At 44.5% G+C, this 72,089-nt stretch overlaps 3 protein-coding genes across 3 annotated transcripts; all 3 read right to left on the bottom strand.

Moving 5' to 3' along the window:
• Positions 1-5,322: 5,322 nt before the first annotated feature.
• Positions 5,323-7,842, bottom strand: LOC139055380 (chorion class B protein L11-like). The gene is made up of 2 exons (XM_070532816.1): positions 7,704-7,842; positions 5,323-6,305 (listed from the first exon to the last, which is right to left on the bottom strand). Exons 1-2 carry the CDS (start codon positions 7,713-7,715, stop codon positions 5,847-5,849), a joined length of 471 nt encoding a protein of 156 aa, XP_070388917.1. The 5' UTR covers positions 7,716-7,842; the 3' UTR covers positions 5,323-5,846.
• A 12,125-nt stretch (positions 7,843-19,967) lies between these two features.
• On the bottom strand, positions 19,968-22,965 carry LOC139055682 (shematrin-like protein 2). Its single transcript, XM_070533214.1, has 2 exons — positions 22,954-22,965; positions 19,968-20,429 (listed from the first exon to the last, which is right to left on the bottom strand). Exons 1-2 carry the CDS (start codon positions 22,963-22,965, stop codon positions 19,968-19,970), a joined length of 474 nt encoding a protein of 157 aa, XP_070389315.1.
• A 13,653-nt stretch (positions 22,966-36,618) lies between these two features.
• On the bottom strand, positions 36,619-37,041 carry LOC139055683 (uncharacterized). The gene has a single exon (XM_070533215.1). It carries the CDS (start codon positions 37,039-37,041, stop codon positions 36,619-36,621), a length of 423 nt encoding a protein of 140 aa, XP_070389316.1.
• Positions 37,042-72,089: the final 35,048 nt, after the last annotated feature.

Consider the following 72,089-nt stretch of genomic DNA (forward strand, 5'->3'; position numbering starts at 1 on the left):
AGCGCTCGCATGTTGGCAGGATGAATATTGGACTGCTGGTGACGTCGATTCTGCAGCTCCAAATTTGATTGGCCTGTTGAAAAAGCCGTAATTTAAGCAGCAGTAAATGTGAACAAAGGTGCCTGCTTAACTGCCGTAACGTTTTTTACAGCCGTTACGTTCGATACGCCAAAAGAGCTCTTATGCGCGTTACGACCGTAGTGTGAACCTAGCATAAGGCGACAAACGCTATTCTAAAGCTGTCCAATAGGCTCGGCATTAGAACCGCATATTGCTAGCCCGTACATCGTGCTCACATGCCATCATGTTCGATGTGTTGCTGTTGTTTGTCTTGCCTTTAGGCCGTGTGAACTACTTAATACGCAGCTTTGTTCGTTCTCCGCCAGTTATAGTGCTGAAATAAAGAAACTTTGTCACCCTGTATTATGGACACTCTGCGTTTTTCGACGGTGTCGTTAACGGACGAACGCATCACGCTTGTGAGAGCTCTAGCAGACTGCGGGAGAAGGCTGCTATCAAATAGAGTTCTGCAGGGATTTTCTGTGAGAACCGTCTCAAGTGCAGACACGTGATGTGCAATCATGACATCAGATCGCCACGCTTCTTTCTTTCCTTGTCGTTGATTCCAAGCTTTATTTATTTTTCGCTCTCATATGACGCCGTTAGTTAGTGCAATGCAGCTTGGCTACACTCGTGGCGCATATAACATTTTACCTAAGAAATAGGCTTGCCGATTTGTGGCAATGTTGTAACAAAATTTTGTGTCGAAATCACAATGTTGCTACCACGAGTCACTAAAATATGTCTTTTTCTCTCAAGTGCAGCAAATTTATTTTATTCGGTGCCAGCGTTACTTCAGACTAGCATGTTGGTGTTTTGCATGTATTTAATATGTGACAACACAATATAGCAAGAGCTAAAGCATCCTTTCAAAGCAGTCAGCGTTCTAAAAGCCTTCTACTATTTTTCTAGATTGGTTGCATCAATCCTTACATTGTGGACACCTTTGTAGCGTTCTTCTTTTTCTATACTGCGTCGCAATTTTTACAATCGCCTCACAGTACTTGAACAATGTGGCGAAAACCACGCCATGACTCTTATTTGTTGTGTGAAACTTGGTCCTGAATAGTGGTCTGACGGCGGTTATTTCCTGTGTAGAGATGGCGGCGTAGGTATTTATAGAAATGTTACTTTAACCAGTGCCTTGCAATATCTCTTTGCTTCTGTTCTAGCATTATTGCATTTCCCACATAGTGGCGACAGGATGGGATGAACTAAACTGTAACGTTCACCCCAAGTGCAACAACTGGAAGACTCTTTAGATAGAATAGGAATATACTATACCATGATGTATCAATTATAGAGTGCTGCATAACTGTTAGCATGGGTTGAAAAGTATCGCAGAAGTTGGAGAATTGATACACGCTCGCCTCCATTTGCATTATTACATAGCCAGACCGTTTTTATCTGTTTTTTATATTTTTATTGTTTTCGCATTCGAAGTATTCAGAGCCTCATAATACGCACTTTTTGCCGGGTAGGTACGTAGCATCCTGTCACTCACGCTTCAGGCCACTTCAACAAAAATAAAAGCGGTTACGTTAGGTAGGCTGCTGCACTAAGTTAACCGATCAACAAGGGCTCGATGCTCTACCAATTAGAGCGCAGATTTCTTGAATATGGCTTTGGTACCAACGCTTACTAGCGTGTTAAGACGACTGGCGCGTGCCCCACGCCCTACAGCAGAAATTAGCCCATAAAAGCGAAGGCCCGTTTCCGCATTCAATACAAGCATAGTCTGACAGTTAAGCTTGTGGCTTCGTCATGGATGATGAATGAGGTGAAATTTCAGTTAAGTGCCTCTTAGTGTGTCCACCTTAATGATTGCATAATGTAGTTTGGCATAGCATGACGCCAAAGCCTGTTTGACGTCCAGATATTACTACTGAAATAAAACTTTAACTTGATTTTACATCCCTGACTTCTCTATCTGACACATCGTACATGTACATATTAGCTCGTCGTACGTACTACAATATTAGCACTTATCTCAAAACTAATATTTAAAAGCAGCACATAAGCACTCAGACACGCTGTCAGATAGCCGGCGAAGCACGGCTATTGAGAAACAGGGTGTGAGAGCAGGCTAGTTGGTATTCTATGCCGAAGAGACCAGCGCAAACTTCCAACTGGTGTTCATTGCAAAAAGGTATGTATATATACCCTCGCGCACTTGAACATAATAAGTTACAATCGTGCAAGACAACATGGTTACCACAAATAAAGAAGAACGCACCACTTCCGGGCCTAGGCTGAATGCGGCCTCCCACATACAGACACCAGGAACGCAAATTCTTTATGAGTCAATGCTAGGGATGGTTTGCTAACGCAGTTGCATTCTGCGATAGCCGCTGCCTGAATTACGACTCTAATGTTTTCCGCCCATTGCTTGCTATTATTAATGTTTTTTTTTTCAAAGGATGGATGAAATTTGCATTGAGAGCAATGGATGCCGAGGAAGCGTAGCGCTCTCTGTATTTTTGAACTTTCTGATTATGGTCCGATGGTCTCACGTTTAGGTACTTTCCTGTTTTTCTCAAGTGACACTGCCCTCATACATCTTTCCTGCGGGCAGCGTTACGTGGGACAAAACCGAAAGTGCCTAAACGTGAGGTTACAGGAACATAGTCAGAAAGTTCAAAAAGGGAGAGCGGATTTCCTCGGGATCCATTGCTCCCAATGCAAAAGACATCCACTCTTTGAAAAAAAGAAAACAGAAATAATAGCAAGCAACGGGCAGGAAATACTCGCCGCATCATTGAGGCAGCGGCTGTCACAGAAGGCAACTGCGTTAGCAAACCATCCATAGAGCTGCCTGCTAAAGAATTTTCATTCCTGGGGTCTGTATGGGGGAGGCCGCCTGAAGCGTTGGCGCGGCCATGGTGTGCTTTTGTTTATTTGTGATGACCATGTTGTCTTGCACGATTGCAACTGATTATGATCAAGTGCGCGGGAGTATGTATACATACCATTTTGTAATAAACACCAGTTGGAAGTTTGCGATTGTCCTAATCGTGTCTTTAGTGTCCGGTGTCCACTATTGCGCTAGTTACTTCAGCACTATTGAGAAATCCGGGCAAAATCAGAACCAGAGTTCACTAGCGCCGGCGATACCATTGCATTCCACCTGAATTGAAATGCGGCTGCCGTGATCCACAAACCAGACCAGGGATTTCTGTTCAACGGCCGAAGGCCACAGCCGCTAAGCAACAATGTCGGGTTGTGTGAGCAAATGGGGTTCCAAAGCCGCTTTCTCTGCCATGTACGTTCCTCACGAGTGGACTAGTAGCAGAGCCTGAAGACCACTTCTGAAATTGTATGGGCCGTACAAGGCAGATAGAGCTGTACCCCAATACAGCACTGCAGCCATATAGTGATGGTTGACAAAGCATTTTTGCTTGTGGAAGCCTACCATTCCGCATTGATAATCAAGCTGGACTGATAGAGTCCCTGAACTATAAAAACACAAAAAATCTTATATGCCGATGCGGTTCTGTGTAGACACCGATGACTTTTAGATTTTAGCTCATGTAATGCATGGAAGCAGTTGCTCCAGTGCACTTGTTGTACAGCCTCACCCCGTATGAAAGGGCACGCCACATATCTCTTCAAACAACGATTCCTTCAAGCTTGCAAGTCGGAACCTCGCTCACTGCTATGCTAATTTCGCGATAAAGAATTCTCCTCATGGAATTTTTTCTCATTAGAAGTACAGAAAATAGAAATTAACTTTTTGAACACAAATCCGGTATTCCTTTTATATTGGCTGACCGTGTAAATTTCACACAAGTACCGATCGAAGAATGCGTGTCGAGGCTCCATGAAAAAATTGTTTTAGAGCTTTTACGAAGCTGTCGAGAATTCAGTTACTGTGTTATGTTTCCTGCACATCTTCATTACTGCAAGACGTCAAGCCTCGAGTTCGGAGGCAGCCGGCGCACTCTGGAACTTGATGTTTAGAAATTGTTTCGATGGTCAGTTATCTAACAATAGTTGCTAATTGGCAATTTACAGTTCTTAGTTATGAGCAATAAGGACAACATCCTTTCCGAAAACATTATTCTTAGAGCAAACATGAATAATTTACAAGCTAAACACGACATGAAAGCTGCGTTATCCAGTGGCTTCTGCACAATGGTGCCCGTGTTACTGCCCTTTATGAAGATGTCGCATGCGAGCTGCTTTACAAAATTTTATACCTGTATGTTCAAGTGCATCGCCATTCAAGGAAACGAAGTGCTAAGGTTTATATTGTGAAACATTTCTTCCTTTGCGCTACTTCGCAACATTCTGCGAGGAGATCTTCTTGTCTCCGTGCCGCAATTTATCGATAAGAGAAGCAATCGTATTCTGAAAGCTACCTACTCTTCCTCCGAGCTTCATCCGTCCACATGAAAAAAGTGTTTTCGAATGATATACAGCGGATCCCAGGCGTCTGATCTCGTGAGAACGCGTTACGTATGTCTTACGTAAGCCCTTGCAGGCAGTAAAATAAAGGAAGTCCGTCAAATATATTTGTCGGATTGAGTGCTTATATATCAATGTGTGCCTTCCATTTTGTTAAGTGAAAAATTTGCTATTTACGAAAGTGAAAGAAAGCGTCGCCTGACAGTACTAGTACATTTACATCGTAGCAAATGTTTATTTTTTCAAAACAGCCTTCCTTTCTTCACACTGATACGGAGAAGTTATATGCACGCTTATGTCCTAGAGCACTTGAACATGCGCGTATGCGTGCGTGAGCTTGTGTACATCTGTGTCTGCGTGCGCAAATTCATACATGCCCAATTCGCATATCGACACCTACCACCGACCTGCGACATTACAGACGTGCACGCGAGCATAACGGCGACAAGTAATTCTGCGAAAGGCTCGCCATGGGGGAGGAGGGAGGAACGGTGATAGGAAGATAATGAGGAGTACACATTCAGGACTGTTTTACGGTCAAGGATTACCAAGATAGAGTGCACTAAGGCTGCCTCACACTGATGTTTTTCAGAATTGACGAAAAGTGTCGTAAACACGAGAAAAGATTTCTTCCTGAAGTCAAGAATGCTTCAAAATTTAAAGCTAATAGCAACTGTGTGACCGGGCAGTAACAATCAACGACATGCTGTTCCTGGTCATCCATCTAGAGAAAGCTCTACTTAAGAAATTTGCGAATGAAACGGAAGAGAGGGTTTGCCCACATAGCAATGCTTTCTTGATGATTTTATGCGCTTTAGACCTGATTTTATACATAACTGAGGCCCAACACAAATGTCCATGAAGGCAAAGTAGTAATTTTATTGACATTTATCATCAAAATGCACATGTGCTCAAAATGGCCTTTCTTCATTTGATGGGTTCATGATTCTGTTTTCTATTGGCACATCCTTTCTGCAACACAGCTCACGACCATTTAAATAGTGAGGGAATGCATTAAAACACTGGTGCTGGTTTACGTGGTGGTTTATTATAATTACCACAAGACGCGTTCTGGTTGAATCGGAACCTAATAATTCAGGACTTATTAACTAGAAGCCATGAATATGTTTTGCCTCTGTAGTGACGCATCACATTTTTATGAACAATGCGAAGCACCATCACGTCGTTGTTGCAGTAGCGGACGTTCAGCCGACTTTGTTCACAGCACGCTTGCTGTAATCAGGTTCGGCTTTTCTATATGTGTTGACGCATTCCAGTCACATAAAACTCAGAAAGGACGTAGCCATTTTGATGTCGCTCACCACTTTGCAATAACTTATACAACGAACTAGAAGCTAGAGTACTTGCAAGCAGCACAATCAACCCTTGTAACCGTAGCCGCCATATCCGTAGCCGCCACCGTATCCCAAACCACCTCCGTATCCCAAACCACCGCCATATCCCAGGCCACCTCCGAAGCCTCCGCCGAGTCCAGCGCCTCCAACGTACGATCCTGCTCCGAGGCCGGAATGTGCGACCAGTGCTCCACCACTGGAAAGCTTGTTAACTTGGTGGATCGTCCTGACCAGGAAGGCTGGACCGGGCACTGCCTTGTACAGTCCGGGTCCACCGCGCAGGAGAGCCACGCTGCTGCCGACACCTACACCGCCGGCTCCCAGGCCTCCACCATAACCAAGGCCTCCATAACCAAGTCCTCCGTAACCAAGGCCTCCGTAACCAAGTCCTCCGTAACCATGTCCTCCGTGACCAAGTCCCCCGTAACCGACCCCACCGGCCATGGTGGTGGCAAGGACAGCGGACAGGATGGTGGCAATTGTCTGCATGGGTTGATGAAACATATCTTCGCTATTTACCTAAATGGTGACATTTTCTTCCAGAGAGTGGTATTTCTAGCTTACACGCCCGTTCGCAGCTATACTAGCAGATATTATTTCACTGTCCTTGCTATAAATTCTACGTTCAAATTTTTGGCTTTCGGGCTGTTGTCCAAAATCTTAAAACAGTTACCGTATGTGCTCTCAGTTAACAGCAGCCGTAGATTAAGAAGTAAAGGAGTAAGTAAAGGAAATGGCGTAATTTACGCGTACATAAGTTAAAAAGGATGCATGTGGCAAGGTTAAAAGCAACCGAAATAGTAAGAGGAGACCGAAGGAGCGCTAAACTCGCAAGTATTTTTGTTCCAAGGAGCATCCATTACATGCCACACATTGTACGTGCGGGCAAAGAGGTACGAGCATACAGAGAATACTTGCGCAGAACAAATAGTTGTGCGCATGCTCATTCTCTTCCTTTATATTGGACGCTTCCAGGAATACAAGTAGTTGCGGGTTTATCCTCTTGCGGTCTCCTCTTACTTCTGCTGTTGATATGAAAGTAAACCTTGTTCCAAACATTATTTTTATTAAGCTCTGAACCACCCATCCCAACAAAGTACTCCGATATGAAGACATACATTTTGCACGAAAACAATTTATATTGCTTGTCCTTTTCATCGGCATATGCAATTCAAGGGAAAAGGCTTCACCTTAAAAACTACTGAATTTGAAACAAATATAAATGATAATATTGACTTTCATGGCTTCACATGGAGCCAAGGGCTCTGCAAGAAATTTCCTATTTGCATAGCCTTGCGAATATAAAAAAGTGAACCTACACTGCCAGGCTTTCTTATGTCACTACTTCTAAATGTAAAAATGTTCATTAAAATAAGACTTTTCCTTTGCACTAAGCTTTAAAGAAGAGATCTTGTCGTTTTCAACTCCTTGTTGTACAATGAGCCGTTGATGTTTGGAACTCTCTGAGATATTCATACTATTTTGTCCAATGACCGATGTCATCATGCAAAACATCTATACACGTTGGGCAGTAGCTGTAAATTGCTGGCAGTACTTTAGAACGGGCTATGGTTGCCCCATTTTGAAGCATTCAGTAATTTCCATGGATGGTTGCAAATTAGCAACGTTTCAATGGTTGTACAAAAAAGAGCTAGCTCATGAAGCCAAAAACGACCTGAGCGAAAAAGCCTCACAATTACCACTGCGTTGTTACAATGATCACGCTGTTAAACTTAGAAATGCCTAGGGATGAACAATACCTATTACATTATAAATACTGCTGGAAATAGATGCTGTACACTATTTACACTCCTATATTGCCGTGTTTACAATGAGTGTTCGCAATCGTTCCGGCGCACCGAGCATTGAGTAGACACTCACCAGAGCGTTCATGGCGACGGCTTGTTGTTCCTGCTCTTCGGCAAGTGATGTCTGGACGGTTCAATGCAGCTGTTTATATAGTCGGCGTTCGACGAGAATCGAACGTGCCAGCTAACCAGCGGGTTACGTGTGGACGACAATATCGATGCTGCCTTGCAGTGCACTGGCAACGTACCAGGAAAAGCACAGAGTGCACGTACTGATAGGAGGTAAGGAAAGCGATTTGATCGCCCTACATCGCTCCATACGTATAAGAACGCTGAAAGAAAATCAGCCGAAAAACAATACCCTGCGAATTCTTGCGTGAACCCAGCACTTCGGGATGTCGCTGCTCTTACGTGGCTATCCAGCTGAAGACCCGCGTAGGTGCCAGAAGGAATTATTGATATTTATTATTTCTTTTTGGTAACCACGGATGTGGACGATCTCTCAGAATGGAGTAAGCAGACACCGACGCTCGTGGCTATGCTAAATCACGCGCTGATATTTTTCTATTTCCATGTAATGAAGGCCGAATGACACTGACAGTTATATACCGCGCATGTGAATGCCCCAAAGTGAAGAGCATAATAATTATTCCAAATAATCTTGAATCTACACAGCGAGCTGTGACTGTTCAGAACCTTCTGATAGCTTTCATAAGTAGACCTCGAAAAACTCTGGTAATGGCTCCATACCGTTTTCTCTCGTTTCTTTTTTTTTAAATTGGAAGTATAAAACATGGGCTCAATTCGCAAATTCAACTTACGAAAAAAAAATGTTTCGTAAGATCAGCACGCTTACGATTGCGGCCGCTGGACAAACAAGCGCTGTAGTCGACATTACTACAACATGTGGCAAATGAACATCAATTGTAGTAAAAGAGTCTGACATCATTTGCCGATAGGCAGAGCCCCCTCTTGTTCGCTTAGTCTCTGGATAGCATCCAACTTAAAAGAGTGCCTCGTTAAAAATACTTAGATTTCTTTCTAATAGAACATCTTTCATGGTCTAAACAAATTGAATATATATGCGGGAAAGCACTAAATATATTTGGTTATTTGCGCCGCACCTATGCTAACACCCCCCGCGATACTAAACTGCTATTACATAAATCGTAAATCGCCGTGTTCTAGAATAAGCTAAGAATACGAAATAAGTTCGCTCAATAACATTCAAGGACAATCTATCCGTTTCTTTTACCAAAATTACAGCCACAGTGTCTCACTGACATAGGCTCAACAATCTTTGAACATTTCGCCATTACTTTCGCGTTATCACATTGAAGCTTTAAAACATTTTTTGCAATAACTGCACCTCTGGTTTTCCTGATCGTAACTATATCACGCCTACTAACGCAAGCTGTACCCGTAGCTCTCACGCCTTGAACATAACATCTATTTATGCCCGTACCAACACATAGAAGTGGAGTGTTTTTCTACGGAGAATGGAGCTTTGGAATTTTCTACCGGGTAACATTCGTGCATTATCACTAAAAGATTATATACCTATCACTGGTAAGCACATCGCTAACATGTATAGCGCTTCTTTTTTATCAATTATTTTTTCGCGTACATCTGCATTTCTAAAGTGTGATATATAGTCACGTGTAATGTTCCCACTCCCCCTACAGCCCTACATTGAGCTGCAGTATAAATAAATATATTAATAAATAAATAATAAATAAATAAATAAATACGCATTACCACAATTTTATCCCAGATGTGAACTTCTGCAATTACGCGAAATGTAAGCGTAAGTCGACTGGAAACATTTAACGGCCGTCCCAGATGCCAACACAAGAAGCAGTATCTACCACAGGGAAAGGGTGGCAGCAGTGTTCCATGTACATAATTATGTCGATCTACGCCTCTCCTGCTGTTTTTGGTAGGTGATGGAACGTGCTCATTCATCTGAACGGCCAGAAGCCACAACTACTAGCCGAGGATGGCTGGCGCATTCTTTGTAATGGCCCGCTATTATTCCTAGTGTGAAATGTATTGAGCAGTTTGTGCATAATTGTATTTTGAGTGTAGCGCTGTGGAAGGCAGATGATTCCTGCTGTGCTGACCTGTGCGTCTTGCCAGACAAGCTCTGCCACTCTACTCACGCAGAAGCTTGACTTCTCAAACTCGTCAGGTTGCTGTAAGAGCTAGGTTCTAATATGGAAAAAGTGTGGGCGTCTTTCCACGACAACCGTCGTGTTTGTCAATGATGTGTTTATTGTACTTGTATTGTTACATTTTAGCTTAAGCTTCCCCACACTGATAGGATTGCTGATGAATATTTTTCCAGATACTTTTGGTGCTAAGATTATCTATGAGAAATGAGAAAACTACAAGACACCAAAGCATTTTTAATTATCAAAACTTGTTGCTTTTGCACATTTCGTTGTTGTCTTGCGTGCTGTTAGCCACAGGCTTCTATTTTATGGCTAATTGTTTAATTGAGCATTGTCCGAAGGCTGTAGTGTCTGTACCAACTGTTTTCTTCATCCTGCAGCTTACTAAGGAAGGAAACTCACGCATACGACGGGCTGTAATCCTGCCAGTGATGCGAAACGGGGCGTCAAGGATATGACACATGGAAAAAGAAGTAGCAAAAAAACTCATGTGCCACCATTGATTCGAAAATAACACGGACTACTGAGCAGGCGGAATGCTGTGAAATAGAAGACAAAATGAGAACAGAAAGAATACCTGTCACACGAGCCCCCTTATCACCAATCGTAAAAAAAAGCGTAGCCTTCTCTGTGTATGGTTCAATGTTTTTGTGTGAATAATACCATATGAGTGGGGAACACCTGTCGGCTTGGTTAAGACACTCAAATAAATTACAAAGGCCGATGTCGCCACGAAGTGTGGCAATATATAGCAACAGAGTCAAGTCAAAATGGCCTGTGATTCAAAAGATATAATGCCAGTCTTTCATTTGTAAAAATTATTCACGTGTCGTTGATTGGAAATAACTACTTCCATAGCATACCATCTCATATTATACGCCGCTTTTGTGTGTTTACCAGAAGCATATATATTCCACTATTTATATAACTATTTATTTGGCTATGTACTGAAAATACACACTTATCGCACGTAGGAATGTACCGATAAGCTTTAACCATTTAGTGATGCTTCGTTTACGTCGAGTCAATAGTCGATTGACCCGTTAGCGCAGAAAAATGGACCAGCAGCACGCGTTTGTTAGGTTATGGTATGCTAAAAGTGAATTTTGGCTTAAATAATATGTGGGCTTGTTCCACGGGCTTTAGTATTAAGACAAGGAGCACAGTCTCGCAAACACTGTTCTCGGAGTGTGCTGCATCTGCATGGTAAAATCCATGCGGTAACATCTATCCGGTGTCGTCACATACATCTACAGTCGGGGCAAAGTTCGCTTTATGCTTCGATGCCGGATTCATATGTTTAGCCAAAAGCGTCTGCTGCCGTTTGGATACAGCCGCATTAGCCTCATGCTATATGTGCAGTGCCGGAGAAACGATATGCGTTGGTGGAACAAGCTTGACGACTTGGATGATTTCGAGTGTTGAATCATTGTATGCTTTGGGCGCAGTGTAAGGCGGTATTTTATCACGCGCTTGAGCATGAGTTCTGATCATGCTCGTAAATTTATGGAAGCGTTCCTTCCATTGTTGTGGGGATGTTGGCTGACTGGCCTTCACCTGTACAATCTCTGACTAGAGCTATGAGGCTCACCGTAGATAAAGGCTCCAGGCTACATCCGAGGAATAAACCATTTATTACCCTGTATATATAGCTGCGAAATTTCAGTGTACGTGTTTGTGGCGTTTTGCCTCTGAATATGCGGCAGCCTTGGCTTGCAATTCAAACCCTTCCCTTCGTGCGAAGCATCATACTGACGTTGTTTCTTCAGCAGCGGAGAAGCCAAGGTAATGCGATAAACGCTGATAGGGCATGAAAGAGCTATAGACCATGAAACGTGCATGCACCGTTGCCATGTAGCCATGTTTCGAGTCGCAAATCTGGCAGTGTCAGTGCCCACCGCTTCTGTTTGCATTTCATGGTGAATTTCATATCTATCCGTGCCCTCGAGGAAGATCTCATGCGAAGAGAGCACGCGCTTTGTTGCCTGCTGGTGCCCGACGACATCGTTGCCAGGAGAGGAGATAATAGACTGTCCTAGTTTAGCGTTTGCATCCGAACGTAGAAGCATTACGTACGTAAAGAAATAGCGTCGTCCTCACTGCGCGTGCTCAGAACGTTACTGGGCTTCTGCGGATTACGTGGGCTATGATAACGTACGTTATTCGGTGAGTTTAACATCCGTAATGTTTACAGACGCTAAGAAATAGCATTGTCAAACATTGTGGCACCCATGGCTCCCGCTTCAGCGTGAATTCTCGTGATGGCTACGCTCTGCCACGCGTTGATCGCCAGTAACTATAGTAATGAGCCTTCGCTTTCTCTAACTTGCCTGAAGGGTTAGTTATGAGTGCATAGCGCGTCCATTTTCTGAAATCATTCGGCGATTTTGGCGCCGTACGCCTAACGAGACGCATCCATATCGCAACAACAGCATGGTTGCTAATGGATCGTATTGGCTTGGATACGTTTGGCACGACGCACCAGACGGCGCCCCGTTTTATAACTTTTTCTATACGGTTATGTTTCCCTATGGTTAACTAAATGGCTTGAAAGGACACGCGCCGTAACGTCCTGCAAAGGTGCTTACATGTAACGTATGTAAGGCGACAAATGCTATTCTAAAGCTGTCTAATAGGCTCGGCATTAGAACCGCATATTGCTAGCACGTACATCGTGGTCACATGTCATCATGTTCGATGTGTAGCTGTTGTTGGTCTTGCCTTTAGGCCATGTGAACTACTTAATACGCAGCTTTGTTCGTTTTCCGCCAGTTATAGTGCTGAAATAAAGAAACTTAGTCACCCTGTATTATGGACACTCTCCGTTTTTCGACGGTGTGGTAAACGGACGAGCGCATCACGCTTGTGAGAGCTCTAGCAGACCGCGGGAGAAGGCTGCTATTGCATAGAGTTCTGCAGGGATTTTCTGTAAGAACAGTCTCAAGTGCAGACGCGTAATGTGCAATCATGACATCAGATCGCCACGCTTCTTTCTTTCCTTGTCGTTGATTCCGAGCTTTATTTCTTTTTCGCTCTCATATGACGCTGTAAGTTAGTGCAATGTAGCTTGGTGCACTCTTGGCGCATATAACATTTTACCTAAGAAATAGCGTGCGAAGGGCCCTAAAATATTCAATTCCACCCAAGAATGCCTAAGATTTCCTGCAGGACACAGCGCCTATCTCCTGCGCCGGGATAGCTTGAAGAGCCCTGCTTTCCCTTCGCTAAACAATTATTGCTGCCAAAGTCGGTGATGAGGTCCGCCGTAATGGTACACAATGGATTTGTCCACGTCTGGTTCTTTACTGCACATCTTAACATAAGCGCACGGCCATTTTTCTATTTCTCCCCCATAGAAATGCGGCCGCCGGTGCCGGGATTGCGACTAGGTGCGACCTCGTGCAACTGCGACCTTGTGAAAGTGTCGCCCCACCATAGCAGCTTCGCTTCCGCGGTGGGTAAAACTACGATATAAGGGAACATTACGTAACATATATTTATCTAGTATGAAGGTCCAATACCTGAGGAGAAAATAAAAGGAAGTTGTACAAAAAACAACACGCACGTAGGGACGGCTGCTTGCCTCTTTTGTGCACCGGAGTGATGAGGCCACTTGCTAGCACTGCGCTAATCCAGACAAGCACATTGCTAATATCGCAGTAATAAAGTGTGCTCTTTTTTCACTACAGGGATAAATTTTTGCAGTGGCATAGCTGTGTCTCGATTCCCTGCCGCCGCAAACTTACACTAGTAGCGAAGTAGAGTACACTTGGTTGATGCGATATTAGCCCTGTGCTTGTCTGGTTCAGATATGCGCCACGAGGTGAGGCCACCTGTCGAACCAGGCGGGTTAACTGTTCCCGCCCATCGGGTAAAACACCCAGTCCGCCGGCGTTGACCGGAATGCCAGACGAGCTGAAGCTCACTAGTGTAGTAATGGCAATGCTCGTAAGAGGTAATGTGTCCACCGCATAAACACTCTAAATCTACTTTTACTCTTATATAAATACGGACTTACTATTATATCAAGGGTAACTATGCAAGTATACAGGCGTTGATATTGCACCAAAGCTTTCTTGGGCATCTCATGTCGCCAACCATATGATTCTAAATTCCAGCGTTACACTTGTCGCAGCTCCACGTCTACCATCCGTAGGCATTCTTAACGTTTGTTCGTCCGCAGCTGAATGTTGCGTCCGCTAATGATATCCCTATCATGAGTACTTAATCTGCCTGCGGAAAGCCATCAAAAATTGAGCTACTCGATTCATTTTACGCCACTACAATTCTCTGTCAAGCGTAACCCGAATCGAACTTGACGTTTTCCTTCATACAGTAAGTCGTTACAGAGACGTGGCTTCACTCTGAACATTTGGTTTTCTTGGTTGAACATTTTCAACCAAGAAATTGTGCCACCGGAATATGCAATTGTACGCAAAGATAGAAAGACAAGAGGTGGGGGCGTTGCATTGCTGTTTAGGCAAGGGATATCTTACAGCGTCATGCCCGAGGCTACAGGCATCGAGACTGTTTGGTGCACCGTCCGTCTGAAAGATGATGTCTTCCATATTGGCGCAGTTTATCGGCCGCCTGATGCTGAGCCTCTATTCTTGGAATATCTCTCAGAATACATGCAACAACACATCTCCTATGGCAGCAAAGTAATAATGGCGGTAGACTTTAACTTGCCTGACATAAGGTGGAACTCAATGACTCCAGGAAATGTTACGCTTGACACCATATCAGATATACAGTTAGCATATAACCTGACACAAATTGTCGATTTCCCAGCCAGGGCAGTCGGTACCTCAAGTTCACTCTTAGATGTTGTGTTCATTAGTGACCATTTCCTTGAGAATACTGTTCACGTTGAACCCCTTGAAGGATTATCTGAAAATAAAATAATATTTTGTCCTTTACAATTCCCAAGTCCTGTACGAACGCTCGGTCCTATAAAGCGAGTGCTCTCGTTCGAAGATGCAGACGATGCAGCTATCATGACCTACCTTGCCTTCAATTATCAGAATTTTTTTGACGTCATTTCTGACCAGCAGTCGTCTATCGATGTGGTGTGGACCGAGTTTAAAGACATTGTGACGCATTGTATAAACGCCTTTGTTCCACGAGTTCAAAGAAAAACTAGAAAACGCAGTCTATGGATATGTCGTGAAATAATCCACTTGAAGCGCAAAATAAAGAGACTTAGGAAAAGAAGAAAGTCGCATATGTGTAAAAAAACTGACCCGGAAATAACACTGCTAACGACGTCATTGAAAAGTAAAGTACGTTGTGCCAAAAACAGTTTCTTGAAAAATTCATTACACAACTTTATCAGTAAATCGCCTCAAAAATTCTGTCGCTACCTAAGCGTGAAGCGCTCTAATGTGCCCTTCATGAATGCTCAGGAAAGTAAACAAAAAGCTAACGCGTTTAACAAGTACTTTCAATCCATTTTCACCGTCGATAATGGTTCCCTCAACCACTTCGTCCCTAGCCACTGCCAAGAAAGCACTTTGGGCACCCCAAAAATGTCACAGGCTGGCATATTATCTCTCTTGTAGAATTTAGATGAAAAGAAAAGCGATAGTCCACATCAAATTCCGAACAGTTTCTTGAAAAGGTAGGCAGAAACAGTTAGCAAGTTTCTTCATTTAATTTTCTTAAAGTCACTCCGTGAGAGCCGCCTTCCTGCAGAGTGGAAGGTTGCCAAAATAATTGGGTTACCAAAATCAGGTGACACATCTTCCTTGTCTAACCACCGGCCAATTTCTTTAACATGCGCGTGCTGCAAAATACTAGAGCACATAATCTTGAAACACTTAACAGAATTCGTGGAAGCAAACAATGTAATCTATTCAAACCAGCATGGTTTTCGAAACGGTTTATCTACAGTCACCCAACTCGTGGAAACCCTTCACGACTCAAAACATTATTGAGCAACTACAGGTAGACATAATCTTTATGGATTTCTCTAAACCATTTGATCGTGTTTTCCATGTTAAATTGCTTAACAAACTTAACCGCCTACTTGGTAACGGCCCTGTTGTTGGTTGGATCAATGACTTTCTGTGAAACCGCTCCCAATACGTAGAATACAATGATCACCTTTCTGATGCTGTCCCTGTTTTATCCGGCGTTCCCCAGGGCTCAGTTCTGGCCCCACTTCTGTTCTGATTATACATAGATGATATAACCAACCAGGTCGACGTCACCATTTGCCTCTTTGCAGACGACTGCATTCTTTATCATACTGTGCGTAACCACGAAGATCAAGCAAAACTGAACAAATCCCTAAATAAGGTAGTGCAGTGGTGTGCAGACTGGCGAATGGTGATAAATTCTGATAAAACTGTCTGCATGTCGGTCACAAACTAAAAATCAAGTCTGCAGGTCCCGTACGGTTTCAACGGCACTATGCTACAAAGCGTCACCCAGTATAAATACTTAGGCGTAATCATCTCATCCGACCTCACCTGGAATGCGCACATACAGTACGTAGCTAAAAAAGCCTTGAACAAACTGTTCTTCCTCAAAGGCACCTTATCGCATTCCACCAGCCAGACAAAGCAGCTTTCTTACGTCAGCCTCATCAGACCGGCACTCGAATACGCCAACATAGTATGGTTTCCACATTCCAAAAACCAAATTCATACGCTGGAACGCATACAAAGAAAAGCTGCCGATTTATCTATAACCGCTTCAAACGCACAGATTCACCAACCGAACTTCTTTCTCGTGCAGGCCTCGCTACCCTAGAAATTCGAGCCAAGGTTCAACGATTGAAGTTCCTATACTTGGTATTACACAGCGTACTGAAATTGGATGCCGCCACTTTTCTAAAGTACAAGCTCACTAGACCGACTCGGCATAAACACGCTTTCACGCTAGAGGAATTTCTTTGTAGCAACAATACTTTTACTTTTCATTCTTTCCGCGAGCTGTGCGAGAGTGGAACTGCTTAAACCCTGCTATTACTGCCCAGCCCACACTAGAAACATTTACCAACCATCTAGAAGAAGCAATCGCAATCATAACTTAGTCTTTTAGTTATTTTTTTTCTCTTCTGCAAGAGCAACTGTGTGAAGACCAGTGTGTTACTCAATAAATGAAAGCGTCCATGTTTTTCAATGCTAACGTCTTGTTTGCTAAGTGTTTGCTCACATTGTACTTTCTTGATGACCATATGCCCACTCCTGTAATAATCCCAATCGGGATTGACGGTATTGTGAAATAAACAAAAAAAAGTTTGCGTGGCTTAAGTTATTACACTTGTTGCCGGAACTTGTGTGGTGAACTTCGCCTCTACTGAATAATAAAATAGGTTTTACCTGCATTTCTGCAAATATAAATGCATTTAATTTCTTGGCCATTGTCACTAGCCATTTCCCTGTAGAGTCGCCTTCCACATAACACTATCGTGCTATCGGATAAATATATACTTATAGAGTGCCTGACTTTGCACTTTTTGTTTCTTTAAATTGTGTTACTCTGTTTGCCATTCTATGTATCACCACGTTAGCGTCATGCTGGCATAGTCTTTTTTTCGTGCGTTTTGAACTATGCTTTTTCTTAATAATGTTTGCTTACAGCCAGAAGCAATGTACGTGATAAAATTATCCACTGTTTTGTAGGTTACCCTGAAGTGTCATTTTTTATGAGTATCCGCAGCATTCTTTTTGTTCTTCCTTCATAACCTTGTATTCAAATCACGTTTTCTACTCCTTTTTGTGGTTCTCGTGTCTTTGTCTGCTTCTATATGTACATGAATACTCAGTCATCATTGTCTCTCAGCTGCGTTCTTATTCTCTTAAATGCCCGCCTAATTAAAGCTCATCATGGGGCCTGTAAGGTTTTGGGAAATGAATAGACCTAAATTTATAAGTACATATAAATAGCGATTATATGCAATACATGCATGAAATTTATGCAATATGACATATGTGCATTTTTATTCAATATTATTCATTATAATGACTTGTGCAGGAAACTATCTCGCAGAACACCCCTAATAAATGAATTCTCGTTTGAGAACAAATGACTTTTTCTAATACATTTTTATAGTTAACAAAAATATTTAAAGCTTTGTATGGGAGGACGCCTTATGAAAAATAAAAAAAAGGCATTACACAGTGGTTTCTTCTTAACAGAAAACAGTATATATATTGGGCATAGAGCTTTTAGCCGGTGGCAATGAAACTGCGTCTTCACAATTTGTTCCAGATAGTATTAGATTATATACACGCTGTTGCGAAGTGGTATTGTTAGTGAGTGTCTAATGCTCCGAGTTAGCAGGGCGATGGGCCCCGTAAGGCATTCCTCATAATGTGTACCGCTTTTTGTGGTCTTTGAATATGCTTAGCGTCACTTCAAATTTACTTAAAATGACACCCGTACACGTTTTTTTAGTGTCCATAAATAACCCCTTAGCACCCTTGAAAAAGCTGGATTTTATAGGGAATTGCACTCCACTAACGATTGTTCTACACCGCAATAACACCCTATCCCTCGAGGGTGTTTTGAAAAATATATTACCCTTTGATCTAGGAGGTGTAAGGGTGCGTTCTGGAATATATTACCCCTTCACCTATTGGGTGTAAAGGTGACAGCAGCAATCTAATAGCCAAGGCGATGAGATAGTTGAAGTATGCCGTCCTGCAGCAAGCACATATGCACTTCATTGTGTGTTTCCTAAGTGTACTGTTAGGCTAGCTCCCATCAATGCTATGTATGGTGTTCATACTATAGGCAATACGTTTCCAAATGTAGGGCATGACAAGATTTGGATAAGGCATGTGGTCGCATGTGAGGGTTCTGCCGAAAAATCTCATTAGCCACAGATACAGAAAGATTTACTGCATGAAGAGTCATTTATTCTAGGCTCCTGTACAATTTTTAGGTCTGGAACTAAGCCTTTTTTGTAGCGACGAGTCTTCTGGCCGTACCAAGTCGGAAGACAGCCGCATCAATAACTATGTTTCGGGGCACAGATGATGCTGGTGGTGCCTGTGTTTATATTGATTCCATTGGCCAAGGACAATCCATCAGAGATGAATCAATTTTTTGTTTGTTCGCTCTAGCTGTCCGCTTCCTTTCTACCTACCAAACGGTTTGTTGAAGGTTTATATCAGGAAAAGTACATGAAACATGACAAGAAGGGCTTCCCTGCATCATATACCTTATATTCCAAGGTCCACGAAGACAAGGATAGAGAAAATACAATCGCAAATAGTGCTTACTTCCAAGAAATTGTTATTTGGAAAACATTAGGCATTTAATACTGCCACATCATAAATATAGAAGAGACAGGCTGCATGGTCTTATTGCAGCAATAACGGTGAGCAGTTTCTTTTTGTTGGCCACACATAACGCAAAAGTGCAATTTAGTATTTACACAAATAAAAATGTTCACTTTCAGCGCAATCAATCACTTACAAATGTATAAATCCGTTCGTACGCGATAAGGTAACAATGAGAAGCCACGGCATATCATTGCAACAGTGAAAGTTACAACTATCAAATTTAAGATAACTCATGCGACAACATCGACGGCTTCTCATCGACGGCCTTGTAGCACCAGGCATACATCCGGTGTGATTGCCTGCGCCCGGATTTGTGTGTGCGACATCAGCAATCGGACTCTGCTCGCTTGTTAAAATCGAACTGAGTTTGCTCACGCTGCCATAACTCCTATGCATGAAATTTCTTTCACATGAAACGAAAGTGTATTTCATATATGTTGGCGATCTCGCTCATCATAAGTGACACCCTATATAAAGGAGGCTGAAAAAGGATCCACGATTAAAGAATTTGATTTGGTCTTCGACGATTAAAAATATTGTGCAGGGTATGTTGACTGATCGGTCTCCTTTTCTCTTGAATGTGTTTAAAATCAGTTGTCTGGGGATGTCTGTTCAGCAAGTCCTAAAGTTTGAGGAAAGATTGATGCATGTGTTAACGCGAAGTCTGGACAAAGCCGAAATCATGGTCATGCATCAGTGTAATGAGAATGATTTATTCAATAAATGGGCAAGTTATTCTGAAAATAGCTCGAAAATAATCATTTACAAAGCCAGCAAGTGGGAAACATTGTTGTAGCAGCAGCTATAAGGACTAGGATTGTTAAGGAAAACTTGAACGACATAGCATAAACGTCAGCAGCACAATCAACACTTGTAACCATAACCGCCGTAGCCACCATATCCATAACCACCGCCATATCCTAAACCACCTCCGTAACCGCCACCGTAGCCGCCACCGTAGCCGGCAGCTACTCCATATGATCCTCCTCCGAGGCCGGAGTGTGCGACCAGCGCTCCACCACTGGAAATCTTGTTCACTTGGTGGAAGGTTCTAACCAGAAAGGCTGGGCCGGGCACGGCCTTGTACAGTCCTGGACCTCCACGTAGGAGGGCAACACTGCTACCGACACCCACAACGCCGACGCCGCTTCCAATGCCACCACCGTATCCAAGGCCGTAGACGCCGCCGTAGCCACCACCATAGCCGAGGCCATACCCGCCGTAGCCAAGTCCGTAGCCGCCGCCGTATCCGAGACCATACCCGCCGTAAGCAGTACTGCCGGCTATAGCGCTGGCAAGGATGGCAGACAGAATGGCGGCGATGGTCTGCGTAAGTTAGTAAAATACTTAGCTTCGTATAAGTGAGAAAGTACACCAAATTAATGCGCTTCAGTGCTTTTCCTCTATATGTATTTTATGCTGCTGGTGTCATCGCGGTGTGGTATTCGCGTTAGACTTTTTAGCCTTGTGACATGTACAGTTGGAACTGCATCTGTACATCCCTTGTGGGATGTACAGGGGCATTATAATGCAAAGCTATCCTAATGTGTTTTTATTCCAATCTCATGACGTCAAATTTGCGTAACCGCAGACGAAAGCATCGGGCGGTGACCCGCAGGGTTATCTGAACAAACCAATCACACACTCTCCTTCGTTTATAGTAGGTCCCTTTTGTTTGCTTTAAAAAACAAATAACGTTGCCAACAGTGGGCGGCTTGTCTTATTTGCTTGGCTGAGAAGAGACGAGGAGCACGCTCAAATGGAAAGGGATTCGATGGGGCTGAGCCAGTTCACTGAAAATCGATAACCGGATGAAGAGGGTGGTGCCGGTGTCTGCGATTGGTCCGCTTTTGGTTACTTGGCTTGAGGTGACTGGCCTAAAATCGTGGCGGCATGCAGGGAAGCTTAAGAACGCCGCTAAAGCGGATCCTCTGCAAAGGCGAGTTGGCAGAGGGAGGTCGTAAACGCGCCGAAAGTGCACGAAAACATTACACGGCCACGCAAAAAGGTTTGCTGTACACAAATAAACCCATGCTCTCCGGCAGTTGCGAGTAGCCAGAACCTGAGCGATCGGCGGCAGCTATCTTTTATTCCTTTCGGAATGGGGCAGCCTGCGGATATTAAAAAAAAATCAGTTTTGTTCGGCATAATAATGAAAATCTAACGCGTACACTTTACTTTGACAGGGTGAGATTTCGCGGTTTTGTTGCATCACGTGACAAGCCGGTGAAGAGGGTGCAGCCAGAAAAATTTTCAAAAATAGCCGAGGTTTAATGGCTAAAATGCGTCAAGTCAGAAAAAAAAAACAATCTTTTTTCCATACAATGGTGCATAATCACTGTGCACGCGTCATACGAGATGGGGGGCTATCGCGGTTTCTGTGACTTCACATGGTAGACAGCCGAAGTAGGGGTGGCTCAAAAATGTTTTTGACAAATCGTGGAGGGCTGATTGTAGAATTGTAATAGAAACGGCTGGAATAACTTTACGTTATAACGCCCCACTTTTGTATATAAATAAAAGGCGTAGGCCTTTTATTAGCGAAAAGTAACCAAAATATGCACACCGCATCTAGATAACAGGATTGGCCGCTGTAATTTCGTTTCAGTTGGGAAGTTCAGGAAACACATTTGCCCGGACTGAGCAAAACTGACAAGTTTTTCAAATGGCTGGCCACAGCGTATACTATAAGCACGCTTGCCTTCAGCGGTGACGTTTGCTATATTTAATATAACTGCTGTGCATGTTATGCATACGTTAGCAGTGCTAACAACATGCCCCGCTCTCTGCGCTGACTTACTATTGCTTCATGGGAGCGCCCATGAGCAAAGCGAAGGTTCTACTGCTTTGCTTTCTTAATTTCCGGGCCTATTTTTCTTAATCGGAGGCCAAATAGTGCAGCAAACCTATAAAGTGTCTGGCAGGTGCAATGAGCTTTCAGAAAAGAAATATTGCTGCTAAAAATTGCTTTTGCAACCCAGACCCTGCAGCAAGAAATACCGTAGAAGTTGTGCTTGGCCTATCCGTCGTGCACAAATTACCCAAAAGCGCTCGTAATTAGCGGTTGTGGAAGCATTTTTCAAGCTATTGTAACTGCCAGATATTTATTCATTTTAGACAACAATAATTATCTGTCATCTCAGAGCAAACACCATGGAACAGTGAATTCTTAATTTCATCGCTTTTATTTCTTTGGACCGCCAATGCCTTTAAAATGTCTTGAAATGCTCGTTTTTGAAGGGATCACGTGTCTAGCCATTTAGCACTTCCGAGTTGGAAAAAGAAGCCTCCAGTTTACAAAAGGTGTCTGCGGTGGCTTACAGCACATATATAACTTGCGGCCACACAACTATTCCGCTGAGATTAAGTTCCTTCCAATGGCCTTCTACTTTTGCAAGAAAAATTTAGAACAGGTCCATCTTGTAATCACCTTAAGTATTACGAATATGGAGTGGCAATAACCAAAGTTTATTGACGAATCCCAGTGAAAAAAATAAATAGAACTTAGACAGTCGTATAATAGGGATCCTCAGATAATTGATTTTTTGCGGCCGTATGTATTTTTGTTCAGGACTTGCACCAATGCGCGCAAAGACCGTTGAGTATAAGATAACCAGGTTTACTAAGTGTTCCTAAATTATTTCTCTCAAATGAAAATTCTCTACGTTCACAACGATGAAAAACCAAAAGCAGTACTGCGACCGCTCTTAAGCACTAAACACTCTTAAAACTATTTTATTTTCTTACGTGCGCAAAGACAGGAACCGCAATGTAACACATGATAGTTATTTTTCGTTGTCTGAAAAACGCCCGGTTTTACAATACTCCGGCACAGCGAGCAGACACTTACCACAGTGCGCATGGTTACCGTATGTTTAAACCTGTTACTCGGTGAGCAATGTCTCTGCTATTCAGAGTTGGTGGTTTATATACTTGGCGCACTGCGAGACTCGCACGTATTGGGCGCCAGGGTCGTTGCATGTGCGACGACGGAATGGCGGCTACGTTGCGATTGTAGCAGTGAAGAAGCGGGAAAAACAACCTGCACGTACAAGATGATAGTAACACACGGAAGTCTTTGAGACTGTACACGACGTAATAGAAAGGAAATAACACGGCATGAGTTCTGGCATGCAGCCCCGGGTGACTCTTCACTGATTTGCAGTGGCTTCATTGTGACCATCGCAGTAGTAGGCACACGAAGGGGCCTGGTATCTCTACTGCTAAAAATAGAAGGAGCCACACGTAAAGAATGGAGACACCAGTGACTAAGGAAAAGCTGAGAATGGCGAGCAATGCTCATCCCTGGATGTCAGCAGAGGCTACGCAATATCGCCTATAGAAAATGACTCATATCAACTACTACAACGAGTTTAACAGCGTGGAAACGGTGCTTAATCAGAACGATGTAGATGCAACGCTATCTTGGAATCTATATGGTGCGGGGTTTCTTTCAGTCTGTGAGTGATTGAGTTATCGAATGACACTCGCAGGGCATTTCAGTTTGTAGCGACTACCTCTCGGTGTAACGAGGACGAGCGCACAGCATGGTGTCTGTGTATCAGGGGAGAAAGTTGGTGACAGGTTTGCGCAGACAGGAGTGCGACACGTATGTAAGTACTTATAAAGCTTCTTTTACACTCCTTGTGAACAAATCTATACCGGGTGATCGTCCGAGAATTAAAACACAGCGAGTGGCATGTAACAAATGACCAAAAAATGGGGCAGGCGAAATATAAGGTCCGTGAGAAAGAGAACAGAAGCCGTTGAATATCGTGCATTCCTTCATTAGGAGGTCTGTCCGCTTTAGAGACACCTATGAGCCAGATTGTACGTACCAGCCTTATTCATGATGTGCGGCTTCACTATACAGGACAGATGCAAGAACGAAACTTAAAAGGGGGGGGGGGTGACCTCCCGGCCCTTCAGTTTTTAAGGAGACGCTAGGCCACCCATGGGCAGGTGACTTGTAGCACGGTGGCACTCAGTCGACAAGCACTGGTGGTGATCTTGTTACCAGTAGTACGATGCGCGGAGCAATTCTAATTCTCCAGTTCTTTGAATAATGATTTATTCGCAATAATTCGGTTGCCATGGCATGAACAAAAGTAGGAAAGCAGCTATTTTCGTATTGCCGCGTTGCTGCATGCATTTCCCCGATGCAATTCAAGTGATGGTCACTACCCTTGCTCGACTAAGATTCGTGGTACAGCCTGCTGTCTAATGAGCCACCTGAGCATGAAAGTAGGTGCTCGTGAATTAGTGAGGCTTCACCTTGGTTTCTTAAGGCTACCATTTCATTTTGTTCGCTTAGTTGTGCGTTATTAGTGCTGTGTTATACCAAAGACGCATGTATTGTGTCCACTTTTCTATATATGTAGCAAGAAACCATAAAATGTATTGCCGTAGTGCCTGAGGTACATTATCAGTGAAGCATAGCAACTAATGTCCTGTGTTGCTGATAGACGTATTTGCTCTGAGTTCACATATCCTTAACCCTATGTCTCTATGATATCCTTAAACGTCTACCTATCTGGGGCCACCTTCCCGGTTGCACAGGCATATTCCAATTCACATCATTCCAATTTCAATTACAATAACATTTGATATTCCAATTAACGTCTTCTGTGTTTCAGAAATACTCTTTCGCGGGTTGGGGGGGGGGGTGAGTTAATCAAAGAGCGCTTAGCTTCGCAAAATAGTTTTCGAATGTAAGCCCCCATCTCTGACTTCATCGCTGCATTTTGTTTAAGGCTACACAAATGCTGCAGTGTACTATAAGAGGAAATCAGTATAATTTAAGCAAGCTAATATTCACACAATCATGTTTTAATCACATTTATTCACCACGATAGGGGTAGTGCAAATGCTAATATTATAGCTACGCACGACCTAAAGCAGGAGAACTTCTTGTATGTCAGCATATCGTACTCCGTCGTTATACAAAGAACTAATAACACATTTTTCTATCATAGCTTCGTCTCTAAAAACGATAATTTAGAGAACAAATTCGCTCAAATTTAGAATATATCTTTGCTATCTAATGTGCTGCTCAAGCATAACAACCCATGTCGTTGAAGCCACTCGAAACCGCGCAGCCCTGTTTATTCTATCTAATAATTTCGGTCGCACCAACATTGCACTCATGAAGCAGGCGCTCTACTAACCTGATCTTCCATCACTTCGGAAACGTGGCCGTCTTTACCTTTTCCGCGAGTTGTACCGCTTCACCCCGATACTCAATCGATAACTGCCTGCGCCTACTTCCTACATTGCCTCCCGAACAGTTCACATGCAGAGAGTTGTTGTGTCGTCTTGTCTTATCAACTTGGAATATGGTCCTTTTTTTGGCCCGCAGATTTATCAACTGGAAGCAACTTCCTCGGTCCCCCGCTGATATTCCAGACTCACAAAGTGTAAGGACCGCGATTTATCATGCCATCTGTTATAGTTTAGGTCTTCTTGTCCCGCATTTTTCCTGTTCTGTTCTACTGCACTCTCATGCTATACCAACAGGCCTTGAAAGTGTGGACAATGAATAAATAAATGAATAATTTTTTGGCATATATGATTACACAGGATCGGGAGAACAGGCGCACTCTGTCTACCTATCGTAAGATATTCCTACGTGAAACAAGTTCAGGTCACTCTTCGAGAAGTGTCTTTAAACAACCTTCCAATTATTTTTTATGACATAGAAATTCCCATTCCTCGATGTTAACTTGAAATTTCAAGAACTCTCGTAGGGGTAATGACACTTTACACGATTTCTTAGATGTGTCGCTGTGGACTCAGCTATTTGGGAGAACGATGCAGTCAACGTACAGAAACGGGTATCCAAATGTTTCCGAATCTCTATTGAGTTCGTGTAGGATCCAGACAATGCTTAAAGAGAAGCGTCCGTAAGGTGCTTCCAGTAATAATGACCAGACTATGTTGTAGCCGCTCGCTCTATTCAGCCCCCCTCCTCCCGCTTTGATTGCATAGATGTTTTACCGAAAACCTGAACAGAATTAACTATTGTTCACCGTCGAGAACACGTGCACAACAGCTGTAAGCTCTTGTTGGCGCTATACAATCGTCCACTACATGACACCACAGTTACCTTATAGATGCGATGCGCATAAGTATCTCTGGCGAGCTGTGAAACCTTAGTGGCATTCCTGATGCTTACCCGTCACAAACTCTTCTATAAAGTAGGCCACAATGAGGAGCAGTGCTCATAGTTTTATCCTATCTTATTTAGCCTGAGAGATATCGTCCATGAATTACGTAGAACCTGATCCCCACGCTGAGTGGCGAAATGGGTTATGTTGTGTAATGTCGTGCAGTCGCAGCTAAAGGCGAATTCACAGGTCGGTACTCGTCACAAACCAGAATTATGCCTTATCTCCACCGAATGGCAGCTCAAGAAGTTCGCTGGTGTCGCCTATAATCGCAAAGTGATTATGGGTGGGTTCAATCAATATTGGGGTAAATCTCTTATATAAACAAGCACACCCAATGGTAGCGCACCAGCTTCGAGGTTTTTGTTATGCAGACGACATTCTTTTGCTAGCTAATATGCGAAGCCTGGTCAATATTAATGGGCAGGAATGTGTGCATTTAGGATTGAAATTAGACGGTAGAAAAACAGGTTTTGTGGTATTTAATGAAAACAGTAACCAGGTAGCGTCTGTATACACAGAGCCAGGAAATACCTGAGGTAAAATATTACAACTTTTGTGCATGGATAAACGAAGGCAATAGATATATGAAAACATATGGCAAAACAATTATGGGAAAGGGGAAGAGAAACGCAGCCATAATGAAGTGCCATGGGGATGAATTATGTAGGAAGAACTCACGGATTTGTGCAAAGATGTAATGCTTGTTAAATTTGGAAATGAGGTTCTTTTCTTGAAGTGAGTGCTACAATCAGGACTAGACGGCAACGAAAGATTAGTGGGACGCCTCGTATTTGGCGTTTACGGGAAGACTGCAAATGAAGCATTGAAGGGTGGCCTGGGCTGTATAAGTTTTGAAGTGAGGTAAGTTCCTAGTGAAATTGAGTTTGAAGAACGACTGAGGAATATGAAAGTAAGTGGGCTACGAGAGTGTTCAGGTATTTGTAAAGAAAAAAAACATTGACTCACTGTGGAGGAAAAGAACTAGGAACCATACCAGCAAGTATTTGACCGGTATAGTAAGCAAGATGGCAACAAAGAACGTCAAACGCAAAATTAGACACAGACCGTTTCATGGGGGGCGGCAAGGACAAAAAAAAACCTGCTATGATTGACTACCTCATAGCAAAAACTAAATTAGGAAAGAGATGATTTATTGTAACTCAAAGGGAAGCTTCTTTCTTTTGGAAGAGAGATCAGGGTGCCTCAAAACGCGTAGTTATAAAGCAAGGTACATCAAAGATGAAGCATGTGCTTGCTGCGGTAACGCTAAAGACACGTTGGAGCGTGTTTTATTACAATGTGAAAATATCTACCCATCAGTCATTTTAAGCTCCTTTGGCCTCCTTTAAGCATCTGGGTTCAGGAATAGCAGGGGGAAAGTAAACATCTCCACCATAGAGATTAGTAAGAAGAATCGACATTTCGGCGAGTTGGTACTGGTTGAACGTCATGAAGGTGCAGCGCAAGACGACAAAGAAGCGTTTCCTGCCTTTTGTCTTTGTCGTCTTGCCCCTTCAAGAGTAGTCAGGAGCTATGGGAGCTTTAGTGGCAGAAAAGTAGAGAGACCACAAGCAACGGAGGGATACAACAAGAAACTTCACAAGAGTGCTTCAGAAACTTTGATGCTGGGAATTCTATGTGTGCGTTCTTTTTTTGAAGAGATAGGTCGAACATAAGGCAAAACGTTTGTGGCAGTACCCATGACCTCGTTTCAAAGGGGCCGCTCATAGCATCCATCCATCCTTCCATCCATCCATCCATCCATCCATCCATCCATCCATCCATCCATCCATCCATCCATCCATCCATCCATCCATCCATCCATCCATCCATCCATCCATCCATCCATCCATCCATCCATCCATCCATCCATCCATCCATCCATCCATCCATCCATCCATCCATCCATCCATCCATCCCTGATTTAGTGGCTGCAGCACGCTGATCCGAGTACTGAATCACTGTTAATGCCGGTCGTCTGAATATAGCTTAAGACATGCCAGAGATGAACAAGCCAGTAAAAGATGTCCAATACTGGTTTCAAAGAGCCAAACGTGAATCTAATGAGCGTGTTAACGAATGCTGAACAACTACGTTGTGAAGGGGGACGCTAACTGTGTCTTGAACGAATGCAAGAATGACAAATTACAACTCCCACCTCTCACACAGCAATAAACTGAATAATCTTTACTTCTTAATTTGAGTTCTGTCTAATATCTTTAGGATAAACAAGCAACCGGCGCAGCATTAATTATAGCTGCTTCAACATTTTTTTACCCTTGAAACTAACAATGCTCGTTTAGTGTGCTATCAATTGCAACGGGTTATTATTTTGACAACCGAAACGACGATACAAAAGTGAAAGCGAAAACATGCATATGCCTGATCACTGCTGTTATTAGTTGTCATCAAAGTTCTCTAAATTCTCGGAATGACCCTTTTTTATAGAGGATTCGCAGGTATTACAGGGATATAAAGAAGTCTGAGTGTTCTCCCACATAACAATTAAAAAGGCATTATCCCTCGTTTCGAAGCCACTGTTTCGCCAACATCAGCATTTCGGAGAACGTTTAGTACGTGGGCCCAAGTTTATGCAGCAACTAGACATCGAAAGACGCTAACTGTACTTTGGCACAACCCGCTTGTATTCATGTTTCAAATATTTCCTTTTTGTACTGTCGCGCTCAATATGAGTTGCAACACGGGCATACACTCGCCAGTTCTTTCAATAATAAAAATGACAAGTGCTATTTGTTTTGTACACAAGGTCCTACCTGTAATCGGAACATTTCCAGCAATTTTTTTGTTTGCGCTGCCATGCTGCCATACCGACAATGTATGTCAGCGTCGCAGCGCCTGCACAAACGTGCGCACGAAGAAGTACAGCAGATCCAACTAGTTGGAATCTATATAAAGCGAAGCTTTGTGTGACTCCATAAAGAGTCGAAACACGAGAAGACACACGTACACGTTAACGCATCGGCGCACGCTGTTTATAATTTTTGTTAAGCGGAGTTACTGACTACTATAATCTCGGACAACTTCTTGTGGCTATGAAGGGAAAGCTACGGAGGCAAATCGCGCACAAATGAGAGCGCGTCTGAATGGAACCGCATGTTTTAGTCCATGCTAGTTTACGCTGGGGAATAGAAAACCTAAACACTTTATCTGGAACAGTGAAATAAGAGAGAATACACCACTGGGCGTAAAAGTTTACTTAATTTGCGGCTTTTCCCTGCCGTGTCTGCGCAAACGCGAAACCGTCGCACGTGCAAGCTGCTGATTGATCGTCTGTTCCGAGCAACCAGAAGCACTGTAAAACCAGCCGGACTACTTGGCGCGGTAACACATGTGCAGCAGCTACGCACCCGTAACGTTCCCTTCATGGCCACGGAAAGTTGCCAACGAGTATACCGAGCCCGACGGACGCCTTGAAGGCATCATAGTTTCGTAGGCAGAATGCGCATACGTACCTAGCGAAATTCTAATCAATTCTATCCGCTAGAAGCCTTAACTCCCTCATTACTGTGGAGCCGTAGGTGTGCGAACGCGAGCTTTCTGGTTTTTTTTTTCTTGTTACCCACACAGCCAGCGTCGTCGCTACCGCCCATGGATGGATAGATGCTATTAGCGTCCTCTTTGAAACGGGGTGGTGGGTTGCTCCACAAGCTGCTGTTCGTTTTCCTAGTGCCCTGCCTATGTTAAAAACATAAAACAGGACAACAAAAAAAAAACAATGTCCACTGTGAAGCTTTCTCAACCACTATAAAAGCTATCTTTTTGTACGCCTCAGATGTCTGTAAGCTCCCTACTTTTCTGCCACCAAACTTCCTATCGCCTAATACTAATCTCACCGTCACTTTCCCCCAGCTATCGTATAACCGAAGGAATTCCAGGAGGCCACAGGAGCCTGAACGGACCACTGTGTAGATAGCTTCACATGCTAATACAACATGTTCCTTCGTTTCCTTAACTTTAGCGAAGCATGCGCATGCTTTAACTTCGTTGTTATATCTCGCTTTATAAGTACTCGTTCCAAGGCATCGTATTCTCGCTTCAAAAAGCAAAATGGTTCCCTTTGAGTTATCATAAAATGTTTTATTCCTGATTGCGTTCTTTGCTTTAATTTATGGTATAAAGTTTGTAAACAGGGATAAGCTGCCACAGAAAAGCTGGTGAACGCTTCGATAGGAGTACCTATCTTCGTCAAAGCTTTATCCAAAGGAGGACCCATATTCGTCAAGTTAGTTGTTCAAAGCAGGTATCCCTTATAAAAGTTTCTAGCAACATTTTTTAGACCGTCTTCAGACTATTGTTACTCGAAACTACCAACAGTCAATTGAAATCTTATCAACGTTCTTTATACATCCTAACAACGCTCTAGTAACACACTAGAATCAATTGGCATAGACTCCTTAGAGAGATAGTTTTCATATGATGACTTTAAACTTTCTACTAATTTTATATGAACATTTGTCTTTCTACACCCTAGTAACATCCTTTCAAAAGAAGAATGTTCATATATCTTCTGCCAACTTTCTGCTAACAACCTATTAACATTCTTCCAATTGACAAATGTTTGAAAGTGTTCTGCCAACTTCCTCCCAATCCCATACTAACAATACGTCTTAATACACCATGCTGTCACGTACGAGTTCGTGCCGCTGTGGACGCAAGGACGTTCTGAGGTGAAAAGGAAGTTGAAGTGTCTCGACGATAGGTAGATGGTGTTACCCTGACTACTGAGCTACAACCTCGTAACTGTATATATTGTAAATACATATACTTTCTCCCCCGTAACATTTGGGGGACGTGCGGGGTACTCTTGCCACAAGCCGGCCCTAGATCTTCGTAGCGGGCGTCACATTGATTCCACTGTTATGGCTACTGACGCTGCGTCCGCCGCTCAGACACCAGCGGAGGTAGTGCTAACTCGGCTACGTCACTCGGGAAACTTCATCGGCACTGGCAAGGTCAACGTCGAAGGCTGGCTGACGTCGTATGAACGCGTCGGTAAGCACAACAAGTGGGATGCCACATTTTGGTGGTCAACGTGATTTTTTTACCTGGGAGGAACCACGAAGGTATGTTTCGAGACGCATGGAGCCGACATTAGAAGCTGGGACTCCTGCAAGGAAAAGCATCGCGATCATTTCGGAAGACCTCTGGGACGTCAAATGGAGGTCAAGCAAGAGCGAGCGTGTCGTGCCCAGACATCAATCAAATTATATGTCACGTATATTCAAGACGCTCTGGCTCTCTGCCGTAAAGCGGACATGCTGAAGGCCGAAAGGTTGGAGACATATTGAAGGGCATCGTGGACGAAGCGTTCAACCTGCTGCTTTGCAGTAACTGCTCAACGGTTGAGTCTATCATCAAGGAATGCCAGAATTTTTGAGCAAGCGTAGGGCAAAAGCATCGTGCAACGCTTCAACCGGCTTCCGAATGCGGCTGTCACTTCCTCCTGCAACCACCCTCCGGCATCACATTCACCTACAACGCCAAGTTTGACGCACATCATTCGTCGCAAACTTGAGGCTTTGGCTCCAAGTTCTCACTGCCCCCATGCGCATGACAACCATGACCATCTCGCTCATTCAAGCTGTTGTCCGCCAAGAAAGTGCAAACCTGGACATCCAGTCTGCCGTCCACCCACGTCCCATTCCTACCGCTCCTGTCATTGCCTCTACTGCCCCCCGTCAGTCGTTCCCGAATTGATATCGGAACCCCTCTGAGTGGCGAACACCGAATGACAGGCCAATTTGGTTTGGTTGCTCCCGGGTCGGTCACATCTCCCGCCACTGCCGTAGTAGCCGCTGGTACTCCTCGCCTCAACCATATGCTGATCGATGCTTCGACCGAGGGCCTTCAGCCTCTGTCGCCCTTCTATAATCCATATCATGCTGGCCTTCCACCTCGGCGACACACTACTATGATCTGGGATTGTAGCGCGAATTGCCACGGACCCAAACTAGAAACAGACAGGACGAGTGCTAAGTCTCAACTAAATGTTTATTCAAACGCATAATATATATATATATATATATATATATATATATATATATATATATATATATATATATATATATATATATAGATATATATATACATGGCCTCCTTCTAGTCTTTGTCCGTGTCACTTCGTGCTACAATCCAAGATCATGTTACCGTACCAACTCGCCCAACTTTCTATGATTTTGCAGGACACTCTACCCCCCACCCGCCCTCGCTACAACGCCGTCAGTCCCCTTCGCGTACACCTCGGCGTCCCTCGTCCCCGTCAGACGCGGGCCGCTTTTTGGGAAAGTCAGCAATGCATCCCCGGGATGCGGATGCATTGACGACATGGACTGCAAAACCTCTGCTGACCCCTACTGCTCGACCGAACCTTGTTAAATTGTTGTTGATGTATCCATTCAAGCCCTCATCCATACTGGCGCTCAGGTGTCTGTTATGCGATCAGATCTTCGTATCCGTCTCCGAAAGTCCTGACACCCGCCGAGTCGCCTGCCGTCCGAGTAAATAATGGCAGTAGAACAGCCGTGATGGGAATATGCGCTGCCCGTGTTTCCATTACCGGCCGCACAGTGTTAGTCTTGTTCACTCTAGTGGCCGAGGGTCCCCAAGAAGTCAGTACTTATTGACTGTGCAACCCTGCGCATTGAACTGCCCCATTACTTTGCCGACCCGACCGATGACCACAAGTCCCGACTAGGTTCTACTGAATTTGTTCGACTGCAACATGATGCTGCTACTTACGTCCTCATGTCGCCTTCTCCACCTCTTCGTAATGGTCCATACGTGGTGCCCCCACTTTGCACTACCGAGCAAATAGCACTACCAAGCTCAATTGTAACCCTTGTCATCAAGCGTGGCTTCCTCTTCTGAACTTTGGTTCGGGTCTGCAAGTGCTTCCTGAGGGTGAATCTCTCGCTGTGCTGTCCCCTTTGGAAGCTTATGGAGTAGCTGCTTTTACGCTCGAACTATGATCCGACACTGCTGCAGCTTCTACCCCTCCTACTTTACTCAACAAGTTTACACCAATTGTAGCTGCGGATTGACGACCTGCATACGCCGACGCCCTTCGCCGCATTCTGATGTCTTATGAAGACATCTTCTATTTTGGCAATCGCCCGCTAGGTCGAACCCATGTGTTCAGCTATTCTGTCCACACTGGTGACGCTTCTCCTATACACCGGTGGCCTACCATGCGTGTGTGGCTGAACGCCAGGTGATCCCAACGGAAGAGAACAAAATGCTCTCCAAAGATATTATCGAGCCTTCGTGCAGTTCGTGCGCACCACCTGTCGCTTTGATAGAAAAGAAAAACAATATCATTACCCTCACCTGAATAAGAGAGCCAAAAATGACATGCATCCACTTCCGCATATTCATGAGGCGCTTAACTGGTTACACGGTGCTGGTTTATTTTCGTCGATTGATTTGCGCTCTGGTTACTGGAAAACTGCAGTGGATGAACGAGATCGCGAAAAGACCACCTTCTTCACCCAGGATGGCCTCTACCAATTTAAAATGATGCCTTTCGGGCTGTGCAGTGCCCCTGCTATTTTCTAGCGCTTCTGCGGGGATACAAATGGAACACATGCCTCCGCTTCCTTGATGACGTCATTGTTTTTCCAACGAGGTTTGAGAGCCACCTGCACCGACGTTCAGCTATCCTTGCTGCTTTTAAACGAGTTGGCCTACAACTCAATTCTGCAAAATGCCATTTCGGCCACCGCCATATACGAGTACTTGCTCACTTGGTTGAAGCTGCTGGCATCCAGCCTGATCCTGATAAAGTTCGTGCTTTGATGAATTTCCACTTCCGCGTTCTTCTACCAATGTCCGAAGATTCCCAGGGCTGTGTTTCTATTTTGGGCGATTTATCCAGAACTTTGCCGCAATCGCTCGTCCTCTCACAGACCTCCTCAAAAAGGACACCACTTTTCGTTGGGGACCGGACCAGGCTGCAGCACTTTCAACGCTTATCAGTCACCTTATCAATTCACCCGTGATGGGTCATTTTGCTCCGCATGCCTACACAGATGTTCGTACTGATGCCAGCGGCCATGCCATTGGCTCTATCTTGTCCCAAAGACAGCGGGACACCAATCGAGTGATCGCGTATGCTAGCCCTCTGCTTTCAGCACCAGTGCGCAACTCCTCCATAACAGACCGTCATTGCTTGGCCCTTGTGTGCTTCATTGATAAGTTCCGCCCTTACCTTTTAGGTCGGCATTTAGCCGTCGTGACAGATCATCATGCCTTACGTTGGCTATCCTTACTCAGAGACACGACGGCCGTCTTGGCCGCTGGGCTTTACGCCTGCAAAAGTACACCTTTTCCGTGTCCTACAAATCTGGGCGGCTGCATAAGGACGCCGACTGCCTCTTCCGCTATCCTGTCGACCGTATCGATGGCACCGAAACTGATAAAAATACCTGCGTTTTGTCGATCTCCGACTTCTCACGTGTCGCCGACAAACAGCGTCGTGACTCATATTCGCGATCCATCATCGAACGCTTCACCTCGGACCAACAGGACGTTTTCCTCCGTAAGTTTGTTCCCCAGGAGGGGATCTTATACTGACGCAATATGAATCCACATTGTGCTGAACTGCTTCTCGTCGTTCCATGATGGTGGGTGATGGTGGGTGGGAAAGGCCCAGTGGGAAAGGCAGTGGGAAGCTACGTCGTCCCCTGATGTAGCTTCTTCGTGCCGCTCTTGAGCCCAATATGATGGCTATATGTTGCTGGTTTGGTTCCGTCGCTTTGGTAGCGAGAGCTATGCCGAGCTCTTCCGCTTCCGCGATAGTACTGTTATGTGTGGAGGCGCAAGTGATTTCTTTGCCGAAGTATTAAGTGACGGCCGCTACCGTTCTTTTCTGCCTGCCAGGGCACCTTGCCACGTCCACGAAGCGGGAGTTTGGTTTCTCTCCATACGTTATCTCAGTGTATGCAGCACTTGCTTCTCTTCTGCCTGCATGTACAGTTGGGTCCATATTTCTGCTTATGGACGACACTTTCGTGCTGTTTCCGATCCTTGTGAGGATGGGTTTAGCTTGGTAATGTTTTTCTAGGTGCTCATGATACCCGAGTCTGCCGAGGAGTTTTCTACCCATGGTCGTTTTGTGCGAGTCGGTTTCTTTGTGTCATCAGTTCCGTTTCTGCCAGTTACTCGAATGTATTGTGGGAAAACACTTTATGTAGCACGTACTCAGCAACTGTTGCTCTTAAGTTTTCTCCTTGACACTGTTAATCTAATTACAATATTTGAGAATTCGAGTTACAAATTAAGACTAAATATGTATTAGGGCGGAATCCAAAAGATACTCTGAGTCTCACTAAGCGGCGGCAAGCAACATCGGTTCTGTCCAGCTACGTGGCATTTAAATATTTTGGAATCTTGGTGAATGACGGTTGGCACACCCTGTATACCTGTAAAGCACAGAATACGTAATAGTATGGTTAATAAAACTTTGCATATTCTTTAATTTCCTTTACTTCTTTTCTGTTGCAGCCATTCAGGATGTGCCACTGGTGTCATGCCCGTTCTTTACAAATTGCGCCGCAATGGCACATTTATAAACATTGGTTTATACGTGCCGTGCTTTCTCATGCACACTCCTATCATGACCAAATTGTACGCTTTGTTGTTAATTATAAAGCATTTCATTACCAACTTTATTACAGCTTTGGCGCGCACAAATTCCAACATATGCACTGGGTAAGCACGAGCTTTTTTCTTGTAACAGACTTGTCGCGGACGTTCAACTTACTGTCCTTCTTATGCTAATAAAACAACCACTAATGGAGACGTTGATCAAGATGAAGAAATTTTATTTGGTTTTTGACAGTCACACAATGAGCACGATATGGACATGCTAGCTTGTGGCATTTTCTTTTTCATCATAAGCTGCAATGTTACAAAATATTTGCAAGTCCTCCTTTTCTTTAGGCGCGAGTGCTATGAATGAATTATTTATTAACAATGGCACCGGTACAACCCAAGGTTTTCAGTTCAAGGTTGTTATAGTGACCTCAATAAATTAAAAAAAATCGCACATCAAATGACTTGTCTTGACGGCGAACGTGAAACAGTAAAATACTTTTCATCATCAGCGGTGGCAATTACTATAGTTGAATAGTAATTTTTTTCCCTTTTCTATAATTGTGGTGACGTTCCAACTCAGCCACCTACTCAAAGCAACCATATTTACACTGTTCCTTCTGTGGGCGAAATCTCTTTTCATACTTGCGTTGGCTGGTTTCTGAGCCGGCGGTGCCTTTTTGGTGACGAGTTACCCTGCGAGATGAAAATTATCAGATACGTCAGCAGCCCAATCAACCCTTGTAACGGTAGCTGCCGTATCCGTAGCCGCCGCCGTATCCCTGACCACCTCCGTATCCCAAACCGCCGCCGTACCCCGAACCGCCGCCATATCCCAAGCCACCTCCGTAGCCTCCGCCGAGTCCGGCGCCTCCAGCGTATGATCCTGCTCCGAGGCCGGAGTGTGCGACCAGTGCTCCGCCGCTGGACAGCTTGTTAACTTGGTGGATGGTCCTGACCAGGAAGGCAGGGCCGGGTACAGCCTTGTACAGTGCAGGTCCACCGCGAAGAAGGGCCACGCTGCTGCCGACACCAACACCGCCAACACCCACACCGCCGGCACCCGCACCTCCGACTCCCAGGCCTCCCCCATATCCAAGGCCATATCCACTGCCGTAACCGAGTCCGTATCCTCCGTAACCCACCCCACCGGACATGGCGGTGGCAAGGACAGCAAAAAAGAGAGTGGCGACGCTCTGCGCAAGTTTGCATGGAAAATGCTGGTTAATCTCTGATCTGAATGAGACATCTTGGCTAAGCCTCATCGGCTTTTATAACACAAGTGGATTTCATGGACATTCATTCATTTAGTATCTATTTAGAAAGGCGAAAGTCAATATTGCTCGAGACAATGCAGATACGATAACGTGCCTTTTATTTTGGGAAACTATTTTGTAGTGACAGCGGACATTTGAAAATATGTGTTTATGGCATAATAACCAATGAGACTGAAGCGCTAACTACGTTTGGTTATGCATTCGGTATGATTTGAAGGAACACTAGAACTACAATTGGTCAGCATTTGACGTGCACTTGGTGAAACGCCTGAGATGTGCAAAATTTTTGACAATCGTGCTAAAACCCTCACAGAATAAATTGACATTCTATAAGACTTTCTCGCATATTGCACGTGGATGGAATCTTTCGAATCTACGAACTGAAACTGCCTGTGCCGATGCGCTCCTTGATTAGTTTAAGAGGGATATGATGAGTTGGTGTGAACTCCAGGATTCTTATTAAGTGCATTAGGTTAATGCTCTTGGAGGGTTCAGTTTTAGCTTTCCCAATAAAACACTTTGATAATAACTTACATTTGAATATGATTTTATGGTATTCAAGCGCCACTTGATATTGCGTTGCCAAAAAAATATCGTAAGGGTATAAAAAACGTTGCTTTGCCGTTTAAATCACATATGCAGATCCCGCTCTATATTTATCCTTGCAGACATGAGTGTTGTACTATTCAATAAAAGGTACTCACGTTTTTCAGCTTTCTTCCATTTCAGTAATAAAAACTGAGAACGAGAATCTTGCAATGTATATCACTCAGTGAAACAGTTCCAAAGCATGCGTATTCTGGCAACTATTAAGCTTTCTAACGGAATTGTCACTACATTAGAAAATTTTCTTGTATAGGCTCATTTGAAATGGCTTTGACTGTCGCAATTCATAGCCAGTGGATCATGGTATATGCTGTAGCATGTACCGCGATCCTCTGGCCATGACATTTCAAAATGGCCCGTCGGTCGTGACAAGCATAGTGACATTCCAGAGTTATACTTATATAGCGTAGAATCTGTAGGATATTCGCGCAGATTTGCTTTGTAGTGTACACACTGCACTATTGTGTGTGTGGTCTCCAAATGCTGCGCGAGGTGAACTTCCAGCAATGCTAGTACGTGTTGTTGTCCCCTTTGGCAATGTCAGCGATAAGATAAAGCAGCTAGCGGTGATAGTCATTGTATCGCTCCAAGAATTCTGCGCCAAAGTACGTTGTTTGATGTAAAAATGTAGCACTAGTGTTGCTCGCACCATCAGCTTAGTGCACAAATGAATGAAGGAGTGTTCTCAGAGCACAGAAACTGAAACACTGTAGAAGAAACATTGATCGTTATTATGTATGTCCTTGATTTCTACACCGCGCACAACGCATGCCTCCCATTTTTAAAATCTCTCATATGCCGTGGCAGCGGAACCTAGCATGTGGCGGTAAACAACTTGCATACCACTTTTATTTCGTGAGATTGTTGATATATATATATATATATATATATATATATATATATATATATATATATATATATATATATATATATATATATATCGTATTTGCCAAATGCCGATCAACATTTCTAAAGAAAGATAGCGTTTTAGTGTTTACGCATTTACAGTTGCACAATACGCAGGTTTCTGTATATGATCTATGCATGTGCTTATGCGAATACTGTTATCATTTACAGAGTACAAACTAAGAATAGGTACTCGGTAGGAGCAGGCCGCAAATAGCTTAATGCGACTCGCAGTTCTTACTGATAGTTTTTCAAGAAAATTAGGTCATAGTCTTTCCTCAATAAGTATATTCAGTGTAATGTATTATCATGCAATAAACAGTTGAATGGGCACAAGGTTTATAGAGCCGAAGCTTTCCTAAAGGTTGCAATAATTCCAAGAACTTTTTGTCCAGGTCATGAGCTGTATTTCATCTGTTACAAATTATTTGAGTAAAATAAGTGAGAACATCGCGAGGGAGATGCAGAAAGTTCTGCGGTAACTTCTTTTTAGTTTGTCCCTTATTTCAGCACTTCAGCATGCGCTTCGGCAATGCAAATAATAAGGCATTGGCTGCAACGGAAGGTAATGCGAATATTTGCCAAGAATCACTGACATTTTTGCAGATTAGTAGAACACACGTATAGTGTGAATTGAACATGATCATCTGTCCAATGTTCCACAGTTTGGAGCTACGAAGTTTATCAGGCTGCTGGTCTTTCACCACTTTTTTCTTGTTTTACCTGCTTTATTACCAACCCTCAGATTTGCCACTGCAAACCTAAATATGCAGTAACTGCGAATATGTGTTGTTAGAAACGGTATTCACTACATACGAATTTTCACATAGGAGCTTTTACAGAATTAATAATACTACAACAGTCCCTATTAAAGACTGCAAACTTGCCACTGTGCTGCAGAAAAAAAATCAACCTTTTAAAAAAGCTTTCTGTATAAAGACCCTATTGCTATGAAAAAAATATCTACATATTTTATTAACTGGTATCTAGATTAAAACGAATGCGGCAGCTTTGTCGCTCTACTGTAACCGCTACAATTATTACTGCGGAATTTTGACCCTTCACTATTGGTACAAGAAAACGCGGTAGGAAACAATGATGGATAAACCACGCCCCACGCCGATACTCACCATGCTGTTCATGGTTACGGTTTGTTGCAACTGCTCTTTGGCGAATGATGCCAGCGAGGTTCACGGCAGGCCGCTTATATACTCGACGATGGGCAAGAATACCACGTATTGGATGGCAAGTCGGTTACGTGTACCAGGCTACGGCTTCCCTGCGCTTTGCGATGAACCACTGGGAAGGGCAGCGACACTGCACGTGCCAAATGGAACACGCGCACGGAAGTCCCTCACCTTACACCGTACTCGATGCCCTAGAAGGCGGAAACAAAAACACCCGAACAGCGATTCCACGCGATATGTTACTTTAACCCGACAGCTCCGCGTATCATTGAATTTTCTTCCAGGCGTTTCCGTTCTATGAGCGTAGGAGGCACACAAATGGCTCGGAGATGCTTCCTACTGCTCTTGCTTGAAGTGAAGGAGTCATACGTGCACTTTTGCCGTACGGAGATACCGATAAGTGACGGCAATCCGAAACGTTGACGGCTGTGCGGTCAGACAGGTGGTGGAAGGCCGAAAACTTAGCAAAACAAAAACAGTGGAAGGAAGGAGATATGGGCCAACAACTAAGGTAACACCTAAACACGTCAGTGCAGTGAGTTTCATAAACAAATAACTAAAATAATTGAACGCCATTGATTAGGCGCAAAAAGTGACACACACCGAGTAAAAAAGAACGAAACTGATGGACAGCCACTGTGAAGTTTTGTATGCGCGCAAAGCAGCTTCGTGACACTAATTCTAAAGCTCCTGGACCACTCTGCCAAATACTCAACTTCTCAGCTTTGTGGATTCATATTTCTTACAACTTCAGCGAATTCGTGCCGAAGCAGAGCAAAATACAGTGTAATTAATTTTAATAACGCGATGATGGAGCTGTGATGTGTGGAAATAATTGTGTCCGAATCGATGGCGGCTGAAGAAACATTAGCATGACATCGTTATACAGCGAGGAACACAACTTGGCATGAACAAATCGTGTTATTTGCTTTATCGTGAAATGAGGCCTCCCCCGGTTGCCCGATATCACACCCTTCTCAAACGATACCTGTGACCAAAACCACGGCTGTCTAAGGAGCAGTTTCCCAGTGAAGAAGGAAACACTGAGTGTTGAGCGGGAAAACAATTGTGCCCAGGAAGTCTTATATAACAAATCGTCATTAGGCGAAATGCAACGACTTTTCAAGGAACAACGTGTATCCAAAGGGGTACGACTGGCATAAACTCTAGCATTTACAACTTTGTTTGCAATTGAGAACTGTTCTTTGCCCCATATGAGTGTTCTTGCCCGATGCTTTGGGTGGAAATATAAAAGCTGGTTCTGCAGGACATTTATGGTTCGTTGACCGTGCATTTAACAAAACGAGATAAACTTCAGCATAGGCTCATGCTAAAGTACAGTCTCCCTTATTTTGGTGGCGCTCAGAGCCAAAGTGAAGCATTGTTGGGAAAAAAGAGGTTGACTTGTGAAATGTGCCAGTATGTCAAACTGTCACCACTTGGCCCCTCCTTTATGATCTTCCAAATTTAAATGTTGTAGGTTTCTTAGAGACGCTCTTATATATATCGATACACGATAGGCAAAATAACCATTCCATATATGAAGGTAGTGCCCTCTGAAAGGGCTTTTGATTTCCTTAAGGAGAAAAACTACTTTTGCGCTTCTTCCCAAAACGCGAAGCATAGCTGGAAGTGACATGTGATATATCAGGTAATAAACAGTCACTAAGAACGCGTGTTTCTTGGTGTGATGTTTATCACTTGCTCTGTCTTGGGAATATCGTTTGTAGCGTCTCAGAAAATATTAAAATTGGTATTTATGATATTATAAATATTACTGCAAGCAGACGGTCTTTAGGCATTCATTTCAGAAAGGCCGATCCGTGGAAAAACACTTTTTCTTTGCCACTGCCGACCAACTCCTGGTTTTAATCATGGCTGTGTTACTACCGTATATCGCGGCGGGGTCGGTTTGCTTTGTGATTCTCTGACTTTCTGTTGAAATCGGAAAAAGATGCAACACAAAAGGTGGCGTGCCCGAAACAATATAAATGAACATTATCTGTTGTGCTTCACGACATAGTGTCGACATATATGTCGTAAATGCAATAATTAGGAACTACCAAATATTTTTTATGTACTAAGGAAATATCAACCATACAAAAATTACTAGAATCCTTTTGGGACAATGGTTAACCAGTCGCATTTTCCATGCCGCGTTTGTTTCCCTGTTCTCTCGAGTGCATTTAGAAATCACCAAGCGCTGTACGAACTATTTTCACAAGACTGCACTATATATTCAGACTTATTGCTAATACTTTCCAAAGCGGAACACAAGGCCATTATTACTTGCGTACGACGTTGAGACAGAAATAGAAAACAGTTCGTAAGTGCCTCCTAAACGTATATTAGTTAATAAAAGACTGTCCTGTTCACTTATTTCTGGTGAGCAGCACTCGCAACAACGACAACGAACACTAATTCCTGCTACTTCTACTGCCTGCAGATTGTTCTAAGCAGCGGCCTCCTTTCGGCTTGGTTCCTGCCATCTGCGCCCTGCGCAGTTCATTCATCATCGAGTCATCTGTACAATCACTTGGCACGTGCTTCACCTCCCTGCACCACGCTGCGCTTGCGCTACCTTGGCACGGAGAGGATATAAACAGATCCGCTGTGGCTCCAGCTTCATTGAGCAGCAGTGGCAACAAGGAGAATGAACACTAATTCCTGCTACTTCTACTGCCTGCAGGTTGGTTTTCATTTTTTGTGGAAACTTTCCTACGTCACGGTTCTTTTTGAGACTGCTGCTCAGTGGGTTTTTGGTTTTAGGCTATGGCGACTTCTTCTGCTCTGAGATGCCTACTAATGTTGAGCTATGCAAAAAGATTGGGTGGCTCGAATTCTTGCTTGAGGGCAAACTGGATTCTGTTGTTGAAGAGATTGCTGCAAGGATTGTACAAAAGATCGAAGAGCAGGGCGCCGGCAGTATTTCTGCGCTTGCTGATAGTGTACGTTTTATCAGTCAGCAGTATGAAGAAACGCGGAAGACGTTTGATGGACTGTCCGCTACAAACAAGGTTTTGACAGCACAAATCGAATCCCTTACAAAAAGAATTGAATCAATGGAACAGTACAGCCGGCTGAACAATATTGAAAGCAAAGGCATCCCGTCAACGCAAGGAGAGGATTGCTATGCCATTTTGAGTACTGTCGCTGATGCAATTGACTGTCGAATTGATGTGGCGGACATCGACACAGTTCATCGTGTCACTAGCAAATCATCCCATAAAAATTTTATTGTTCGATTTTGCTCTTGTGTCAAGAAGAATGGCTTGCTCCGCAAGACTTGAAACACTCTAAAAACTAGGAAGGGTATCGCAGGAGTGAAGCGGCCGGTTCACTCTTCAAAGCGTCGTTTTACTCTCGCAAAATGTCGAGGAGAGTGAAATGCATTGTTCACTCTCTCACCAAGGAGAGAGTGAAATGTGCTTTTCACTCTCCCCCTTCAGAGAGAGAGAGTAGTTCTACTCTTGCGGCAATAGAGAACAAAACGTAGCGCGATCTTCTGCTTCAACTGTAGGTGGCTGGCCCCGAACATGGCAATGTATCATTCATGCACGCGGAGCAAAGAACACATCGTTTTGCTTCATATTGATACTTTTTATGCGCAAACAAACAGGGACGAAGAATAGGGGCAACACAAGGACGAGCGCTTTCTAACAACTGGTTTATTTTTGAAGAACTACTTACTTAAATACCCACAGAACTGCGCGATCTAGTCAACAGAGCACCCCACAGCGCATATGAAACCCGCTGATCTGCGCCATCAAGTCAAAAGAGCAACGTCAATATTACATATAACACTTGTGATAAAAAAGACGTGGACAAAAGCCACCCGGTCATACTAAAAACAGCAAAGTGCATAAAAACAACACTTACAATAAAATGCGTTAAAGATGTGATGATAGAAGCGAATTTTCTTTATCTAACAATGAAACAGAATGATGGCTGATGCATTTATCTTTTTGTTTTTCAATCCAGTATGCTTCCACGATTTCCCTAGCGGTTTGATTCCTATGCCTGTATAAAATGTCTGTGCTAGTAAGACAAGGGGAGCAACAATGTTCTTGGCAATGCATTGCCAAATGCGTACTAGGGCGACCTTTAAGGCTAGACAAGTGCCGACTAGGCCGACTCGCAGTTATGCTTCGTTTTGCTTCTAAGAGAACAGGCCGCCGCAGTTCAAAGGAACGCGTAGCGAGCGCTCTACTTTTTCACTCGGAGTTCTCCACCGCGCGCGCGCGCGCTCAAGATCGCGGAACAACACAGCACCGGAGAAAGGTGATCTTTTATTGTGTTTGTAGCTCTCAATTTACTCATCACTGCTTTTCTTTGAATGCCTCAACCGTTGAGCTTCCTGCTTCTGCTCCTCCAAGTACATTCGTCGCCGGTTCCATGTGCCTAAAACTGGTATCTGCAGCTCCTTTGTAATTTGAAATTTAAGGATGTCGCTTTCCTTCTATTACCTCCACAGACAATTCTCTGTGACATGCGAAGAATGTCACAGAAGGGAAAAAAAACACTTGGCAATGTCTGCTATGTCTAGCCAAGTGTACAAATTTAAGGACTTGCCAGTACTTCTAAAAATTCCAGGCTTTTCAATGCCTTGAAAATGGCATTTTAGAAATAAAGGGTTTTCAAGGATCGCTACAAACCCTGGTTTCTAGCACCTAAATAATTTTACAAGCTTATTTTGGCATGGAGTTCGGAAATTCATGCTTTTTAGCTAACGCTGCATCATCTCTGTACATTGAAACCACGAGAGCGCAACCATTTTGGAGTAAAGAAAAATACTGAAAGCTTTTATTACCACTCTTTTTCTATGGAGCTTCGTATTGCCTAGTTAGGTTTACGAATGTGCCTGGTTTTGGTGGGCGTTTCTTCGACATTTTCTGTGAGAAGTAGATGACTAACCCCCGTATTCAGAAATGTATATTAATACAAAGCCCATGCTTGACTTTATATAAACGACGCCTGGTGCGAACGTACCCCAGATGCTCGCTGCCTTTCTTTTGGTGCGTTCACGACTTGCGTCATTTAGATCAAGTCAAGCATGGGCTTCAAGTTATGATGCATTTCTGAATATGGGGGTAAGCGTGCGCTATTTCGGGCAACGCATTGTGCCATTGACACTGAGAGGAAACGGGGAAAACAAAGTTAACGCCCTATACTCCTAAACTTTCGCGTACCTGTGGTGTGCGTGTATCGTGGAAGAAGAAACAGCGCTAACACCAGGACGAAAAAAAGCATCGACCACACCAGCGCTTCGTGGTGTTGTCCATGTTTTTGCGTCGTCCTTGTGTTGCGCTGTTTCTTCTAAAATGCTCAACCAACTAGCCGGCAAGTCTATCCTGTGCATATATATTGAACACACGTATGAATGTAGGTGGTCTTCGAAGCTTTTAGAACGAGCACTGCCACATGATACGAGCAGTGCACGCGTAACAAGTGGACACATTACTCATTTAAACATGCGTGCCAATGCATGTGACGCGGCTATCGGCATAAGCAGTCTCCAAATGCTGGAATGCGTGCTCTTCAAAACGCTAACGATCCGCTGCTAATGCAGGACAACAGCTCACAGCGGACTGAACCAAACTCTAAACTAATGCACTTGAAAAGAACGCCTACACGGCAGCGTGAGGCACGTCGAAATGCCTGGTACTGGCATCGCAGTTGACCACATACGAATGGAACTGGCGGAAAAAATAAACAGAAATGCTCACCAGTATACGCGCGACTTAAACTCACATACGTGGATGGTTGGCACGATACTTTGTATCCGCGTATTTTCGGAGAACATATAATGCATGGACTGGAAAAGCACTCGATCGTGAGCTGAACGGCACATTTGTTATTTTCCTGGGGTGACGACAAGCCGTGAATAGTTCTCACGTCGTCGTCTACGTTGTATTCCTCCGTTAGTCGTAGCAAGGGAATGGAAATGATGCAAACGCAAACGTATTCCAGTACACAACAGCACAGCACACTGCAGAGAAACTCCAACCACCGCAGCCGATTCTTCAAATACATTTGTTATGTATATAAGCTCTAAAACAACACGACTGAGCGTGGTGGCTTTGTGGTGTAATGGTTAGGATGTGTGCTTTGAATTGTATAGATGCGAGTGTACGCGGGTTCGAATCCACGTGATGTATAGAGCAATGTGGTTCTCCATAAGTGTGTGATTCCCTCGACTATTGTGTTCTAATTAGATTATGTGTCTCCTGATTGTGAAATATGCGAAAATATTTGCGGATTAAATGTGAATTAGCTTTTTTTTCTCCGCAGTGGCGTTCGGGACACATACGCATAGGCCGAGTACGAGCCGTCACGACTCATGGTAGGCAGCAAATAGCCAGGAAAAATGACTTTAAAATCCTGCATAACATTGCTCACGCCTATTCTGAAGGCCGCTTGGAATCGGGCCACTGAGTCTGAGGAGCCGCCTAGAGAACGGTGTATCAGCGACCCTAATTTGGTCTGATTTCCTGCCTGCATGCGTGGCCAGGACTTTGCTAAGAGGGTATTGGGAAGAGTAGTTGCACTCTGTTTGGGGGAGTAGAAGTACTCGGTCTGGTGGAGTGCCATTACCCCTACGGTGAGAGTATTACCACTCTGCGGAAGAGTACTAGCACTCCCTGTGGGAAGAGTATTATCACTCTGCAGAAGAGTACTAGCAATCCCTTGCGGCGGAGTAACAAAACTCTGTCAACAGGAGTTGACCTACTCTCTCTCAAAGAGGGTCGATCTACTCTCGAAAAGAGAGTGAAATATGGGACAAGCCGCTACTCCCTCAAAGGGAGTGCCCGGCACTCTCTTAGTTTTTAGAGTGAAGGCACGCCTGAGAACCTCCATGATGGGGCTCTCTGGTAATATTAATAGCACTATTTATGTCAATGAGCACCTCATAATCGAGAACAAACGCCTGATGAGCCGAGCTCTTGCTCTAAAGAAGCAGCATAAGTGGCAGTTCCTTTGGACAGACAACTGTCAGATTAAAGCACGCAAGACTGAAAATAGCAAAGTGTTCTTCATAAGCTTTAAGTCTCATGTCAGTGTCATCACTTAACCTGATTTACCATTAGTCTGTGTTTTAGTCATTCAGTCATTTCCTCAAGCATTTCTGCTGGTTGTTCAATGCTTCACTTCAATGCGCGAAGTTTGGGTAAAAATCACGATAACATTTATCGACTCTCTTTCCACACTTTTTCATTCAAGTGCAAAACTGAGACATGGCTTGGCTCAGCTGATAGCAATTCACACGGGTTCCATGCCTATCAGGCTGAGTATTGTAACCGTTTTGCATATCAACATGGTGGTAGTGCGATTTTCGTCGCACCCCACATTAATTATAAACGTCGACTAGACCTTACCATAGATATAATTCACTGCGAAACTGTTTGGATCGAAACCGATGTCTTGTCCTTTCCAAATTATTGTAGTGGAATTATTATTGGCTGTATTTACCGTTCTTCACCTTCTACCATACCTGATTTCCTTCATCTTAGCTTAGTCCTTCAAACAATTACTAGTGAAAACAAGCCTGTCCTAATTGTAGGTGATATAAATATTAATTTGCGCGATGTCGACAATAGTACTGTATGCGCTTATTCGGACTGATTTTGTGGCTTTGGGCTTCAGCAATTTATAACTTCGGCCACCAGGATTTGCACTCAAGGAAGCAGTTCCCTCTTCGTCGATGCCCTCAGTAAAATTTCGCCTTCACCAGAGTCCGGTGTAATTGACATAGACATATGAGATCTTTTCCCTGCATTCGTCCCTTTCGAATCTTACTCTCCTAGGTCAGATCCCTGTTATCGTACGTGTCGTCTTGATAATATTAATTTTGTTGATGCAACTGGCAAAATTGACTGGACAGTTATAGCAACCAAACTAAATCCAGAAGAAGCGCGTGAGTTATTTTCCTCTTTACTTTTAAAAGCTGTTCATGCTAACACTGTCACTGTTAAGTGCAAAAAGAAATTTAAATTTCTGCATAATCCTTGTATCACTAATGGGCTATTGTGAGCATGAGGTGAAAAGAAAACATGTATAAAAAGACTAAAAACCAGCGTTTCAAGGTTCATTTAGCGTTACGCTATCAGAAATTTCGCAACATGTTGTATAATTTATTGAAGACATCAAGGAGGTAATATTACGAAAATTAATTCATGAAAAATAAGTTTCACCCAAAAAAACAATGGCAATTTATCAACGAGTTTTTGAATATACCGTGTTCTGGCAGTTCCATTGAAAAAGTAATTTACAATAATGTGACTATCACTGACCCGCCTAGCATTGCTCGTGCGTTCAGTAATCACTTTTTATGAAATTTATAATACTACCCATGGTTCCCTCTGTTTATCATACGAGAGGATGCGACCAATCTTTCTTTTTTTCCTGTAACATCTGAAGAAGTCCTAACTGAAACTTACAACTTAAAGGACACAAGTCCTGGTATTGATGGAATTTCCGCATTTCATTTAAAGCTTGTTGCTCCGACTTTTTCTGATGCTCTCAGTAAATTAATTAACCTTATGTTCAATACCGGCATACTCCCTAGAAGTAATAAAAAAAGCTAAAGTCATTCCTGTTCATAAAAAGGGTGACAAAGCTCAAGTCGCAAACTATCGCCCTATCTGTATTTTACCTTCAATTAGTAAAGTTGTACAAAAACAATACTTCATCGTATTAACATTTACCGTAACAAATTTTGCTTGCTGAAACCCTGTCAGTTCGGTTTTCGCTCAGGAAACTCCACTAACTTGGCTTTGCTAGCATTAACTGATTATATCCGGGATTCACTTGATCTGGGACACTGTTGGCTCGGTCTATTTATACTATACTAGAGCATTTGAGACAATAAACCACAAAGTTTTGTTTACTAAACTGGAGTGTGTTGGCATTTCTGGTCCAGCTCTTAATTTATTAAAAGGTTATCTATTTAATGGTGAATTAACAGTGTACGCAGGCGGGACTTTCTCTGGAAGCAAAATTATTAACCAAGGAGCGCCTCACGGCTCGATTTTAGGTCCACTATTATTTTCCATTTATATAAATGATTTCCCAGACTGCCTTTATTATATCCTATCTATATCACACGCAGACGATACGACTGCTGCCCTCTCAGATAAATCATTACTTTCGCAAACTTTGAAACTAAACAGTGATCGGTCAAAAATTACTGAATGGCGTAACGCCAATTTTCTAGTTATAAGCCCTACGAAAAAGAAATTCATGTTATTTAAGTAATCACAGAGACATTTACCAAGCTCTTCAACCATAACTCTGAATGGGCATGACATTCGTGTCTCCACTGTGTTTGATTCCTCGGCATCAAATTAAATGCCCACCCTAAGTTTACTAACCACATTGCACACATCAAACAAAAAACAGCATTTGGCATTAGAGTACTACTCAAATGACGTGCATTTTTTCCAAAGAAGCATTATGATCGTTATACTTCGCTTTCGTGTATAGTCATATCATTTATGGTATCGCTTCTTGGGGTAATACTTATCATTGTCATCTTTCCTGTATTCAGCACATTCGAAATCAGCCTATCCGCATTAAATGCCAAGCCATTTTTTCTCTAACGCCTCTTCACAACTACGTACAAACCGCATTGTTCAAGTTACTGATTTCTTTAACTATCGTTTAGCGGTATTATTTTTTAAATTACTAACTCAAGAAGTTTCTTACAACTTCGTTAGTTCTGATTTCCTTTTTAATCCCAATAACACAAGGTTTGCAGCACAAGGAAATTTTTTGTTGTCTTTATGTCATACTAATTACGCAAAGATTGCTTCCTCTTTTTGTGCACTTAAACTTTGGAACAGTCTTCCATATTCCATTAAGTTGTCATCTACATTTACTCTTTCAAATATAAACTCAATAATTATTTGCTGAGTGAATAATTTCCTACAATGTTTTTTGCTATCTAGAAGCTGTGTAATTGCCATTGATTGTGCATCTTTCTTATTCCTTTTGTCTTTTATGTGTGTCGTCACTCAGTTTCTTAGTTATATTTTGCTTATTTGATAATTTGTTTCTCTGCTCTGTATTCCGCTTTATTTTTTATATAACTTCTAAGCCAAGGGTCCCGGTGCAGTCTCTGACTTTGGGACCCATGTCTGTGCACCATTTTTTGTAACAAATTGTTATGAACGAATAATAAACTTAAACGGAACCTTTTGAGAAGATCGAGCCTACGATTTGAAAAAATATTGACAAACGATCACTCTATTTGCACCATCATCAGTCGACCAAGAGGATACAGAAAAACATGAGCTACATAATGTAAGGTACACAGTGAAGTGCGCTCGGTCGTGCACAAAACTAACCGATCCGGAATAGACCTAAGATCAATAGACATAAGACAATAGACATAAGATCCAACGATCAATTCCACAATCTGGTACCGCAAGAATCAGTCCTCAAACCCTACGATGAATTGCGCGAATTGAAATCTCCAACAACATTTCAAGGGTGCACGTGTCCCGTACACCAGAAGGAAAGTATCTGTATTGATAATCTGGTTGCATCTAGATAGGTTTATCTCTACAGCTAGAATTTCGAATTCGGGGGTCGAAACTTGCAATAAAATTTTAGCCTCATGGTAGCTTTTTCTAGAAAGAAATATAAAGAACGTCCACCTAGGTGTGCGTGAAATGATCTATGTCGTCAATTGAAATTTTGTTTTGGTCTTAACCTTGTTCATTGTAAAACGACTATGTCAATATTAACCTGAGTAGTAACAGTAGTTCTGTCTACCGAAGCTGAGAAGCAGTCCAGTAAAGCATCCTCAACAAACCTATTTTGAGGAATGGGCCATGGCCGAAACAGACTTTTTCAGAACACTTTCTTGAAACTTGAAGTTCGGCCAGCTTTTCTTCGGCTTAGCAAGAAAAGATGAGACAGATTATTCATAGATGGGACCCAAATAAACTTATGGTCATTGCCCGAGTGGTATGCTCTACATCCGCCTTTTCTAAATATTGGCTATTCTGACTGACAGTCGCAAAATGGATTTGAAGGGAATTAGGAGCCTTGGAATAATTGGTTGTAGGCATCTGTGGAATTTTTTTCATGACCCTATAGTTCAGAACCGGTTAACTGCGATAATACAGTGCCTAGTTGAATAGTTGGCACGACATTAGTTATTTGCACGGCATTACCTTGGGCAACACAATCACCGAAACTAAGAGCCTTGGCCCCTGTTTTTAAGGCACAAGCCTTTCTAGGGTCATGGTAAAGTTTGTGTCACCAGACCTGACCGCTGGAGTGTCCGCCGAAGGGTCATAACGCCAAATGAAGACGGAATAAAGAATGAAAAATGATTGAGAGTAACAGTTAGTGAGAGTAACAGTTAGTGAAATATAACGTTAGAGTAGAAATTGTCAGAGGTTAATAATGACTAGTGATGACTAATTATGACTACTAACGACTTGAAATAACTACTAATGACTGCAAAGTGACCAATATGCCTAACGGGAACTTCTAATGATCACAAGTGATTAGAAATGACTAGAAATGTCTAGTAATTTGTTGTAATGACTAAAATCACTACTAATAACTTGTAGTGACTACTAATGACTATGAACTGACCAATATGTCTAAGGACGGCTTTTAATGACCACCATTGATTACAAATGACTAAGAATACTTACTAGTGAGCAGTAACGACTAATAATGACTAAAATTTTTTAATAATGACCAGTTTTAATAATAATTAGGGAAATGACTTGTCATGCCTACTAATGACTATGAAATGACCAATAGGTCTAACGACGGATTGTAACAACTACAATTGTTGAGAAATAATTAAAAATGCTTAGTAATGACCAGTAATAACTAATAACGACTGAAATTACTAGTGATGACATTGATATGACCAACATGTCTAACGACGGCTTGTATCGCTTACAATTAATTATAAATGACTGGGAATGCTTAGTAGTGAGCAGTAATGACTAATAATGGCTTGTAATGACTAGTAATGACAACAAAATGACCACTATGTCTAAGAACAGCTTGTAACCACTACAATTCATTAGAAATGACTAAAAATGTTTAGTAAAGACGTATAATGACTAATGATGACTGAAATGACTTGTAATGACTACTCATGACTGATATGACCAATATGTCTAACTACGGAGTTCGCCGTGCACCTCTTAAGAGTATCTTAAGAGACCCGGTAATTTTTTCTGCTGCCGTTTCTGTGCTTGCAATGAGGGACATCCCCGCTAGGACTGCTGTCTAGGCGTAACTGCAGCATATCCATGAGTCCTTTCTTTTACAAGAATTATGACTGTGACAGAGATTCTTTGTCTATGGTTCTTAGCGGGTCCCTGAGGCAAAACTTTAGAGTACTCAATTAAGGGCAAAGCCGTTCATCCCAAGAAAACACACAATACATTTAGTATACCCAGGATGAAAAAAATAGTTAATTAGCGCCTAATGAAACATTAAGATCAAGACGCTCAATTGCACACATATTTAAACATTAACAATCAAACAAAGCTGCAGCACAGCAATTCGCGAGCGGGATTATGCGTAATCGTTCAAGGAAACGAGTTCCCCGGTAACTGACGGCTGGCGACGCAATGAAGGAGAAAGTGGAGTTCTCCCCAAGGTAACGGTAGTGTTACCAGATGGGTCGCAGATAACAGGCTCGAAGTAGTCTCCAGCCGGCTGAGGAGACGCCGGAACCGCATAAAAGTTAGGGTGGGAATTCAGCAGGGGTTCGTGTGACGTCCTATACGTGGAGCTGTGGTGCTTGTAGCGCGGTATTGTAAGCATTGGTCACGGTCTGGTAACTACGCTGACGTGAACGCTTCAAGGCTCTGGCCCGCAACCTGTAACTCTGCGACTCTGAAACGCCCGGTACGGTGGCCCACCTCTTCTAGTGGTTTCCCTGTGAACCACACTTCACTTTGTCTTCTGCTGTCACTCGCGTGTCAATCCAGGGTTGGTGATCTTCAGAGCTCTGTCTTTTCCAATAATTGGTTCATTTTTCTTTATTTCTAACTTGCACCACGTGTTCTCGTGGCTGACTCTCTTCGACATCGCCTAGTACGCGATTCAAGTCCGCACGCGCAGTCTTTGTTGCCCTTTTTTTCTCTCGTAATCCGCCGCTCGTAGTTTCGCACATTGCACTCTTCCCAATGGCCTCCCTCCTGGAGCGACATCGCTTGCCTATTACTTCCAATGTCTGTATTTCTTGGCCCCGAGGAGAACAATAAGAATACTCAGCGCGCTGACTTCATCGACATAAGCAGCATCGCTAGTCTTGGGCATTGCAGTCGCTTTCAGGGGCGTAGCCGGGGGGGGGGGGGGGACTTATGGGGCTTGAGCCCCCCCGAAATTTTTTCGTGCTGTCATGCGCCGCCGACCAAAACAACTCCCGGCGCCGGAAACCATGCTCGATTATGTCTAGAATGTCCTGAATTCATGCTCGAAAAGACATTTTAGACATTTTAGCGCGAACATAGCGAAATCGGGCTGCATTTCGCCGAAACGCCCATGCATCGGGAGTGACATACCGTAACGCAAGGAGCCCCACCGAGCACAAAATTTCAAGGGCGTCTTGATGGCGAGCGGGCTCGTCTCGGGATCTCGTGGAGGCCGTGGAATCTACCGAGCACTTGGATTTAAATTCTGAAACTTTGTGGGTATAAAGTTCTCATAACATTTTGACGCGAAAGGTGCATTGACATTTTCAAAGTCGTGCTATAGATTTTCGATTCCGGAATTTTGTGGGTTTAATGTTGTTGTAAACATTTGACGCCAAAGGTGCATCGACCTTTCTAAAGTCGTACATCGGGCCATACAACGAGACAAGCCAAATAAACATACTATCAGACAAGTTGACAAAGCACGCAGCGAGGTCCGATGAGACAAAGCGTTGTGGTGGTTCATTTGTGCCATCAGGTCACAGAAAAGACTATGAATTTTTTTCACCTGCGCCAAAGCATCCATGTTAAGATACTAAAGCCACCATTGTAACTAAGTTCTTATTTATTTTTCTGCCTAGACTTTTATTCGCGAGGATACATTAAGCCTCTTTCTCATCTTTTCTTTTTGTTCTCGCACCCCGCGGGCTGCCAATCCAGCCATAGCGCATGCGTTTTTCTCATGCTGCATCGACAACCGCGCGGCGTACATGGATGCGCATTCGTTTTTCTCTGGCCGACTGCCTTTTCACCTGGCAGAGTTTTGGACGCTTTCTGGCTAGCAGACGAGAAAAAGAAACAATGCATAGTCGCTCGCTGCCAGCATTGCGGGGACTCGACGGATTGCAACGCGTTCGCTTGTGTGCGCAAGGGAGAAAAGCGGGGAGGAAGCGCGTCGCCTTCTGTCGCACGCGATACATTTTGGGAGTGGAGGGAGGGGGGGGGTGCTGTGATCTGTGAATCTGTGGTTGCGCAACCTGTTTATTTGCCTTGTTTGACGCATTATATATAGTGACTTTTTCTTAGGTACGTAGATTTATTGGAGACATACGTATATTTAAACATCTTGTTGCGAGGTTTTCTGTATATGCGCAGTGAACTTTGTTTCCAGTGCCAATTTTTGCCCTGTACCACGCTGTATCTTCACATATTTATTTACCTTGTAACTTCGCATTTCTAATGTACGAAGGCGAGTCAAATGAAAGTGAGACAACCCGCCCCGCGCAATAATGGTTCGGTTCATTATTTTCGAGGCATGCGCGTAGCACATACGCATCTTATTTACAAGTGACATGCAGATGTGAGGTTAAATGTTCTTTAATGTTCTCATGCACTGGGTTGAACAGGGTTACGTGACATAATGGACACTCCAAAAGTTGAACAGCTTGGTGTCGTGAGGTTTTTGACAAATGAAGATGTTTCCCAAAAAGAAATCATTCGCCATATGGCTGCCGTATGCGTTGAACATTGCGTTTCATTGGCCACTGTGAAGCATTGTAGCAAACTGTCCAAAGAAGGACATGAAAGTTACAAAGACGATCCATGGCCGGGCCAAAGCCACTGTGCAATCATCCCCAACACAATTGAAAAGGCCGCGGTTGCTCAGTGGCTATGGTGTTGGGCTGCTGAGCACGAGGTTGTGGGATCGAATCCCGGTCACGGCGGCTGAATTTCGATGGAGGTGAAATGCGAAAACACCCGCGTACTTAGATTTAAGTGCACGTCAAAGAACCCCAGATGACATTTTGTCTGCAATTGTGACCGAGGATGACTCATGGTGCCGCTACTACTAGCCTGAAACACTACGGCAAAGCTTACAGTGGAAGCATTTAAATTCACCACTCCCAAGAAAAACAAAGGCCGTCATTTCTGCCGGAAAAGTGTTGACTTCTTTTTAGATCGTTAGGGGCCATTATTGATCGAATTTTCTAAACCTGGAGAGACTCTAAATCGTTTCAGATATTGTGAAAGGTCGGATCGGCTGCGTGTCGCAATCAAGAACAAACGACGTGGAAAATTGAGCATTGGGAACATGTTGCTTCACAACATTGCCCGTTCCTACGTCGCTGATGTGGTTAATACGAAACTGGCAATGTTCAAGTGGGAAACGTTGCAACATTCCTCATGCAGCCAAGACCTGTTTCCTTGCGTCTTCCACATTTGGTAAAATTTGAAAAAAACTGCTCAAGGGAACCAGATTCGTGTCGGAAGATGACGTGTAGTCATTTACAGATTTTTGAGGCAGCAACCCAAGGAGTTTTATGAGACGGGAATTACGCGACTCGTTAGTAGGACAAGTGTCTAAATACTCATGGTGACTACTTTTAAATAAAGTACCCCATTTATCATTTATTGGCATTGGCTCACTTTCATTTGACTCGCCCTCGTATATCTTGCAGAACTCCTGCTTATTTACATGTGCTCTCTGTTGCGACTATAATTACGGAGCAATTGCTCGCAATACACGAGCGGTGACAGCTGCTCCTGCGCAATACATTCCAACAAAGGAAAGCGTCATTGAGATTTTCCCCTGGTCGGTGCATATGTACGAAAAATGTAAACAGGGTTCTTTATATACAAGGATGTATATATATATATATATATATATATATATATATATATATATATATATATATATATATATATATATATATATCCCTCGACTAATTCTGTAAGGAGGAGGCCGAGCGGCAAAGTGTGCCCCCCACGAACGAAATTTCTGGCTACGCCACTGGTCGCTTTGTGTGTGATCTTCACCGCATGTGTAGCAACGTTGGTTTGATTCGCTCCCACTGACGCTGTGACCAAGTCTCCAAAAATGTGGACAATCAAGAGGTTGCGGTGCAAGTGGCTCCACTCTGAGTAGAAGGCGCCACACTTCTATCTCCACCCGCCGTGGTTGCTCAGTGGCCATGGTGCTGGGGTGATGAGCACAATGTTGTGGGATCGAATCCTGGCCACGACGGCCGCATTTCGATGGGGGCGAAATGAGAAAATACCCGTCTGCTTAGATTTAGGTACACGTTAAAGAACCGTAGGTAATTGAAATTTCCGGTGTCCTCGGCCACGGCGTGCCTCATAATCAGAAAGCGGTTTAGGTATGTTAAACTACATAATTAAATTTTTCACTTCTCTTTCCATTGGACAGGTAGTTCGTGGAAAAGTGGCAATCACTGATTCGGTTGGCAATCGAACTTTGTCTACGACTCTCGTTAATAGGGATACAGCTATCGCGCAAGCACCAGTTAGCTTTTCCAATGTTTCAGCTGGACGTAAGCTGGAGTAGCAACCTCAGACTATTCCTAGCGTGCATGCAAGGTGCGCATGAATAAATGCAGTCCCCAGTCTTGGAGCGAATGATCTGAATTTAAGTAAAATCCGTACACATGACTGATGCAGCGATCTACACACAATACCTCCATGACTGAACTGTCTCACATTTGTAATTGTCTGAGGAAAAGCTGTGGCAGCATGCATGGCTTCTTAGGTATCCTGGTAGTAGTGGAGTCGAATGGAACCTCCGTCTGTTCGAACCAATGCCACAGTAATTGTAAATACGGTGTGCAGAAAATAACCCAAGGGTAAGTCATCAGGAGCAGGAAAGGCCACTCAAGGGGACGGAACACTTCTGGGGAACTCTTTCGAGATCAGGTTACACTGGTGTGACCAAACTTAAAGACGAGATGAAATAAAGGAATCTTAGCCTACGCTAAACTTAGCCGAACCACCAGACCTGTAGAAGAACACATGCTGTTCATATCAGAGTGAGGCAGCTAGAATCTGGCTGGCCCCAACGCCTTCGTCTTGATTCCCCAAGCGCCTGCAGCACGCAACCATAGCTGAAGTGGAATGGCGCAGCGCAACGCACAGAAAATGCACCAAATGTATGTAGCCAAATGTATATACCCTGCACGGCACCCTGCTGCATGCCATGTATCCTACCAGCTACAGTTGCAACGGCGCCTTGTGCTCTGCGCCGAATACCCTCCACCACACGGTATGGTAGTGTGGGCACAGCCCACAGACACCTCCCTTCACCGGACCAACCGTCGAGTAGTGGGAGGCCTAGCTGACACGTCCGTACACTGAAGAACTGCATCGCTTGGTGAGCACGGCCAAGCAGAGCACGGACGCCGTGGCTCAGAATCACGACATCCTGTACTAATAACGCCGCTCACCGCGCACGATTCTACCGTCATCTCACTTCCACAAGTGAAGTGTAATCCTCCTTCTCCACATTGTTTCACTTAGTCTGTGTATTGCAACATCTCACATTTATATTTACAGACCTTGGGTGACAAATGTACGTCGCAGTTTTGTAGTAGGCCGAAGAAACTTCTGTGAGTACACGGCCCTGTCACACGTACAAGCTGTAAAGGTTCACGCGGACTGGAGGTGGAACTTCTTCTTTCTGAGGTTATATATATTATATTTTAAATGACGCGTTTCACCAGTTCGCTAGTGGGCTGCTGTGGTGCTGTGCCAGCGCCGTTATTAGGAACGACGACTGTGAGCGCTCAATTTATTCAATGACGAAAGAATTGGGCATCAAGTCCGCCGCTTATAAAAATGCAATTATTTCTATTATGGCTACAATTTAACGCCCTTAGGTCCACCGACAACCTTTGCGGCAGCATGGGCGCACGGCAGCTCATTCTGATATTAGATTGCTGCACTTACTATCTGCACATTTGCACTACAATGTATCCCTTACTTTGATTGGCCTGAGCATGGCATTGTGAGTAAATGCTAGACCAGTTTGAACTGAAAATACTTTCTTTGTGTCAGGCCATCACCGGTAGATTGCTTCGCATTTCACTATATCCGTTTTTTCCAGAATTTTGACTGTTATTGATTGGTCCCTCTACGTGTAAAGGGCATCGTGTGTTTCTTATTGCGATTAGCAGTGTTTTTCTACTTCTGGCATTCCTTATGGAACGGGGCAGCCTGCGGCTATAGTGAAAAAAAATCCAGTTTTGTTCGGCGTATTACTCCGTCATCCACGCCTACATGTCACTTTTACGCGATTTGTTTTCGCGGTTCTGTGACGTTGCGTGACAGGTAGGTGAAGTGGGTGTAGTTCAAACATTTTTACCCAATAGCATAGTACTAATGGTGAAAAGGCATCGAATCAGAAATAACTATTTTTTTGTCTTGTTCGGTCCAGTTATGCACAATCAGGGTGTACGCGTCATATCAGATGGGGAGCTATCGTGGTTTTCGGGACGTCGCTTGACGGACAGGCGATGTGGCGGAGGTTCAAAAAGTTTTTCACTGATAGCGGAAGGCTGATTGCAGAAATGCAATAGAAAAGTTTGGAATACGTTCTTACGTTCTTTACGTTATAGCGGCCCAGCAAGGGGTATTTTCTCCATTGTCCCCATTATGTTGTAGTGGCCGTACTACCATCACTTGTCCAGCTTCGTCTTGCAGAGTTCATTATGCTGTCGTCGTTTTATATCATCATTTGAGTGCCGTAATCGCATTCCTTCACTTTGTCGTCGTAATATCGCCTTCATCTTTCAGACGACGTCATTCCTCCTTCTTCATGGCATAGTCGTCACTGCTTTGTCGTCATACAGCCGTCGTCATGCCGTCGCGTTCATGCGCGACATTGGCGAACGAGCGCCATAGCAAAGTAGACCGATACTAGAGACAGTGGATGTCGCACATAGCCGAGACAACTAAATCATCGGAACGGCGACTACAGATTTGAAACTGTCGTGATGACTGCCATCGAGGGCGTCGCTATATTGCTTCAACGCTAATCACATTTCCATAGACAGCCTTTGTTAGATGGGTTCTGTCACAATCTTCTATTGCTGAACAATGTCTAGGGTACATCAATTTCTTGGTGCTACCTATGTTTATACCCAATAGTTTTCTGCTGAACTGAGTCACTAGGTCATCTGTAATCGAATAGATAGGGAATCAGAATTGTGTGCGGCGAAAACGGGATTCATAAACAACCTTCGCACAAACATCTTAGGCACCGCTATTCACTGAGATCTTTGACGCCGCCTTCGAGCACTGGGTGTGTGCGACCCAGTCTCAATGAACCGACGTGATGGCAACTTGAGTCACTGTGTATGTGCCAGTAGGTGTGCGCTGCTATTCAGTGAAGACTTTGAGGCTAGCTTGGGTAACTAAGCAAAATCCAGTGGGAGTGGGCCGCTAAAGAATGACGAGAAGAGCCCCTACATTTCTACGATGCTGAGCAGAATGGAAACCACTTCACAAGGTCTCCTCAAGGACACGTATCCGACGCATTAGCAGGGTGCACCACAAGTACACTGAATAATTGCCGCTTTTCAATGACAGCCTTTCACGATAATACTTTAGCGAGCTGTGCACTGAATACACTGGGTATGTACCGCTTTTCAATGGGCCTCTCACATGCTCGGTCACTAGATATGAGCTACTGAGTGTGCGGCGAACGAGAGAAGAACTATCATCGTTCGCAGAAACAGGAGCGCCACGCATCTCCTCTCGGAGGCCACGCGCAGATTTCTCTGCAATTTCATCAGACGATGCGGCATGTTCAGAAAGACGTGCGACAGAGAAGCCCACTTGTCGCGTGACGCATTTCTAAGCGCGCACCGGCGCTTACATGATTCCTGAGACTTTGCACTTAATAAACGCGTCAATACTGTGAATAATCAGAAATCCATCTGCACTAACTTGCATGCGGTTTCTCAGAGGTGGGAAGGGTGGTCTATGAAACAACAGAGTGACTGTGAATAAAGGGAAAATCAGACATCCACCCATGATACAGTGGGTGGATGTCTGATTTATGATGTCTGACTTTCATGATCTACCCGGTTTCGCGAACGAGGGAGGGCTGGAGGCCCCCTCCGTGAGAGAGACGCTCCCCAGTGTGGTCGTGATGAACAATTGCTCACTGCCGAGCAGCTGTGCTCATCGGTGTTTATTTGGCGCGGTGACCAGTGTTGTCCACCGAGTTTGGCCGGTAACCGAGCCTGGCGGGCTAACGAAGATTATGCCCGGGGGCGCGTCACATGCTCGTTACACCCCTTACCCCTAGTTTGGTCAATACACACAAAGAATATCCACTCCCAATTTATAAGGCTCGGCCGTTGTCCCAGCCGGGTCGACGGTGCCTGCTATCCAGGCAAGTAACGGTCTGGCGGCCTCCGCGGTCGAATACTCCGCCTTGGCGGGCCGGGTGTGGCAACGCCGGGTGCTTCCTGAACCAGCCTCACTCCATCCGGAGTGTCCGTAGCAACCGGCCTTGAAAGTGGTGCCATACTTAAAGCCGGCTCAACAGGTCAACCTGCCCGATGGACTAGTGTGGGTGAGGACGGAAGTACCTTGGGAGGACTGGAGCTCCCGACAACGACAAAGGTCCGGGACGGTACTATGTGCCAGCAGCCAGCTCCTGCTTTAGCTCCTTCATGAGTGTTGTCTATCGGAGGTCCGGGTACAGGACATCCAAGGGCGTCTTGACCATCCGACCCAGCAGGAGCCCACAGGAGGCAAGGCCAGTGGCATCGTGGCGCGTGGTACAGTACTGAAACAGTACCCCAGCAGCATGCACCCAGAAATCCCCACACTGGCTCTTCTTGAGGTTTTTCTTGATGGTCTGGACCACCAGCTCAGCTGCACCATGTGAAGCAGAGTGCTATGGCGGAACCATCCTTCTGCGGATTCCGTTCTTCGCCAGCCAGGCCCGGTACTCTGTGCTGGCGAAAGCCGGACCACTGTCGGACACGATGACATCCGGCAACTCCTGGTCGGCGAAGACCTGTCGAAGCGCCGCAATGGTGGCACCTGCTGATGGAGAGGGGAAATGTAAAACCTCCACCCACTTTGAAAAGGCGTCCACCACCACTAAGATGTAATGTCCCTTGAAGGGCAGCCCAAATTCTGCATGCAGGTAGGTGGACTCTGTGCGAACTACCAGGGGGTGAGTTGCACATGACGTGAGGTCCACTGATGCTGCTGCCACACCTTCCAGCTCTGCACCATGTGAGCGATGTCCTGGCCCAGACCAGGCCACCAAACGTGGGAACAGGCTACCATCTTGGCATTTACCACGCCAGGTCCAATTCCTCATCAAATGACACTTCCTTCACCACTTGAGACAGGAATGGGTCCAGGCTGGTCGCCTGCGATACTGGAGGTCTGGGGAGTATCTCCGGGAATATATGCTCCAGCATGAACATTTAGGCAGGTTCTGGAACAGCAGCAGGCACCTCTCGCAGGGGCAGGGCGCTCAGGGCATCAGCAGATCCCAGTTCCTTTCCCGGGCGTATAACCATCTGGCAACTGTAGGCTGCTAGCCTCAAGGCCCACGTACCACTCGAGGTGATGCCTGCACAGAAACTACTTTGTCAGGCCCAAGTAGCCCCTGCAGCGGCTTGTGGTCCGTGACAGCCTCGATCATCCCTCCCCAAAGCTACTGGTGAAACCGCTCGACGTGACGGCCAGGCTTTAATTGTCCATTGGGCTGTAGCTTTGCTCTGCAGCAAGAAGCTGACCAGAAGCAAACCTGGCCATCCTTGTCCCGGTCCGTCAGGATGGCTCCGACGCCGTACGGCGAAGCGTCTGCAGTCAGGGCGACAGGCTTGGCCGGATCGAAGTGTACCAGCACTGTAGCCTTGGTGATTCGCTCATCGCTGCGCTGAAAGGCCACGTCCTGCTCCTTCTTCCGGACCTACTGCTGACCAAGTTGAAGCGGAAGATGGAGCGGCTGTAGATGCGCTGACAGGTTCGGCAGGGAACTCGTGGAGAAGTTGATGATCTGGTTCTGCGACTTACGCGCCCTGAGCACAGCATCAACTTTGCGGGGAAGCGGGGCTAGGCCAACCTGGGAAATGACGTCCCAAGTACTCAACAGTGGGAGCCAGGAAAATGAACTTTTCCAGCTTGAACTTGAGACCAGTGTCCTGCAGTCGTGCCAGGACGTTGTGTAGGTTTTGCAGGTGGTCCTCGTCGTTGCTGATAGTAACCAGGATATGGTCCAAGCACACCGTGACGTGCCTGATGCCCCTGAAGAGGTTGTCCATCTCCCTCTGAAAAATGGGTGGGGCTGAGGACACGCCAAACGGTAAGCGCGCGTACTGGAAAAGCCTTAAAGCTGTCGATATTGCGACATGCTTGGTAAGCTTCTGTCCCGCGGACAACAGTGAACACAGATTTTCAATCCGGGGCAAAGGATAGTTCTGGACGACAGCGACGGAGTTGATGGTAACATTGAAAACCCCGCATATCCTGGCAATGCCGTCTCTCTTGAGGACGGGTACGATGGGAGCGGTCCATTAACATGTCTTGATGGGCACCAGCATGCCCTCTCGCAGTAACCGCTGCAGTTCCTAGCTGACCCCGTCTTGAAGGCGAATGGCAGTGGGCGAGGCTTGAAAGACGTGGCCGGGCTCCCTAGGTACATAGAGGCCAGCCTTCGTGCCGGCGAGTTTGCCATGCCTAGGTGGAACAGGAACTTAACTCGGTGAGGACGCTGTAGACGTATTTCAAAACATGCAGGCTGGCTTCCTGGTACTCCGACAGAGTACCAGGACCGAGTACTCCGACAAGCGTCCCAGTGCATGAATCCAGTTTCAGCCCACCATCTTTGGCGATGAACCTTTGAAAAGGCTAAACCTAAGCTTGAAAAGACTAAATTCATAGGGAAAGGAAAGAGCAAGAAGGAAAGGGAAATAGTAGAGGCCTTTCATATAAGAATGGAAGGCGATAAATGTGTAAGCACTCCCTCTCTTGCCTTGTCGATAATAGAAATAACATTTTTGGAATAAAGATTAAAATGATGATTTGCAGATGTTTTTGTGAATGATGTGCGCATGTCTAAGCTGATGAAGCTATAAATGTCCGGTGATTTTCAAATAAACTTCCAGTTGGCAGTCAGCGCTTGTCTGCGGTATTTGTTTCCTTGTGTCCTCGTGTTTTTCGCGCTGTTTCACCTCAGTTCGAAGTATGAACCAACTAGCCCTCATCAAGATCTTACTAATACACCCAAAGCCTCGATGGACACACCGGGCAAGGTACGCTTCAACTGCCTTACGGGCATGACTGACACGCTGGCCCCTGTGTAACTCCATGGGAATGGGGTGCCCACAGACTTCGACGGTCAGCATGCACGGCGACGGCGGCACAGCCGAAGGAAGAAGGCCGGGGTGCCATAAGTCGACCCTCGGTGGGTCCTCTGGCACGACGTGGAGCCTGGCCGCGGATCAATTCGAGCCTGCTCCCGCACGTCTGCGCCACGTACCCTTGCGACGGCTACCGCTGCCACGGGCTTGCGTGGAACCTGGGTTTGTACCAGGCTGCCCTTTGACTGATGTCGATGAGTGCAAATATTAAGTGTTAAAATTGCAAAACGCCTGAAATGGTCCAGCCTTAATAATAATATCTGCACATCTGCGTCGAAAAAGCTCGGTTTCTTCCGGCACAAGCTAAAAAGAGACCATTGGACATCAGATTATTGACCTATAATGTTTTTATGCGACCCTAGTTACAATACGCAAGTTGTGTGTGGAAGCCAGGCTAGAGACATCAGGAAAATTGAAACGGCACAACGAGAAGCGGTTCGTTTCATCTTTAATGCCTCCCAGAGGAATGATTCGCCAACAACGCTCTTGGCCACTAATATTGCTGTCTTACAGTTACGAATAGCAATTAGTAGACTGAAGTTTATCCGCTCGCTTTACATCCGTAAATTTAATATGAATCCTGATAACTACATAGGAGCAGTAAACAGCGCTAAACAACAAGAGGAGAGGGACACAGACAACAGCTCTAACAACCAAGTGTCTTTATTCTTTCAGTCAGCATATATATATACTCTGCCTCTATCTCAAAGCACTTGTCGCCTGTCTTCGTCGTCCTTTTTTGTCCCTCATCGATGTATGCGCTGTGAGTAGCGTTTTATACCATGGAATACCAACTAGCCCATACCCCCCAAAACCTTGCTTATTATACTTAGCAGATGCCCAATTCGGACCGCAGTGAATGTTTATAGCAGCCAAACATTCAAACGCATGCAGCTGTCCCTATAGAATATTTCACCACCATCGGATCACCGCACTCGCCTGGGTAGATACCTCAGGAAGTGTTTAAAAATACCATTCTGGCCTATTACGTGCGAAAACAGCGATCTCAATATAAGGTTTCGCCATAGTGGGGGAATCCATATTAAATCTGAACACCTGATGGTATGTAACGTTAACCTAATACACAGTTCTTAGGTGCTCTTGCATTCCATCCGTCCATGGCGTAACGGTTTCGTACTTACGTAAGAAGGTTATTGTTTAATTTGTAACGTCGTGCTTTCCTGCTAATCACGAGTTTGCAAAATAACAAGCTGTTTTGAAGCCAAAAGGCAGAAGTTCAGCCAAATTCTTGTACTTCAATCATTCCCATGCTGGCGGAATCGCTCTTCTTGCAGCTCACGTAAACACTAGCGCCCTAGTTCCCTCTAGTAATTACTGCACAGGAATCGATGCTTGAAGCGATATACTCGTGTTTTGGAAAGACTGGATGCTTTAGTAGACGATCACAAAGAAGAAGAAGGGACAGGCGCAAAATGCGCCTGTCCCGTCTTCTTCTTTGTGATCGTCTACAAAGCGCATCCAATCTTTCCAAATACAACAAACCAACTTGCCCAACAACGAATCCTGCTAAACTACTCGTTTTTGCTACATTTTTCCTACATGGCGCCACCACCCTGTGGAACGCTTTCGGCGTTTTATAGCCAGAATACGTACAAAAAGAGTGTGTCGGACTCGGCAAGCAGGCTTTTCTTTAAAAGGTGGACGACGATTCATCATCCGATCGAAGCCGATGAAACAGCCTTTCTGAGCGAGATGGCGGTTGTATAGGGGCACAGTCACTGCGCGCCGCCCTCAATCTCGTCACTGCTCACCTTAGGAGAAGGAGGAGTGTCTGACTGAAACGCTTTTTCACTGCACATCTCTGGGTCAGTCTGTAATTTTGGAATACATTCGGTGTCGTCTTACATTTCTAGAATGCACAATTTTCCAGATGGGCCCATATTTTGACGTGTGATGAATGACTTGTCATACCTGTACATAATTTTTCTAGAGATTCTCTGTCTTGACCCCCCCACAGCACAACTTTCTTTGTGTTCTTACTTATGAAATCAGACTTGACATGGAGGGCAGATCAACGAATGCTGTAGCAACATGTTACATTATTAAGGGAATTGTAATGCTCATAGGTGTAGTAGCAGTACCAATAGCAATTAACATAGGCTGACCATTTAAACTAGCGTGTTATGCTTTGTCTAGACAAATGAACTGCCATTTGATGACCGCAGAGCAGCATCGTTTGGCACTACGGGGTATAGCCGGCGTTGTCGGCTTGGCGTGGACCTCGCGTTCCCTTAGTATGCAATTTTCACGAATTATTGAATTAGTGACAATGGTGAAAAATATTGCCATGAATAAGAACAACTGATATACAGTAAAACGCGCCAGGTGTCTCAACGCGCCCGCCTGCTCGCGGGAAGTTGCTTAGGAAGTTCCATGCCGCCTACTGAGGCATGCGCCCGTGGTCAAACTGTTACAGCATCGGTCTGCTATGCTAGAGGTCCTCTGTTCGCATTCTGCCATTGTATGATGTTTACATTAATTATTATATATTGACACGTGTGCCTACTTAGTCTTTTTCCTAGGATCATATTTCACCCGTGAACCTAATGTTATCGCTTGGCGGAACACGCACCTGCATTATTTGGAACGTGAATGTTATCGTTAATTCTAGTTGTTGCTTATTTTCTTGCCGAACTTAGTGTAATGAGATCATATGTGCGACAAGTAATGTGTAGTACTTTCTGGAAAGCACGCGGGTGGCTGCAAATACGCTGGAACGTTCGACGAGTTATGTATAAAGGCCGACGCCTTTGACCCGCAGATCTGATTTCCGGCAATCGGCGACGGCGCCCGCTGCTATCGTTGTGCTTTGAGTGTAGCCTGCTTTTCTAGGCACAGGTTAGCGCAATAAAAATTTATTTTCACAACAGACAGTTTTTCCTTCTGCGTTCGTCACAGCGACTACGTTGTGACAATATATACTTATATATGTGCGGAATTTCAAGCGGTCTGTGGTGCATGGGGCACATACGCAGAATCACATATCTGCCCACTCTTTTCGGCTTCACTCTCCCTGGGATCAGTCCATATGAAAAGTAACTAGGAAAGATTTTGTCTTTAATAGCATCGTGTTCCCTCACTGCCCTTTGATGTTGAATGAAATATTATTTCGCTACTAACGAGAACCTGTGCTGATAATACCGATTATGCGAATGACTATGTAATGATGCCAGATATATTTTACGAATCTGGGCTTCTCTTGTTTATGGATTATGTTTTCTTGCTTTTGTTTCGCAGACGAAAAATTCTGAGGGTTCTGTCGGTTTCAGTTGAAACCATCAGCCTCCTGTTTCCGGCGCAGCTTTCTGGAAAAGAAATAACGGAGACCAAGCCATACTGTACGCCACGGGTTAACTCCTTTTCGTATGGTGTCCTTGAGGGCAATAAATAAATGTACCTAAAATGACTTTACTTCGCCCCTCTGTCAGGGTTAAGTGCAGCTGCTTCGAACTCGCGTGCCAGAGTAGCACATTCGCGTCTGTAGAACAGTAGAAGGGGGTATTCGATCCTGTTTGCAAATATTTGTTGGTGAAATTGTACTGCATGGCCAGAATACCAGAATAAAAACAAGAGCGCAGATGTTCAACTTGAGGCAGACAGATTTATTTTACCCTGAGTGATGAAAAGAAATACAACAATGTTCAAGGCTGTCGGCTCCATCTTTGTTTGCCATCCAGAAGATGAGATCTCGATGAGTTCGATGACAGGTATAGCAATTCCGACAGCAGTAAGACACCGACCAACTAGCATTCTTTCCTTAGGCTTGATGTAATAAAAAATAATTAATACGACGAACACTTTGGTGAAATCGTAGCCTCTTTGCTTGTGGAGCCAACATTCTGTGCATCAAAATGTTGAGTCTCACGAGGCCAACTGTCAAATTCGAAGACAGATTCTAAGGAGTTTATGCGATTTTTGCGATGCCGCACATTCCTCGAACTATGTTTGCAACAGTTTTGTTTGCAGTACGCCTGCTTTGACTGGCGGTCAGCTTTCTCGATTCAATGGACGCAATTTAGCTTCCGCAGGCCAAAAAGCGACTACGCCCTGGTTGTGGGCGTGGACGTTTCGGGGATGAATAAAAAATCCCTAGCACACAAAACAGCACACTCAGCCCTTGTAACCATAGCCGCCGTATCCGTAACCACCTCCGTAGCCACCTCCATAGCCACCTCCGTAGCCACCTCCATAGCCACCTCCGTAGCCACCTCCATAGCCACCTCCGTAGCCGCCTCCGTAGCCACCTCCGTAGCCACCTCCGTAGCCGCCTCCGTAGCCACCTCCATAACCACCTCCGTAGCCTCCACCGAGGCCGGAGTGTGCGACAAGCGCTCCACCGCTGGAAAGCTTATTCACTTGGTGCACGGTTTTAACCAGGAAAACCGGGCCGGCCACAGCCTTGTAGAGTCCGGGCCCTCCGCGCAGAAGGGCCACACTGCTGCCCACGCCCACCCCGCCTCCGCCGTAGCCACCACCGTAGCCACCACCGTAGCCACCACCGTAGCTGCCACCGTAGCCACCACCATAGCCGCCACCGTATCCCAGGCCATACCCGCCGTAACCAAGCCCACCCGCCGTTGTGGTGGCGAACACAGCAGACAGGATAATGGCGATGCACAGTAAACGTTGGAAAAATACGTTTTAGGACTCCTCGCCACGCCAAGCAAGTTCTCTCTTGTGTAAAATTATCTGTTACACCTTTGTGAATATACGACCTATGTATAGAATGTGTTTTGCTTCGGCAAGTCACAGTCATTCATGCTCTTCCCATTATTGTGAGTCAAGCCATGCTTTGTTTACTTCTTGAGCGCTACGATAGGTTGCCTCGATCAGTGCAAACAAAAGTTGTTATCTGTGAAAAACTAAGTTCGCTACAGCTAAAACATCCTGAATATTCCAACGGGCTCGATTATAGTTTATACAGGCGTTTTCCTTCGATTTTTAACTTCATATGCAACGAGAAAAAATTATCAAAATCTCATCTTTTGCATGACTGCCGCACGATGAAAGCATAATCGCTCTCCGAGGGCGCGTCCACAGATCTTATACGAGCTGCTATGTTTTGTCATGTGGAGTACACATTTCACCAGGCTATAAAATATTACGAAATGCAGGTTAAGGGCAACGGTAAACAAAATATAAATATGTTTACTTTGGTTCGATTTATTTTTAGTCACCTTTTGGGGGGGGGGGGGGTGGACTGGCAACGTAATGCGGCTAAGTTCACTGTTGCTTTACAAAAATTGAAGGGCTCAGACAAGAGAAAGAGAATATGTACTGTTGAAGGGACACTAGTCTCTGAGTTACACTCCACTGAATATCACAATCAGAAATATTGCACTTGCTCAGTGGCTATGGTGTTAGGCTGCTGAGCACGAGGTCGCGCGATCGAATCCCGGCCACGGCGGCCGCATTTCGATGGGGGCGATATGCGAAAACACCCGTGTACTTAGATTTAGGTGCACGTTAAAGAACCCCAGGTGGTCAAAATTTCCGGAGTCCCCCACTACGGCGTGCCTCATAATCAGAAAGTGTTTTTGGCACGTAAAACCCCATAATTTAATTTTTAAGAAATATTGCTTGCCTCTCACCCTGCACGTTGAAAAACACTATAGAACGTTCTTTTCCCATCGCCACGAGAAGCCTCCTTAATTGTACCGTGCGAGAATACCTCATGCAGGAGACCCATCAACTCGCCCTTTCTTCTGCTACCTACACGCTCATTAGCGTGTTTCTTCATTTTATTACACCTTCTTATCCTTTCTTTTTCTTTAATACTTCAGATTTCTTTCAAAACTGGGAAATAATGTGCAAGAATGGCTTTGTGCTGTAATTCGACTTGTCATTTTTATTATGAGCTCCTCTTTATATGAAATTTCTCGGTGTAGTCACTTCACAATCTTCTCAACATAAGAAACGAAATCAAGCGCAAACGAAAAATCTTCGAATGAAAGAAAATGCGCCGTCCAAATGTTTTAGATTATAAACTTTGGCCGTTCCATCAAGCCAGCAAGGTATTAACAAGCACTGCATTTTGACAAGAAAATTCTATGATATTCATCGACTGTTTACTCTTTCGTCGCCGTGTTGTTAGGAAACCTAACTCAGAAGCGAAAGTCAGTGTCCAAAACGTCTGTGACGTATTTCTGGCTCCCGCAATCGCTTTGCTTGCATGCAGCTAAGGAAAGCATAGCGTTAGAGAAATATATCTGCAAACGATGAGACTGTGGCTAGGACTCGGATTACGACACGACCCAATGGGCACAATGCTGTCCGCGCAGACACTCACCACAGCGTTCATGGCTACGGCTTCTTGTACTTGCTCCTTAGCGAACGGTGTGTTAGCTGGTCCCTGCAGGTAGCTTATATACTCGGCGTACGAAGGAAACTTTGCGTATTCGATGGCGCGGAAGCCACGTACAAGGCGACGGTATCGTGGCTGCCCTGCGTTCCGCAGCGAAGAACCGGGAAGCGCACAGACGCTGCATGTGCCTGGCGAAGGTAACGCACAGCACTCGCCGGGCGCTACACTGTTCGCGAAGCGACAAAAAGTGGAAACAAACGCAGCGGAAGAAGCACACCTCCTAGACGCTGTGACTCTAACCCCACAGCTCTGCATATAGAAGCACTATACCTCCCATGGATTTCCTTGCGAAGAACGCGAAGTAGGCTCGGACAGACGTTTGGCGCAGCTTCCCACATCTCTTGCCAAAGATGGAAGATGCCGACCAGTATGACCAGTATGTCTATCGACAACGTGTAACGACTACAATTGATCCAAAATCATTAAATGTTTTGTAATGACCAGTAATTAATACTAATTATGGAAATGACTTGTCATGCCTACTAATGACTATGAAATGACCAATATGTCTAACGACGAATTGTAACAACTACAATTGTTTAGAAAAATAATAAAAATGCTTAGTAATGACCAGCAATGACTAATAACGACTGAAATTTCTACTGATGACTTTGATATGACCAACATGTCTAACGACGGCTTGTAATGCTTACAATTATTTACAAATGACTAGAAATGCTTGGTAGTGAGCAACAATGACTAATAATGACTTCTAATGACTACTCATGACTGATATGACCAATATGTCTAACGACGGATTTCGCCGTGCACCTCTTAAGATTATCTTAAGAGACCCGGTAATTTTTTCTGCTGCCGGTTCTGTGCTTGCAGTGAGGGACATCCCCGCAAGGACTGCTGTCTAGGCGTAACTGCAGCATATCCATGCGTCCTTTCTTTTACAAGAATTATGACTGGGATGGAGGTTCTTTCTCTGTTGTTCCTAACGGGTCCCTGAGACAAAACTTTAGAGTACTCAATTAGGGCAACGCCGTTCGTACCAAGAACACACACAATACATTTAGTATACCCAGGATGAAAACAATAGTTAATTAGCGCCTCATGAAACATTATGATAAAGACGCTCAATTGCAACACATATATAAACATTAACAAACAAACAAATTTGCAGCACAGCAATTCGCGAGCGGGAAACGAGTTCCCCGGTAACTGACGGTGGGCGACGTAATGAAGGAGACAGTGGAGTTCTCACCAAGGTAACGGTAGTGTTACCAGATGGGTCGCAGATAACAGGCTCGAAGTAGTCTCCAGCTGGCTGAGGAGACGCCGGAACCGCATAAAAGTTAGGGTGGGAATTCAGCTGGGGTTCGTGTGACGTCCTGTACGTGGAGCTGTGGACTTGCTCGGGCTTGTAGCCCGGTCTTGTAAGCAATGGTCACGGTCTGGAACTCTGACCAGCAACTCTGCGACTCTGCAACGCCCGGTATGGTGGCCCACCTCTTCTAGTGGTTTCCCTGTGACCCTCTTTCCAACCCCAAACTTCACTTTTTCTTCTGCTGTCGCCCGCGGGTCATTACAGGATTGGTGATCTTCAGAGCTCTGTCTTTTACAATAATTGGTTCATTTTTCTTTATTTCTAACTTGCACCACGTGTTCTCGTGGCTGACTCTCTTCGACATAGCCTAGCACGCGATTCAAGTCCGCGCGCGGAGTCTTTGTTGTCCCTTTTTTCTCTCGTCATCCGCCGCTCTTGGTTTCGCACATTGCACTCTTCCCAATGGCCTCCCTCCTGGAGCAACATCGCTTGCCTATTACTTCCAATGTCTGTATTTCTTGGCCCCGAGGAGAACAATTAGAATACTCAGCGCGCTGACTTCATCGACATAAGCAGCATCGCTAGTCTTGGGCATTGCAGTCGCTTTGTGTGTGATCTTCACCGCATGTGTAGGAACGTTGGTTTGATTCGCTCCCACCGACGCTGTGACGAAGTCTCCAAAAATGTGGACAATCCAGAGGTTGCGGTGCAAGTGGCTCCACTCTGAGTAGAAGGCGCCACACTTCTACCTCCACTCGCTGTGGTTGCTCAGGGGCCTTGGTGCTGGGGTGCTGAGCACAATGTTGCGGGATCGAATCCTGGCCACGACGGCCGCATTTCAATGGGGGTGAAATGCGAAAACACCCGTCTGGTTAGATTTAGGTACACGTTAAAGAACCGTAGGTGCTTGAAATTTCCGGAGTCCTCGGCCACGGCGTGCCTCACAATCAGAAAGTGGTTTTCGAATGTAAAACTACATAATTA

The sequence above is a fragment of the Dermacentor albipictus genome, chromosome 2 (assembly GCF_038994185.2).
Source record: "Dermacentor albipictus isolate Rhodes 1998 colony chromosome 2, USDA_Dalb.pri_finalv2, whole genome shotgun sequence".
NCBI classification, from domain to species: Eukaryota; Metazoa; Arthropoda; class Arachnida; order Ixodida; family Ixodidae; genus Dermacentor; species Dermacentor albipictus.

Bases quoted from the DNA above. Each gene is read 5' to 3' on its own strand.
- LOC139055683 (XM_070533215.1), bottom strand. From the start codon at position 37,041: ATGTCCGGTGGGGTGGGTTACGGAGGATACGGACTCGGTTACGGCAGT.